This window comes from Neolamprologus brichardi, chromosome 18 (genome assembly GCF_056152115.1).
Source record: "Neolamprologus brichardi isolate AB-2024 chromosome 18, ASM5615211v1, whole genome shotgun sequence".
Classification (NCBI taxonomy): Eukaryota; Metazoa; Chordata; class Actinopteri; order Cichliformes; family Cichlidae; genus Neolamprologus; species Neolamprologus brichardi.
Genome location: NC_142121.1, coordinates 22,416,114 through 22,477,061, shown reverse-complemented (window position 1 = coordinate 22,477,061; position 60,948 = coordinate 22,416,114). Strand labels below are relative to the sequence as shown.

The following is a 60,948-nucleotide window of genomic DNA, read 5'->3' as shown; positions in this document are numbered from 1 at the left end:
CCTCCCTCTGGAACAGGCTAAATTGAGTAATTGACTGCTGCTATTAAGAGACAGTAATGATCTGATAATAACTAATGTGGTGACATGATTGCTAAGATTGACTCGGTACTGCCACAGAAAAAGTCTGTAAAATGAAAGAAAAAGAGGATTTCTTAAAAACAGTAAAAGAAATAAAATAAAATAAAAACACGGATCCACAGGTTCAAGTTGACGTGAGTTTATTTGGACACTGTGTACAAAAAAGCCAATTGAGGTCAAAGTCTAGGCTTCTGATTGGCCTATCCGCTGGGGGAATTAGGGCCGTGTTTTGCTGCACTCGGATTGGTTAATGAGGTGAAAACTAGATCTCCATGAGCTGGTCTGTTCCAACGATGATCTCGTTAGTCCGTTCAGCTGCAGAAAAGAGATATGACAAAGAGATTATATCAGTTGCAAACTTTGCAAGTCTAGCTCTTGTGATCTTCACAGTTGAAAAAATAAAACAGGGGAAAAAATGACGCAATAATCCTCTCCAAAACCGTTTGAACAAATTCAAAAATGTGCAATCCACAAATGTCAGCTTCAGTGATCTCTTCCTGAATATTGCCACCATGCAATATTGACTTGCACTAAACACATTTAAAAAAAATATTTCAAATGCTGAATGACTATAGATAGTTGTTGGGCTTTAACAATACCCATAATGTGCTCATCGTTTGAAAACGACTGCCTGTAATGTGAACACCTTCCCTTCCACATCACACACACAGCAGTGCTGACATATCACTGGCTACAGGTGCCAAACAAATATTCGATTTTTTTCGTAAGAATGCAAAGATTTCTAATAATAAAATTTGTCATTTGGCAGCTACATTTATACCTTGGACTTCTCGTGCACTTCTTCATGAGTTTTTTTTAATCATTTGTTTACAAACATTATACCATGAAGATCCTGGAGCACAGTTTTAGTGCTAATGTTACTGCTGGAAGAGGTTTGAAATCTAGAGTTATTCAGTCGGCAGAGAGTTGGTGATTTCTACAATCTACGCTCCTCGGGTTACTGTTGTTCAACTTTGCGATAATAACACTTACAGCTGATCGTGAAATATCTAGATGGGAATTCATTTTATGAATTGACTTTTTGCAGCAGTGGTGTCTTATTGAAGTACCATGTTCGAATCCAGTGAGCTTTTCAGAACAACCAACTCTTTCACAAATGTTTTCAAGACAGACTGCATGGCTAGGTGCTTGATTTTATATACCTGTAACAATTTTACTGAAAACACCTAAACTAAAAGATTAAGAGGCGTGGCCTAACACTTTTGTCCATTTAGTGTAACCTTCATTAACTGAAGGAGAAAAAAAAAAAATCAACTAACAAAATATTTAGTGCAATAGAAAGTCTATTTTTTATTTCTGCATAATATTTCTAGTAGCTAACAAACTGAATACACATCCAATAAGGAGTTAATTGGTTCTTTTCCTTTCTTAAATCATTCTCTACACAAAGCTAGTTTAACATGAGGAAAGTCAGCCCCAACTCCTCCCCGCATGGCTCTTTCCCTCCATCCCCGAGCATCGGTACTGATCCAAAGCAAACGGTGGCAGAGAGTTATGTTCCATCCACACAGACAGGTTTTAGTGTGAAGGAATCTGTTGCTCAGAATGAGCTTATCCTCAGCAGTGAAGAGGGGAGAACAAATGGAGCATGGGGCAGCAGGAGTGGGAACAAGAGGGAGTGACTGGGAAGAAAGGGAGGAAAGGTTACTCACACTGGGCCAGATAATTTGTCACTAACTAATAGAGTTTGTAGATGTATTAGGACCATATGTAACATTACATGTTACATATTTCTACTGCTGGGCCTGTGACACATAAAAGGAGCCAACACGTGGGGGTAAAAAAAACCTGTGTTTTGGAATAATTATTACTGTGACTATTTCCTTTTCCACCCTTCTTATAGCAACGCATTCTTATCAAAAGCTGCTGTTTGCATTCGGTCATAGATAATCTTTGCCTTTTTTTGTCTATGTTTTTGAAGCCCACTTATTCTATGCCTACATCATAAAATGTGCTACACATATAAACAGAAAGAAAGAGAGCTTTCTTAAAGAAAACACTGAATTGTTTTGTAACTCACTGAATAAAAGCACACCTTCAAAAGCATCTAAGACCAGTGCGTGATCTCGGATCGTTGGCATGTGTAAATAAAAGGCAGTGTATGTATGACACCTGCAATAGCGAATGCATATCTGAGTGTCAGAACACCTACAGGAGAGGTATGTATCTTTAAAATATCAACACCTGATGGACGTAGACGTGTGTATCGTATGTGTGCGTGCGTGCATGTGTGCACGTGTGTGTGCGTGGCTAACTGTCAGGGTGGTCCTTAGCTGCTAACAGCTTCAGCAGCAGAGTGGGTGTGTAATGTCTTTAGCAGCCCACTGTCAGCCAGCTAATTTGGTGGTGAGAGGTAATCTTGTGCTCTCCTGCAGTAACAATGTAATGCAGGAGGGAAAGAAGGCTTATCTTTACTGCAAAGCATTACACAGAATAATCTGATCTGACCCGTTCTTCATACACAGCCAGGCTGTGTGCGAGCCACTGTTAAACTGAATCTCCAGAATTGTTGTGTTAAATCTTTTGAAGTAATTTACGGCAGATTAAGTGAACATATATTAAAAACCTGTGTGAAACTCTTCTATTTCAGTCTGTTTTTATTTCATAGCCTGCTAATTGATTTTGAAATCCAGCACATGCATGCCAAAATATGAAGGGAAGTTTATGTGCCAAATTAGAGGAATAACAAACATTTCAGTGAACCCAGGACCTTTATGGCATGTCGCAACTTCAGTCACCGAATCAAATCTCTCTGCTGTATCTGCTACTTTTTTTGTTTTTTTCTTAAACTGTAAAATCTTCTAAGGAAGACGACTGGCTTTGGGTTGTCTGATGAATCTGACTTCAGTTTGCTGTATACACTGGACGTGTTAAAATAAAAGGAGACAATTTATGGCGAAAGGCTGGATCTTTGCTGTTGTTTTGGCCTTATAGCACATGCAAACACAGGTCCAAGTTTCCAGTGTTTAGTATAATAATGTCAGGAACTGTCTAACAGCAAAAAGGGGAAAAAAAAAACAAAACAGCTGAAGCAAGATCAGACTTCCTGCAGCAATCGCTCACTGGATGCTCCAAAAGGCTTCAGCTGTTTCCAACAGTTTTAGACAAGTTTAGCTCAAATTCACACTGTTGTTTCTTGGAACACCCTGTTGTTCACTCAATTAGGCTGCTCAGTCTGGTAGCTGAGCTCGCCCTCTCTTTCTCTATACGTGTGTGTGTGTGTGTGAATGCGAGTGTGTGTGGATGTGGCTGGAGGCTGTTGAATTCCGGGTGGTCCTGTTCTGGCCCTGCTCTCTAACCTCTCCATCAATGTGACACACACATACATACACACACGCACAGCTAGCTTTTGGGACAAGAGGATTAAGGAAATTTAAAAAAAAAAAAAAATCTCTGACAAATCAGACTTGAGAATGAAGAAACTTTCCTAGTTGGCTCAAACACTTGGCACTTATAAACAGATACCACACACATACATTAACACCTTATCCGAGTCAGCCAGGGAGAAGTACAAATAAGCGCATCAACAAAACCTGGACGTTACAGCCTGTCAGAGCTATTTTTTGTGCTGGAAAATGTTAAGAGCGCAAGATGTCTCTGCTTTTTTTGTCCATACTAGGATTTTACTGCCCATTGTTCAGGACATTTGTTTTACTGAGGCCATCATTTATCCCATAGTGTCCATTTAGTTTGGGGATTGAAAACATGCTCCTGTTTAACTGTGTCATTTAAAAGAATTAAAAGTCCAAATGTACAAACCGAAATGCGAGTACTGACAGAGGAAACAGGAGTTGACTACAGTGTGGGCACCAGAGCAGCTATTAAACTCACCTTGTGGTGAAACTGCTTTGCCAACTGGTCAAATAAATAAATAAATAAAGCCATATAAGTGCTTATAAAGCCAGAAATTATAATGTTCACAAACCCATTACAACCAGACAAACTACCTGCCGAGGTAGACTGTTTCATATGACTAAAATCGAACGGCAAGACGTTGGCGTGCTGAGAAGAGTGAACAGGATAAAATGAAATCAGGTGATAAACACTGATAGGCCATTTCTTCATATGTGTGTATTTATCTCGGTGCCTCTTACCTTCTGGTTCGATGTGTTGTCCATTTCCCACCAAACAGTATTTGAGGTCCGCTCCTCTGCCAATAACAGCATTACTGCAGATCACGCTGCCTTGGATATTACACCTGAAAATAACACACACACAAACTGCATGAATTTGATTTTATATCAATAAATCTGCATGTGTGCTGGCCACTATGTTCCCACAGTGATGGCTATGCATGGAGAGCTAACAGGTATACATTATACCTGCCGTGCAGTACCTGGTGAATGGCATCTTACGACGATGCCATTCGTCAGCATGTCGGTTTTTACTGCAGTTTTAATGGTATATCAGTACAGATGTTCATAGAATCACAGATGTTGCAACAATTTGAAAATATAAGACTTTGTAGAAAATTTCTTTGCCTCTGGTTTTGACTTCTTCTCTCCAATATCAGTGCTGATGGGAACGTGTTTTTAGAGTGATCACACCTATTGTTCAAAAGAAAACTGCAGCAGCTACCTACACTGTGGCGATGAGCATAAACGGACGTGGCTGCGAGATGACGTTATCGGCAGCACACGAAGCGACCAATGTGGCACGTATACTGGGCAATTAACGCTCCTTTAAACAGAGGAAAGAAAACTGACATTACATGAAGAGATGCCACAAACTTGTGGCTCTCTTTGCACAACCACTTTACCAGAGATTTCATGAAAAATACCCTTGCTCATCCAGCTAAAAATCTCATCGGGATTTAATCGCTGTTTCAAGAGTGACATGAGTAACAAAAGCAGTCACATTGTCCAAGAGAACTATTTTCTCAGTCTTCTAAAATTGACATAAATATTATTCCACACTATCCTCAAAATATTAAAAAAATGCACAAATTTCCCTTCCTAAACATACAGTTCAAGAAAATCCTCTTAAAAGACTCATAAATCTTGTATTACCTGAATAAGGGATGAATCAGTAGATCATTAGTGCTAAAACATTATTTTTCAGCTCAGTTGTTTGCTCTCTGGGCCCTTATGTAAATACGCACAGGCAGGTACACACAGCAAAGAACATTCATGCAGCACTGGGAGCTTCACAGGAAAGGCGCAGCTTTCCAGCTGGGCGCTAAGCTTCTTTACTTGTACCGTCATGGACTGAGGGCCACACCGGAGGTTACACAGACATTCGGACTGTTTTCCCCACCTCACACCTGCTCCGAAAACACAAAACTATCCAATCAAACGAACTTAATGACACAACATTAGCATCTCTATTAAGTTACGAAAGGCGCCCACGCTGTGTGCGCATATATGTGTGTGTGTGTGTGTACGCTGTAGGCCCCGTTCTGGAGTCCCACCTGAGCTGGCAGTGCCAACCCACTGTGCATGCTCACATTCAGCCAAACCATCACCATAAAATTCTTGGAGAGAGACACAGACAGTCCTGTGTGTCCTGTGTCGACTAACCATGAAGGGCGTGTATGTGCGAATGTGTGTGTGGGGTAAGAAACGCGCGTGTGTTTCAGAAGCTCGAGAAGCCCAGTGGAGAACACATGTAGGTCTTGCCCAGGCAGTGACGCACACACACTTGGCCCTGTGCACCTCACACACAGACAGGTTTGTATTGGCCCATTCTATTCAGGTGGTTAGGCTTGGAGGGAGACAGAGAAAAGAGTGTGTGCGTGTGTGTGTGTGTTTAAGTTACTACCTAGAAGGTGGTGGTGGTAGTTGGTGATGGGAGATTACAAGATTCAGAGTTTTGTAACATTAGAGAGAGAGGGCGAGAGAGAGACCACCAAAGAAGCTTCGAAGCTGAAACACCACTAATTACTAACACCAGGGCTCCTCCTTGCCATGACCCCCCCCACCATCCTCCCTCTCTATTACCCTCATACACAAACACACACACACACACACACACGCATGTCAACCCCCCACCTCCTGTGCCAACCCTCCCCTATAAAGTTGACCCCAACTATCCCCCTTCCCAAACATGCAGCGCTTTGTCAACAAGCTCTGGTCAGCACCAAACAAAGAAACCAGAAACGCGAGGGGTTTCTGCGACATGGCTGGGGTCTGCTAATCCCCTCATACTGGCTCTTTCTTTCCTTCTTTCTCCTTCCTTCTTATGTCCTCAAAGAAAGAAAAGAAAGAATTGCAATTTCTTTCTTGCGTGCTAGCCTGCTTTCCCCTCGCTTCTTTCTTCCCTTCTCCTGTCTCTCTCATTCTTTCACGCCTTTGTGCGTGCACCTACATGGGCATGATGAGGGTCCCCATGCTAACTGGCTGGGGTCCCTGAAAGGCTTAAGAAGAGATTGCGAGAGACAGAAAGAGAGGGAGATGGCGTTGAGGCCTTGATGTAAAGAAAAGAGAGAGAGGAAGAAGAATTGAGATAAAAGAAACAGGAGCCTGTGAATGAGAGCATTAAAATCCAGAGCCAAGATGAGTCCCTTTAAACCAATATTCCTGCCCTAAGACACCATACAGATCAATCTACATGCTAATTCTACAGTAGACACTGTTGCTCTCTGTGCAAAGCAGTCAGTTCTTTCCACCTTAACTCTTGACTACAGCTGAAACTGGACTGGATAGAAATCCTGCTGCATCCTTACTCAGACTGGACTCAAATCACAACTACAACATCTGACATGCTCTCCATTGAGCTTCTGTGTTTCTTTAACCAAGTTGGAGTTCCTAAATCTCAAGCTGAAATGATGCAATTTGCAGCACATTGACTGTATGGTGGGTTTTTGTTTTGCTGTTAAAAATTATATGAAGTGGAAGAATAACATTTAAAAAAACCTACACAATTTGCAACACATTGTTACATGTAAGCACAGACGTGCATGTGTGAAGTAACTACAATGTTTACCTCCTGGTGAGCCTGATTAGACCCCTGTCCTGAAACCATTCTTTAAATAAAAGATGGCAAACTGGAGGGACAACTGATCCTTAAAGGCTAAACCAAACACATGATTTTATTAAATAGCGGCGGGCTATTAGGGAAAGCATCATCTGAACTCCTGTGGTATTCCAAAAATTCTACGACCAGTGGGAAACTGGGTATAGCCAAGTAATTTAGGCGCTTAAATGAAATGCATGGATGTTGTGTGTTTCACTTCACCAGCTCTGTGTTTGTTTGGAACCGGTCTCTGGCTGGTTGCACACCAATAGTTACATTGTTAACTCAGCGATCCCACAGAACGCAGAAAACAAAAAACCTGTTACAAGTCCTATCACCGGACACACACACACACACACACACACACACACACACACACCAATAAAAAGGTATGCAGCGAATGAAGAGGGAGCCACATCTATGCTTTTATAAATTCTAAAAAAACCAAACAGGTTGATGACAAGTTTAGTGGTTTTTCAGAATAGCTGAGAGGCATAAATGTTCCTTTACTTCAAGTCAAGTAAATAATATAAACAGCTGAACAGGAGGATAAAAGTGTTTTTTTATGCTTCTGTTTAGAAACGTGTGCTTGCTAACTGCTGCTTGTCACCCACCACATGCAAGTAGCAACTTCACACTTAAAAAAACAAGCCAGATAATTAAAACTTTAATCTATAAACATGCCTTCAAGGTGAAATTCCCTTTTCTTTTCTCTTTTTTTTTTTAGGTTAAATTAATGCGTTCAAGAAACCATTTCAAAGTACACAACCTCAGCAAGTGTGTGCATGTCTGTGTGTGTTCTCACCCCTCCTCGATGGTAACGCCATGCATGATGATGGAGTTGGTGACTTTGACCTTCTCTTTTACAGTGGTGTTGTTTCCAATAGTAGACCTTTTTATGGAAGTCTTGTCTGCAATGTGGCACACAGCTCCGATGATACTATCTGATCCCATCTGAAAGCCCACCACAAACAGCAACGGAGATACATGCATACACAATTTTAGTCCACGTATTGTAAAGTGCCTTTAGACGACAATAAAAGGCTCTGATGAAGTGAAGACAATCTGAAAAAGTTCAAAGCAAGAGAGAAATGCTAGATAACTGAAACACAAGCATGGCTTGTAGTCTATATTCACCTGACATCTCTCAGAAATGTCAGCAGATGGATGGACTGATGGTTCTTCAAACAGCTTTGGGGCCTAGCAGAGAGAAAATGGGGGGAGTGAAAGAGTGATTAAGAAAGTAGTAATGAGTTTGAAAACAGACTGTAAACAAAAGATGGATGGAGTGTCTGCGTGTTTACAATGTTTCTTTTAAAAAGCCAAACAGGTTGACCACAAGTTTTTTAGTTTTTAGAATAGCTGAGAGGCATAAATGTTCCTTCACAAGTAAAATCAACTTAAAAGTGCATTCCTAAAAATGGCCATCAGGGGGCAGTTCCCAAGGTCCAACTGCAAAAAGTCTTTGATAAAAGGACCAGCTCTTACTAAATGTAAATGTCTTACTAAATGTATGACCATGTAAATTTATCAACAAATTGGTGACTGGAAATACTAAATCTGAAGTTTCAAGATGACATTTTACTGACAGCGCCGTGATGTCATCCAAGAAAGAAAATCCGAGAAAGTTGACTCATTTGGATGTAGCGTTTTCAGTGGGAGATGCATTTCATCACTCATCCAAGTGACTTCTTCAGTCTGGTTTCTCACGTTTCTCCCACTGATGTTGCTACATCCAGACGAACAGAATCAACTTTCTGGGAACAGCATGTACACATAAGCATTTAGGCTATTGTAGTCATGCCATACGCGTAAAAAAAACCCCAAACAAACAAAACAAACAGTCTAATGTTTGACTCACCAGTCGGTTCACCTCTATATAAGCAGCTAGAGTATTAACCCGGCAGCACAGACCCTGGTCCATAATGTGAACATAGCAGCGCAGCTTTCCTCCATGGTAGGCCTCACTCATATCACCGCGGTGGTCATTCCAGCAGGAGCGCTCCTGCGCCAGCTGGAGGAGAGGCTCGTCCCGAGATGAGATGAGGAGCTCTGGACACCAAAAGAGGAAGACATGCAGGAAGAGAAGAGGGTTAGAAGCTGATGCCTTAGGCAGCGATGCCCTAACCTAGAAGTTCTTTATGATGAATGTTTATAAGCAAGATGAAGAAGAATTTTAAAAAGGTTGCAGTCTTTGGGCAAGGCTGAGGTTTGGACATCTGCAGAGGAGGGATAGTGGATGTACTGAACAAAGGATATCAATTATTTTTGCCTCCAGGCAGGAGGAAAAGATGAAGACCACAGAGAAAATACAAGGATAAATGAAGGAGGACATGCAGAGTGTTGTAACAGAGGAGGATGCTGATGACAGGGTGAGATGGAGGCAGATGATCTGCTGTGGCGCCGCTAAAGGGACCAGCCAAAAGACAAAGAAGAAGAATCATGCTTGGGTTGTTAAATGCTGTTCCTCCTCTGATTCTGATGCGTGAAGATATGTTATGTGAATGCAAACAATAACCGTGGTTTGCAGGCCCATCGTTTTTTTCCTGGGTCTGATCGTCTGTGTCGTCTTTCAGTTTCTGGCTGTTAACAGTTTTGGAGAACTGTTTACGCACCAAATATGGCACCAACTCTCCACGGATTGATGAGATAGACCTAGGATACAAAAGAAACACATAATTAATTTAGTCATTTAGCAACTGGATCAGGTAAGAAACACTAGTTCATGCTATGCAATCATAACATCTTACAATATCTCGGTAAAAATGAAAAGAAATAGACTATACTGGAATAAAATGGTTGCATTTTATGAATATCACCAGAGTAGTTGTAAGAGTAATTGTGTAACACTCAATAACAGCATGTAATAAATAACTGAATGATGTATAAAGGAGTCATTGTCCCTATAAAGACGTCGATCAAAATCAGGAAAGGAAGCACTGACTAAAGACTGATGATGTTCCAGCAAGAAATACATTAATTAAAAAAAAGAAAAAGAGCTAACAGTGAGCTTTCTTCAAAGTTTCTCTCTGTGTAAATCAGGAGGCAATATCCTCATCTTAATTTTTTTTTCCTCCTCCCTGGACTGCGCTGTGCTCAGTGTTCCTCTCTACCACACCACACACCCCTCCACTTGCCCTCTCTTACTTTCTTTTAAAGGGAGATTAGAATTTCCATCTGAATGACAGGAGAAAAACAACAGTTACTCTGTCCATTTCTCTCCTTGAGCAAGAGACAGAGAAAGAACATTGAGGAGAAAGGAAGAGAGGCAAAGAGGAGCCGTGAAAAGAGTCCAAGAAAAGAGCTGAAGAAAGAAATGAGTCATCTAACAAGAGAGATGATATATGGTGGCGGTAGAGGGTGCGTTGGTGATGCAATGATGTAAGATTTACATCTGCATCTCTATGGCAAATTGCTACTTTCAAGTGCTTTAACCAAAAATATTCACAGGATTAGTAAAGGGGATTTGTGTTTGTTGGCTTGGCTTTGGATTTATTGAGTGGAATAAAAGTAGCCTGGTGTGGATGCACTCCATTTATAGTTGTTGAACTTTAACAATGGGTAATAAATGATTTCCACAATTCGGCTTTCAGCGTGGTACCCACTTCTTGTGCAAGTTACAAAATACACGTGTGGAAGTCTCATCGCCTCCCAGTTTTGGGAAGTTGCCAACAAATAATATTATATTTGCTTCCCAAAATTAAACGGATACAATCAAGCACTATTTAAAGTAAATGCTCCGCCAATAGAACACAAAGCAAAAGCAAATCAAGCGCTCCCTATATCAGAGCCTGACAATGCGACTGCATGTGACAATCACAGCTGTTCCCTGCACTGCACAACTAGAGGTTTCCTGGATGTACTCAGGATGACTAACAGTGTGTTAAAAGACAGACGCACAACAAAAATCAAATGTATGGCACAGCAGATGGTAAAGAGTTTCTGCTCAAAGTGGACTATTATCTGCTGTTTAGAGATACTTTGGATTTAGTGATATTAACCAAGAAGAAATCAGATGCAAACAGTGCTGTAGAGGTGTGTCTGCGCCTCAAAGCAACATAAGCCACTTATTCACATGCCTGAAAATGCACCACAAACTGCAGGATAATTAAGGCATGAAGGCCAAGAAAAACAATGCTTTATTGCTGACGCAAATCATCCACAAAACTCAGGCTGTGCAGTGCGTCTACGTATTCCTTCACAAAGATGTGCTGAAATCACAACTGCAATCACACTTCCATTGACCAAAGATAAACTTCTGTTAAACTTATAAACTTCATGGAGCAACGATGTCATTCCCTCACACAATTTTTTTCCCCCAAAGAGGTCACAGCTGTCGAGTATTTAACCTTAAGTTCATCCTCATGTCCATCATGCAGGTACGATAAATTAAGTGAAAAATTACTTTTTCCTTCTAGTAGACACACTTATATCAGGTGAATAAACACCTTATTTGTCTGTAAAGATGTTTTACTTAAGAAGACCATAGCACAATGTAAATTCAGGGAAAGCAGTCCCCTCTGATGTTATTTTGTGCTTTTCATATTTTGTATTTTTATGTTTTTGTTCCTTCTAAAAGATGCACTCAATTTGGGTAAATGAAGAAAAGTTGTTTTATTTTTACATAAAGATAGAACATGTTGCATCACATGGAAGTGAAAGCAGTGTTAAATTTAGAAAATTACTGCCACTAAAATGAATGAATAATCATGACAAATAATCAATATTGCTGAAAATAATATTGTTTAAAAATTGTCAAAACAATTTTCATCAATTTGCTAAATATAAATAGAATAAATGTAAGAATGCAAATGCTAATTTTAGGACTTCAAAATGCTAGTTCCCACTACCTGTGTGAAAATAGGCATTCGTATAAGGTTTTGTCAAAGAAATTCACAGCAAGCATTTACCCAGCATTCAAGAAGTGACAACGTTTGAAGCGGCCCGCTTCCTGTTGTCTGTTTCAGGTTAAAAAGAGCAAGTGCTGACAAACCCTGATTCTCAAAATAGTGAAAACAGCTTTAGCCTTTCATTTTTCAGATGCAGCACAGAGACAGACTCCTATATAGACTCCTCCGGCTATAGCGAGCTCCCCCGTCACACCGCTTCACTTCAGAGGCTAAAGGCCTAACAGCCTGTCTCAGTGGCACATAGTAAAACAAATTAACACCTCACTAGAATACCATGCTAACAGAACCTTTCAAAGCCTTACACACCATGTAACCATGTTAAACACACACAGATTAAGCAGCGAGGTAGAGTTCATGTCAGCTTGAGTGTGGGGCGTATGCATATATTTTGTGTCTATATGTGTCTAAGTCTGTTGGGTAATACCTCTCATGGAGCAAACAGGAAAATTTCAAAATTCAACAACAACAAAAAAAAAATACAGTCAAAAATAAGTGAAAAAGGTCTGGGAAAATTTTTATGTCCACTGTGGACTTTGCAGAAAGATCTAAACATAGACATACATTCATTATTCACTTCAAAAGCATCATAAAGAATATGGTGACGGAGACATGCACTTGTTTTTCTTGAGAGTTCACTAGTGTTTCTTGGTGTGGTTATTTATATTTTGTTCTTGCAGATTTTTGGAAATATTTTGTGAGTTTGTATAGTCTCTCTTGTAAAACAGTCTGATCTCAGTAGGACTTCCTGTTAAAATAAAGATTCAAACCCCCCCAAACTTACTTGTTTTCTGTGAGGAAGTCCACAACAGCCTTTTTCAGACAGTAGAGGTGAGCGTCCACTAAGCCTGTTTTGATGAGCATCCTGGGATGTCTGTGGGTAAAAGGAAAAACAGAGATGGAAATCAAAGCTCACAAAGTGTCCCCAGTTCGTGAAAACAAAACATTAAAATCCACCGTTTGCACACAATGGAAAAGTGTGATGCACAGAAACAAATACATTAAAATACACACTGCACACCTGCGCTGCTTTTACCATCTTAATTGGATGCTACCCCTGGGGGAGTGTGCTTTGATTCTCTTCATCACCTGCTGGTTTTATCTTTAATGCTTACTTCACGTTTGCTCAAGCCATTTTTAATCTGTGTTCCTTTGCACGCAGGACTATAACACTTGATGAAAAAAAAACAGCAAAACCAGCTATAAAGCCTGATTGTCCTCTGCCATCTACCATAGATGTCGCCCCTCGGGCAGCCGTCATGCATTCACTCATTCACACAATTTTTTCACATAGGGAGACGCGGAGTCAAAAGTCTGAACGTGACATTTACGAAGCGACAACCTAAAGAAAACAATGCAGTCCCAGATGTTTCAATAAACAAATCTATCAACACCCCTACGTCCTCTCTGACTACTTACCTTTTCTTCCTCTGCCCTTTCAACCACGACATAATAAAAACTGTGGGGTGCATTCCTCCTTAAAAGGGCCATACCACTTTTAGCCCATTTATTACCAATCACATAGACCTTTCATTACTGCTTACCATCTTTCACAGCATGCCGCAGCGATTTAGATTTTTAAGGTTGTACAAACAGGTTGAAGTCTGTCTCATTATCACACAATAACTCCGACCAAATTAAAAACAGACACGTCCACTGTTCGCAGAGGTGTTCAGTTTTGATTTATTATTCCACACTAAAAGCAACAGGAATGATAATTACAACTCTCCCTGGAAAGCGAGTGTGACAGCAGGAAGCCACGCCAACATTACTTTGACGTGATAAAGTTTTATTTAAAGATGTGTAAAAATTTAGAAGTCTTACAAAATTAAGGAAACCAAAACAAATCGACTGCAGTTGTGCAGAAACTCTATGCAGCTTTGTGAAAAACTAAGTACACCCCATTATTTAAAAACTTGTAGAACCACCTTTAACAGCAATAACTCGAAGTGATTGTTTCCTGTTTGACTTTATCGGTTTTTCACATCGTTGTGAAGGAATTTTGTCTCAATCTTCTTCACAGCGTTGATTCAGTTCATTGAGGTTTGTGTGCATTCGTTTATGCACAACTCAGGCACAGGTACCACCACAGCAGTTGACTTTCACTGGGTCATCGAAACACCTCCATTCTTTTCTTGTTCGCGCATTCTGTTGTAGATTTAATGCTGTGTTTGGGATCATTGCCCTGTTGCATTACCCAATTCTGGCCAAGCGTTAGCGTTAGTTGACTCTGGAACACTGCAGAAGAAGCCCAAATCATCAGCCCTCCAAAACTGTATGAACTGTTTGTTCTAACATGCTGTATTTGTTTTTCACCAAAAGTAGTACTGTGCATTACAGCCCAATATCTCCACTTTGGTCTGATCCACCCCAAGGACATTGCTGCAGAAGTCTTCAGGTTTTGTTTAGATACAACCTTGAAAACCTAAGCTGTGCTGCCATGTTCTTTTTAGAGATAAGACGCTTTCCAAACAACCGACACTTGTTCCATCTTTTTCTCCATTTAACTTGCTAACTGAGACTTGCAGAGTCTGAACTATAGCTCTTAGGATTTTGCAGATTTTTTGAGCATCACAAAGTCTGACCTTTGGATGAATTTGCCGGGACCTCCACTCCTGGGAAGATTGTAGCATTCTGTTAACACACACCTGAATACTTCACACCAGCTACTTGGCAAAACTACTTCTTTTATAGAGGCGCACACTTGCTGCTGATGAGTTAATCAAGTGCATTTGATTACCAGCACCTGGTTGCTTCTTTCTCTCTGAATTCCTTTGGAAGCAATAAGGGTGTACTTGGTTTTTCATGGGACGGCGTAGAGTCCTGTGAACACTGTATTTTTCACATGACTGATTGTAAGTCTGTGAATTTCCACTTAAATGTATTTACTTCTCTTTATGTTAATTCTCCTATTTTTGGTATTAGTATGTAACACTGATTAAACAACCTCTATGTACATATATGACCAAGAGTCATATAGTGAATTAGTGAATGTTTTTAAAAAAAAAAGAGAGAGAAAAAGTTTTATTTTGATCATTTTAACTGATTTGAACTGAAACTGTTTTTTTTCTCCTCATACACACAACTAATAATTTAAACTGCAATTTTTTTTAAAACAGCCATAAAAGAAATGAGGAGAAAAATACCTGTGGTGACCCCACAGGAACCATCAAAAAGATCTTCTCGACAAGCTTTCCCCTCCCACCTCAAACACCAGGCTTACAGTATAACTGGAGTAACTCGGGAGGACTACTTAGTCGCACACACACACGCACACACACCAGATGGTAAAAGCTCTAAATCAAACTCGGTGCGTGTCTGTCTGTGTTGAGGTATTTTATTAAAAAGCATAAAAACACATGTTCACTCTCACACACAGTCATGCTCTACGGGTGTCCCAGGTGTAAGTCTCTGTGTGGCTATCGCAGACATAAAGTAAAACTCATCAGAACACCCAGCATGTGACATCACTGTTTAGCACCTGCAGGCGGGCAAGAGACAGAGCCTTGGATAATTGGGTTATGAATGACGATGTGTGTGTGTGTGTGTGTGTTTGTAGGTTAAGAACAGGTGCCCTGAATCATAATAAAAAAATAATTTAGTAGCCATAAAAAGCAGCACAGTAGGTACAAGTATCACCATATCAAGACTGTTGCAGTAACCAAAACATGTTAACTTTTTTTAAGGGGACCTCATTACCCTCATTTTCAGGTCCATATGTTTTTATTCTGGGAATCTATTATAGCAGCTTTGCATGATCACCAATTCAAAACAAGTCCTTATTTTCCCTCATACTGAGCCTCCGTTTAACTACTTAGCTCGTCTTCCTCAAAGTCAACTTTCTTTGATTGCCTGCAACTGACAAACTGAACATTTGAACAACACCTTTGGGGGGTCTGCATATGCCATGTTAAGAAAATCCCCTCCCCTTGACATACCGCAGACCCAAGAGCAGAAAAAACTGTTGGAAACAGAGTTTTTAAGAGGAGTCTGAAACATGAGCACACCAACTACTTCTACACATGCTGACTTTGAAATGTTCGTGTTTAATGAGTACGCACCATTGTAACAGTACATATATTACCCGAACATTAGAAATCAAGTTGCCTTTCCTAACAACAGCATCATGTGATTTCTGGTTGCTGCGAGTGCTGTAGAGCTCATTGTTGAAGGGAGCAGGAATTTAGTGTCTCTGCAGGCAGGGATGACTCAACTGTTGGATTAATGACTGACTACTAAAGTACCACTAAAGTCCTCAGTGGGAGAGAGGAGTCACATCTCTCGCTCTCAAACACACACAACATAATGTCTTATTTAGTTACAACTAAAACCCCACAGCGGACGGTGAGTCAGATACAGCAGAATGACCGTTAATACCCTCATTAGTCAGGTTTTCACAAGAGCCAACAGTGCTGAAGGGCTTTTTTAAAAAAAATTTAACCACTCCTCCAAAGCAAAATTTGTGATTCCCGTAATAATAAACTAACCCCATAGATGCTTTCTCAATTGAATTCACATATCTGATCTTGTGTTGCAAGCCTACAGTGCACATGGCTCTGCAAGTGCAGTCAGACTAATGTTGATAGCTGTCAAATCCTGTGCAAACACCCTCATTATGTGGGACCATTGATACATATGTTTAGTAAATTTAGTACAAGGATCTTTGGAAGGGAAGTTATTTAATTTTTTAAAAGGTACTTTGTGTAATATTTGTGTTTATTGGCTTTTAGCCCCACGTGTGACATCATTAGTAACAGATGTAAGTAACTCCGAGTCTGTTTTGCTGAAGATCACTGCAGTTGATCTGATCTAAGCTTCCTCGCCTTTCCTTTATACACTTACTGGCCACTTGTTAGGCACTACATGCTAGTACTAGGACACTCTTTTGATTTCAGAATTGCATTAATTATTTGTGGCACAGATTCAACAAGGTCCTGGAAAAATGCCTCAGTGATTTCGGTCCATATCGTCATAATAGGATCACACAGCTGTGGTAGATTTATCAGCTGCCCATCCATCATGTGACTCTCTTGTTCACTACATCTCTTGACTTGAGTACAGTGAGCTCGCTATCATGTTCAAGAAACCAAAGTTTATTTGTGCTTTATGGCATGGATGTTATCGCTGTCAGAAGCAGCAATTAGAAAATGCATACACTCTGGTCATAAAGGGATGGACATGCTCAGCAGGTAAGCAGTGGCATATTAGCACTGCTCAGTTTTAGCATCAACAAGCCATTCTCTGCAAAATCTATAGATGCTTGTGTGAGAAATCCCAGAAGGTTTAGCAGTTTGTGAAATACTCAGATCAGCCAGTCTGGCACCAAAAACCATGTCACATTCAAAAACTTCTACATCAACTTTCTTACCCATTCTGATGCTCAGTATGGACTTCGAAAAGACGTCTTGACCATGTCTGCATCCCCAAATGCATTGTTTTGCTGCCATGTGATAGGCTGATTACATATCTGCATTAAATATCAGCTGAACAGGTGCACCTAAAGTGTATGTCATAATTTTAAAACCTCCCAAAAACCCAAAACTAGCTGCAAAACTTGGCGCTTTGCTTGTTTTGCTTGAAACGTTCTAGTTTTCCGAACTATCTTGTTAAATCAGCAGATTAATACACAGTCAACCATTTCTCCAGACCTACATCCACAACATTCTGACAGGTGGAGCTTAATGTATGAGAGGAAGCTCTGCTGGATTCCTTTCACACCGTTTAAGCGATTTCCAGGTCAAACAATCTCACATGTGCAGAATGTTTTGAGCTAACACACCTCAACCATGTGGAAACTATAGAGAAGGAAAGGGAAGAGAAATTACAGAGAGGCTGAGGCAGAACAAGCATGGAGACTGTAAGAACAGATGGTTGGTTGTGTGGAGGGATGCACACAACAAGAACTGGTTCAATGAAGTGAATGAAGTGGGAAATTAAACGGACGCCAGTCAATGAAGAAATTCAGGAGGTCGCACACACCGATTCATCTTTCTTTCACTAACGTTCCACAGAAACTGAAAAGAACCAACTGCAAAAGATACTACAGGTGTGAAATGTTAATGTGTACAAATGTAATACGAATACGAACATTTAATATCCAAAAGACGCTTCATAACCTGTATGTACAGTACATGTAAGCTGTGACTACTCTGTGGGTGATAATGCTGTTGAAAACAGTCAGGTAGCTACAGGTGGGAAACAGGAATCCATACTCTGGCATTTACTCTGCTTACTACCTCAGGCAAAAAATAATTTTGTGTGGGTGTGTGACATGCGAGCGTATAAATGATCAGAGGTGCTTTCAGTGTTGGAAGTCTTTCAGTATAAGCTGTAAATGTTTTGCTGTGGGCTCAATAGGTTTCCATAACACTGTGACAATGTGTGACTGTTTTCTCTCCATCAATGTCCACCTCGAGGTTGTGTTATGCGTTCATATAAGCATTTCTGAGTTTATGAAATAAGACAGAATGTGTGTGTGTGTGTATATATGTTAGTGTGTGCCTCAAGAGTTTCCCTGTGCAGAGAAGCATGCGAGCAGCTGCTCTGGCCCCCCTCTTATTGGCCAGAATTTACTGTGTCTTTGGCTCCATGAAGTATTTACGAGCTCCCAAAACACCCGCTCTCACACATACATGCATTTTAGGAGTTCGAAACAAAAACCTACCTAGAACACTCTTCCTGTAACAAAAATCCCACACAGCCACCACAGAACCTTCGCCCTAAAACACACCGACTCTGATTAGAAACTTAAACATCTGCTTTGCCAGAGCTAAGAACCTACAGATGTACAGAACACGTCACCATCAGGCAAACCTCCAAGCTCTGATCCACGCATGGAGGAATAAGAACCTGCACGAGAACACGTGCCGCACATGCTCAGCAACTTATAAAGTGAACACTGATTTGCTTTGGTTAACAAACCGTGCTGTGGACAGCTGTCATTCCACTAAAACAGAAGAATCAGGAGCCTTTAAGAAGACAGAGACCCCTTTGAAGTGAACAAAAACAAAGACTCAACAGTGAAATGATTGAATGAAAGTGGATAACCAATCAGAAATGAGTAGATTTTCACATATATGTATAATTTCTAATGGCTCATTTGGACATATAAATAAGCAATGTGTGGTTAGACTTACTTCCTCATAATGGATTTCCTGATTGATAGTCCGTCCTCAAGATCGGCCTCATTGGCCATGAAGAGCAGCCTCTTTCCTGACTGATCAACACCAACAAAGTCTCTCTGCTCAGCTGGGGAAAAATACACAACATATGTTTTTAATACAAAAAAAATTGCCCAGTTAAACCACTGCAGGGAAAAGAAAAAAAATATAGATTAAATAAACAGCAGATGCAAAATGGTCTAATTTTCTAAGATTTATTTTCATTTTACCTGTCTTTTTCTTGCCCTTCTGGCCTGGGACGGTCTCTGTGAATTCGTGGGCTTTGCTCATTAGCATGGCCATTGTCGCATTGTGCGCCCGGAACAGATCGACCACCTCGTGAAGCGCTACGTCTGTTATCAAGTCACAACTCAACACCAGGATGTCGGTCTTAAGAGAAAGATTTGAAAGAAAATCACAGTGATCTATTCATGCTGAAGTATTTACTTGACAGCGCAACGGTAAGACACATCAGAATGTCTAACATAATGAACCTGACGTGGTTTGGTGGGACTAGGATTACTTTACTAAGTATAAAGAGGCTTTTGACAGGAGCTTGCAGGCACACACACAAAACTCTGAAACAGACAGAAATGGCTGAAATACAGTTGGCAGGGTGAAGCATTTAGACTATTGTATACATAAACTTTATTTCCGCACAAGTGCTTGTTGGCCCTTTGTTAAAGTGACTTAAACTCTGATTACAGAGAGTAGTGAGTAATGATTTCTGCTGTTATTCACCATCTCTGTTTGAGAATATACAATCCTATAGGTATTTGTGTGTATTGCTGTGAGTGCCTATATTATTCACAGTCTTAACTTCTTAAATTCAATGTTATTTAAAGTGTGAACTGTCTTGCTTCTACTCTCAGCAGAATCAGTAACGTAAATATGTAAGTCTGGGAAAACAAAGCTTTCAGGATTCTCAGTATTCAGTTCAGTTCAATTCAAGTAATGCTCTTTTTATCCCGATAGCTGAGAAATGACTGGGTTATAGCAACGCCCCCCCCCCCCCAAAAAGAAAAAAAAAACAGCTTATAAAGGTAAAAAAATTATACTTGAGTAGCTCAGTTAAACGGTAAATTAAAAAAAAGTAAACCAAAAAGCACAGATCTAAACAAAACAGGAAGGAGCCTGAATCAAAAGGGAATAAAGGTATTGTGGTATAAAGTGGTGAAGAGTTTCTGCATCTGTCTTCATGGAAACAAAGCTGAACCAGATGTCAGACAAAAAGTTCAGCTGCTGATCTAGTAAAAAGCGCAGAGGTGGTGCGAAGAAATTACTCAGCAACTTTTGACAACAAAAGTTATCTCCAGACACTTTATGCTGTAAGCCAAGAACCCTACAACAGTGAGTTACACAAATCCCAGAGTACCTGTTTTTTCTTTTCTCCCTTCCCTTCTCCATTCATTCAGGTCTGAGAGACAGAATCCATAAACAGTGAGTGTAACTATATTTTTCTGCTGTTTCTCTTTGTGCAGACCGTCAGCTTGCTTGGATCTAAGCAGACAATTCAATTCATAAACACATGGTCTTCGTCAAATTACTTTGGTATTAATTTGTGATACTTCTAAGATTTCTGAAGTCCTTAAAACCTTGCTCTCTTTTTCTCCTAAAAGCCCACAGTAGATCAAAACGACAAAAATGTCTCAACAGCTGATTAAACTACAGATATTAAAAACAGGAACTGTAACAAAAACAAAACTGCTCAGTCTGGTTTGTGATTATATACATTGAACAATATTTCTGGCATAACAAATTAATGCTTTCTCTCAGGACTTTAAAATTGCTGGTAATACGTTACACTATGTCACAGTCTATACATTTTAATAAAATGTTATGCAACAAGCCTACTGCTCTTCCAGAAAGCCATTTATGCTAGTTTTACTCTCTCTAATTACTGCAAATGAGTAGTTTTACATCTGTATAAAAGAGAAATTACATGTGATTGGGACATTTGTTTAAATCTTTTGCAATCTCACAATTTTCTATTTTTTGTTTGAAGTGCTTGAAAACGCCTGACAAATTAGACATCGGTCCTGTTTAGTTTTCAGTGTGTGTACGCAGTTATCTCTCTGAAAAACCTGCCTTAAATAAAGGAAGATTAACTCCACCCTGTGTTTACATCCACATGTTAAGTCTTGCCCATATTTGAGTCTTTTTTTTTTTTAAATCATGCTGTACTCACTGCATTCAGTGACACAATATCACATAACTCCCTTATCCTTCTCCATTTTACCCCTGGCTGGCTGGTTTAAGTACATTTCTGTGAACTGATCCACATAAAACACTGCTCTAACGTTACACACAGGCAGAGAAAACCAGCCAGCGTTCAACAAAATGCACTTGAGCTTAAAACAGAGACCACTTTTTTTTTTTTGAGAAAAGCAGAGTCTTATTTTAGAAGATGACTATCTTAAACTAGTATCAGTATCCCAACTATCTAACCACATGTAAATCAATACACGTTTGGAAACACAAATAAATATGCAGCTGTGAATTCCAGTTGACGTATCACTTGCTCTTATGGCGAGAGCAAAAGCAGTACCTGTCATTTGAACTGTTCTCCACTGTCTGAATGTGTGTTTGCATGTGGGTGCAGCCGCATTTGTGTCTGTGTGCGGTATCCATCTGTCTGTCCAGAGATGAAGGCTGTCAGCATAGGGACTAATCCCACCATTAGCACCAGCAGCCTTAACGACAGAGACATTATTGCTCTGTTTGTGAAGGAGAACACAGAGTGAGAGAGAGGGGATAAGGAAGAAAAACACATGAGCAAAGAATCCACAGACACTGTCAAACAAAAGAAAGAAAAGGAAAGATTACAGTGAAGTTTTTTTTAAGTATTTATATAGAATAAATGTAATATATTATCTGGTTTAAAAAAGGATCAAAGTATGTAGAGTATGCTGGATCAGTGAGATCAAGGGTCAAGTTGACCTAGATTTACATGCAACTCTAATCTTGACCTGGCGACAGGAAGCTGCCACAGTAAAATTGAAGGTGCCTGCAAGAGATCTCCTGACTCCTGAGACTCTGAGACCTTTCAGCTCTCTCCTCGCTCTATCACAGACTGATAAGCTCACACACGTTCAGAAACAGAGCACTCTCACACAGCCACACACATTAAATGGACAAAGGCATGCTTGCTTCATTCACACATGCACGCACGCAGGCGTACACTCAGAGGCGACAGCCGAGTGGAGTCAGCTGGAGAGGCAAAGACACTTTGGCCTTTCAACAGCCAGGATCACTGGACAGGTCAGGACCACACACACTGGTGCACAAGCATTCACACACAGATGCGAATTTGTCCTAGAGGTAACTGACTTCAATCCAAAACTAGTGCTTGCACAATCCTGACCCGTTTCAAGGACACTTTCTTTGTTGTGTGAGGTATGAATCCACCAGTAAAGGCTGACATTCACAACTCTGTTATTTACAAGTTACAAAATTCAGCAATGTCACGTACATAAAGAAAGCTATGATGTATATAATAAACAAAGAAAGTATGAAACAGAGATTCAGGCTTCATCCAATTCTCATGAGAAGACAGCAGCAGGGAGAATTTCATGGTTTGATTCAGGAGGTGAAGCTCTATCATGACTGCTTTCGTAAATATTTCACCTTTTTCAAAGAACCGATTCGCCCAGAGCAGCGTTTAGCTGCGTGTCCGAGGTAAAATAATATTATTTTACTATTTCCATATAATTGTATATTCAGTACCAGTGAATGTTTTGAGCTACAGTGCACTTGTTGGTATACTGAAGTATACTTTATGGTATACTGCAGTATGAAAACTGACAATACTTTTGCTCAGCTGCATGCATGCCAGTCAGACTTTTTACCACACTTCCAATAAAAACAGTCTATTTGTTCAATCTCTTTTATATTTTGGTTCCTCAAAGGATTTTTGAAGCTAATAACTTGAAATGACTCAGCTGTGTGACACTGGTCATCAAGTCAGTGTAGGTTTGAAGGATACACAAGCTTTGACTGATGTGTTCATCATAAAAAAAACCAAAAACAAACCACTGAATATTTTCCATTTCACCCTGGGATAAAAGTAATGTGGGTCACTTTTAACATGTACAAGTCTTGCCTGGTCTTCTTAAGATTATGAAGTTTCAACATTGCAGTTCAGTGAAAAGACAGAGAAAATGCACATGGAGTAAGGGTGTGGAGCAAGACTGTTGAAAGAGGGAAAGAAATAAAAAAAAGACACATCTAAGCATGTTTGCTGTGTCGCTTTCATGAAAAGCCTCAGTCCCATCTCTCACTCCTCTCTTTCTTCACCTTTTGTGTCGAGTCTTACAGGCTGACTAACAGATGTGGACCAAAGGTGAAGCCTTGAATCACAAACTCCAATGTATATATAGCTGTTTTAGTTCATACGCGCTCATGATACCAGGTGATTAAGCCTCAACGATAATAAAAATGTCAAAGAGGCTTTTGGCGTACAAAGCAAAACGTGCATGCAAAGTACTCCTTTCACTAGTTTGGCTTATTGTGAAAGAACTCAGCATTAATCAGCATATCCGTCCACTTTTGTGTAACCTCACTGTTTGCGGAGTGAACAAAATAAAAAATGCTCCCTGTAATCTCTCCTTTCAGTGTTCGAGAGAAATGGCCGACTGTGTTCACCCAGAGCACACACCGATTCCTGTAACTATTTTGTTTGATCGGTTACACCAAATCCCCTCATGGAAGGGTGTTTGCATCAAGATGTGTGAGTGTCTACACTGTGCGCAGGCTTCGGTTTGACAGATTGAGTGATCTCTGTGCGGGGATTTGGCAGGCCATGGTTACAGTTCCTCACTCATCACCTTGCAGTGTGTGAGTGTGTGTAACTCAATGCCTCTCATCCAGCTGGCTGCTCAAAGGATTAGAAACTCAACGATTCTCAATGAGAGCATGCTGAAGCTAGTTCTGCCTAAGTGTGTGAATATTTGTACATGTGGTAATTCCAAGCATCTATTAAAAGGACTAATCTAGCTAAGAAAATAACTAGAATCTGTACACCAATTCAAAGGGGAAAAAAGAAAAACGATTAAAGCCATTTGACCAAAAGAACTAAAAGATTGATCGTGTTGTAAAGAATGAATGTCAGAAGGACATTTTTATCTTCGACTGTACAGACAGACACAAAATAAAGAAAAACCCCCTGAAAGCTTTATCATTACAGCGAGAGCATTTAGTGCCTTTGCTACACTGTGAGGAGTATTTTGCTGGGAACTTAAATGTAAAGCTGTTTTCAATGATCAGTTTTATCCATGATTTAACATTTCTGTCCTGAGAAGAGCCACTCTCTTTTCAGGACAATAACACCCAGAGAATCACCTGGAATCACTAGATTTTTAACCCATTTGAATATCTATGCAACATGTCAAGTGTGGCCGACCAAAAAGATTACTGTATTTTCCACATTATAAGGCGCACTTAAAATCCTTTAATTTTCTCAAATCGACAGTGCGCCCTATAATAATAGTTGAGTTAAAATGATCAGCCTTGCTGCTTTACCAGGTGTAACAATTAAATTTAACATGCAGGCATCCATGAAAACAGAACTTAATTTAACAGAGTTAGAAGTTAGCAGGAAGTTAGCTCGCTAGTTTCCACCTAAACATGATATAGCATGTTCTGATTGAGAGATTTCTGAAAAAAATAAAACACACAGCTCTGCTATCACTCCCAACATAAATAAAGACAGAAAACTAAACAGCAGTGGCGTTTGCAGGGTTACTGAAGTTGGACTAGCTGGTATATAATGATGTGCTACGTGACCGCTAGCGACACAGCTATGTTAGCATAACATAAACACAGTGAAGCTGCAGGATGAATGCTAACTTTTTTCCACTTGATACAAGTTAACGTGAGGGTTCCCGATAGTTAGGGATAAATGCAATCGCATGGCAGGATGCTGTAAACGGACCAAACGTCAGTCAGGAGATGTGAGATAATCCATCCACAATACGAGGTTAGTCATTAATATACTGCAACAACATGGGAATAGAGCAGCTGCAAGAGAATTGAACATTAATGAATCAATGGTACAGAAGTGGAGGAAGCAAGAAGAATGAGTTGATGTTTGACCTATCTGACTATTTTGTTTCGATTAATGCGCCTTATAATCCGGTGCGCTTGATGTATGAAAACAGACCCGTTCATCAACATTGTGCCTTATTATCCAGTGCGCTTTATGGTCCGAAAAATACGGTAATTGTAGTGATTGAGGCTCTAAAACAACAGTCTTACATCAGATTGTGATAGAGATTTCAAGATGATTGTTTGTGACCTGGGACAAAGTTAAAGAAGCTACAACTCACATTGTAACTGAAACTATAGCCTGCTAGGTTTATCAAAATACTAGAATTTCAAACTTACTGAAATGCAGTGTTAAAAAAAAAGCACAGGGGGAAAAAGATTAGAACAATACAAACTTTACCAACTTAATAACACAATATAGGAACTGTGAGGAACTGCTTATAGTTAAATGACTAACGTTAATGTGTGTGTCAGTCAGGCTAACGTTTATGAGTATGTAATACTTTACTCTTTGTAAAGAGTAAAGTAAGTCTTTACTCTTTGTAAAGACTTGTTCAGTCTTGGGGTGCTGGTATAACTCATTGGGTTGAACAGTCAAACCATATGCCTAAAGGCTTCTGCAGAGTCCACCCTGTGCCATTTCCTGCATGTCCATGCTTTCTCCCTCCTTTCCTTACTACTCTAGTCTCCTGTCACGAAAAAAGGCTAAAAAACCCCTAAATTAATCTAAATAAAGTTGTCCAGTGTTGCTAATGTCAAATACTTCAGCTGCTAGTGAGGAGAGGTGCTGGGTGAAGTGTGTCAACTAGAGGAGGAAAGACTGCACTGGTGGTAATGATACTGATACAAATGAGTAATTTGATAGTAATTTTTAGTATCTGAGAATCGATTTTTTGACAACCCTACTACGCCCTACATCTACTTATCATCCAGTAGGAATGTAGCATGTAATGATGCTTAGTGTTGGGAATGGAAATTCCTGGAAATATTAGGAGCCTGTGGTTTTTCTTCCTTTTGAGATTAAGGGTGGGCGATATTGTTTCAGATTGTTCCTGTTTTCTATATGTTGATAATTAAGTGGTTCTGGTATTGTGAAATTAGTTGACTCTTCTAATAATCTAGCTTTTTACTACAAGCTACACTCATATGCCTTTCTAAGTATCAAGCAAACACATTCACCCACCTGCACATACACACTTATTGGGAATTTGCCAAAAAAGAGGAGCGAGGGATCAAACCCCTGACCAGAATCACAATCCAGATCAAGAGTTGTAATTGTGCCAGAAAAAAAAGTCATGGTCTTCTGGCCAATCACCTACCAAGACTTGGTTCAGATCATAATATAATTTAAAAAATATACCAACAAAAACTCGTCTTGATTAAATAAAGATGTGACTGGATGCAAAAGTTAATTTTGTATGACAAAATGTTTGGACTGTATTTCTGTAACTGCCAAAAATGTGTCTTTTCTTGTAAATGTTTGAGTCAGACAGTACCGTAGATCAGCACTATTTACCTTGCTGATTTCATATAGCATTACTGTAAATATGTATTGGCTGAAAGCCTGAAAACAACCATAAAATCTTACATTATTGACATACGCATGAATCACAATGAATTAATTACTCGAAAACATTCATAGTATCACCTTCATTTAAGATTTGATGAGTCTGAATTAATTGTGATTCTTAAAACTGACATTTCTAACTAAGCCAGTGGTATACAATTCTTTGATAGTAAAACAATAAACAAGAGAAATTGCTTTTGAAACACATCAACGGTCAACCCTAACCCCAAACTAACCCTAAACTCATATAAACATGTCTTCATGGACACAAGGGGCCAGTCAGTACAATGGCATATACACAGGGTCACCATACACCCTTATATACCCAAACACAAATGTTGCACAGATGTGCATGACTGCTGCATGAGAATAAATGGTGCACTGGGTAAACTGGCAGCACAGGGAGTTTAACCATGACCTCATCTGTTTAGAGTGAATCGGATGAAGGGAGGGATGGAGGGATCAGCAGGCAGGATATAGAGGGGGGTATGGAAATTGCAGTTGGGGGTCATGGATACCAAGACAGCATATGTACACGTGTGTGCCTGTGTATGTTTGTGTGTATTTTAAAAATGTGCAATGAGGCACCTCGGCGGCCTTGGCCATTCAAAGGAGGAAAAGGCATGGATCGGTGGTCAGCCCAGCAGTGTGAACGTTAGGGCTGCCACAAACGGTTATTTTGATAGTCGACTAGTCACCAATTATTTTTGCAATTAGTCGACTAATCAGATCATCCATCCATTGGACGTACAACGTACAGCTTATTACACCAGCATGCATCTGCTCTTATATAACTATCATTAGCTTACAGCTTTAAGTGTTTAAGGTATGTGCTAACTAAAAATAAAGACAAGACGATAGTTTATTAAATTTTAATGAAATTTGCAGATTGTTTCGGTGAAGTTTAATAAATTTAGCCATCTGCTCCTTGCTATCTAAAATATAACAGGACACCGGAGTATATTCTCAAGCATCTCACACTTCTGATAATCAGTTGTCTGCTTGACGTTTATTATTCAGCTGTGTAAAAACTATTACTTTAATCTCAGCCAAACCAATTTACTCAGGAACAAATAAAATACTGAAAAAAGCCAAACAATAACATTTTTAAGTTATCTAAGTGACTTATATATCATGTTTAACCTGAGTAGCGAAAGACAGCGGTGGGTTTGAAAACAATTTGCCGGGACTCCGGTGTTCTCACCAGCTCTAGTGAGCCTTGCCCCCGGCTAGCTATCGAGCTGGTGGGTAACAGACGTCTCCGAAAACGTCGGAGCGCTTTTGAAAATATGTGGTGTCTTGATAAACTGAGCAGATATTTGAAGTTTACATGGCTACACGTTTATTTTGTGACCCAGAAAGAATAATAAGAGTAATATTAAAACCAACTAGCTGCCGTCATTGTTGGAAACTGAGCAGGGCCGCGCTATGAATTCTGGGACAAAGCTTCTTCTTCTTCGGGGTTTAACGGCAGCTGACATCTTTGTGAATGCAGTGCTGCCATCTTCTGTTTCAGTCCGCTATTACACTCTTAAATCCTACTACTTATTCCTGCGTCTTTTGGGATCTTACAAAGCTTCAAACAACGCGTCAACTATTAAATCAGTCGTCGACGATTTTGATAGTCAACGTAATCGTGACTAGTCGACTAATCGTGGCAGCCCTAGTGAACGTCCACCTAAACTTCCCCCGCAATCTTTGTCAATTTTTTACCTTACCTAAAACCTTTCTGCAATTCTTTGTATGACTGTGACATTAAACAGAATTTAAAAAATAATAATAAACTCACTACAAAACACTGTCAGAGCAATGGAGAATGGTATTAGAGAGCAGAACATGCAACATGCAACTCTTTACTGGCACTGCATTAAAGAGTTGCAGTGCCAGTAAAGAGTTGGCACTGCAACTCTAAATCAGAACTCAAACCAATGCTTCCTGCAACCAAACAATTTAATCATAATATTTTGTTAAAAAAAAAAAAAAACACTGCAAACAGTATCCTAAATTTTTGTAGACACTGGAACAAGTGTTAGGATAGTCGCAGTCATGCAGGACTAGAAACTGGAAACTAGTAACCAGTTGCTAGGGAAAAATAGTTTATTCTTCCACCATTTGGGAAATGGTTGCTAGAGGTTGATGGGAGTCGCTTGCAAATGGGTGCTATACCAGGTTCCGCAGTTGCCCACAATTTCAGACAACGACTTGTCTGCAAACACTAGCCCCGTAGTTGCAGAGTGATAATGAAACTGTGAAAAATATGATGGAAATGTAAGCTATTCACCTTCAAAGTAATGTATAAATGTTGTTTATCACTGCAAACAAAACATTTAAAAAAAAGGTACAACCTTTATTTTGAAGGTAAACGTTATTTCCAGTTCAAGTCAGTCTCCAGACCCGTGTGACTGAGGCCTTTTGTGTAACCCTTTCATTAATTCAGTCTGATCTAATTCATACTTATTTTCCATACATAGCAAATAAAGGTCCAAGAGATTCAGAGTAAATATGCCCCCCCCCCCCCCCCCAAAAAAAAAAAAAACAAAAACAAAACAAAAGAAAAAAAAACACACCCAAATACATACGCACCTTGATTTTTGGCTGGATGTGTCTGAGAGCATCAGCGGTACCCATGTCGCCATCTTCCTGGATAGAAACCACATCCAGTTTCATCTTCACGTCCTTTATTTTAAGGTCTGTGCTCATCGCCTTCTGGACCTCTTTGGTAGTGATCACTATCACCTCTGAAAACACAGTTCACAAAAGTATCCCTTTGATTGTCTTATCTTCATAAAAAAGGAGACAAGCCACAGCAGATGCTTACATGGCTATAATATGTTGTGAGCTTCAAATAAGCCACTTTTCTGTTTTTTATAAAGTTGGTAGGAACAGTACTAGACCACTTTATGAATCTAAAATGTTGTAGAATCAGTCTAGTTTAATTAGCCTTGTCTGCATTAAATGGTTTATACCGGGCATTTGCTCACTCTAGCTGTGTCAGCCTAGTAAAACCTAATTGCACAGATTTGGCTAGGAAAATGCACACTGTAAACTGCTGGCCACACAGAATGATTATGTATAGAAAGCAACTTTTATTTAACCTAGCGCAGGCTTTTGTAATGAACAGCATATTGCCAAAAATAAATAAATAAATACTTTATAAGGTCAGGCTTTCTGAGCCCCACTGCATGCTGCTGCACAAGAGTCAGAAAACTTGACTATAAAAACATAGTCAGAAAATGCACACCTGACGTGCTGACAATGTGTTGACAAGCTGATGGAAGAACAACTAAAACAGACCAGAGCAAAATCGGACTCAGTGTAAAATATTTACAGATGAGTAATGTTGTTAACTGAGGATTTCAGTGCCAAACAAAAGCAAAACTTTCACTGACCTTAAAGAGAATAAACCATTACAACTGGCTTCGCTTTCACATATTTAGATTTTGAAAAGCATAACACATTTTAAAGTAACTTGTTGTTTCTTTTAGGTATTTTGAATGTTTTAACAATGGTGAAAAACATCTAACCAGTTTTAACTCCCCAGAATTTAGAGTCCAAGTAGTTGGTCAACAACTACTTGTGTAGGATAGATCTTGCTTAAAGTCTAGTATCCCCCAAAACAGATAATTTATTAAACACACAGCTATAGTTTGCACTTCCCTGGATTCTGCCTGGCTTTAACACTCCAAATGATGAACCAGCAATGAAAGAAATATGATTTTTTAAGTCACAGTTGACATGATTGTAATCATAAAACCATTTTTATGACCTTCTCTGACATTCTCTCTTCATTATGTCACTGCACAAATAACTCTCTCCCTTTAAGAGTGCTCACAGTTTTTACATCAGTTTTTGTATCTGTAATTTAATCCTGACAGTACTAACATTAAAAAAAGGACTCCTCCGTTATAATAGGAGGTGAAACTATTTTTCTTATAGGTCTGAGTTTCCACTTTTTGTTCCAGACTTTCCAAGTGGGCCACATAAACTTACTGGCAGGATTTTTGCTTCTTTACATTTTATGTGGAAACCAAGAATGACTTAGCCCTAACTTTAAGACTTCTCCCCCGCTACCACTTACACAAAGCTTACATGCAACAAATACAGTTAATGTGAGCTGTACGCTACAATATCAGACCTGATTTTATAACTTAAGATGACCTATAAAGCAACAAATATTTTCACATATTATGGACACCCAGACCTCTGAATAATATTTCTAATATTCAGTATCAGCTGAAATAATAGCTGAACCAAGAGATAAAGAAGCATTATATTTATTGCTAGCTCTCACCTTCAAATCCCACCTTCTCCAGAAGGTTAAGGGGATACCACATAAGGGGCTTGTTGCCAACAGGCAGCATAGCTTTGGGGGTGTTGTATGTCAGATCAGTCATACGAGAACCCCCACCCACCGCCATCAGCACCGCTTGGAGCTCCATATCTGCTGCAGATGGCTAAGAGAGGAGGGGACATTGTAACTGAAAGCATATAACATACAGTACTGACCATAGGTGTAGACTTAGTACTTCAACAAATTAATACAGCACTAAAATACTGTCTATAATATTTGTGTATAATACTCTGTAAAATAGTATATAAAAGCACAAAATGTAAATTATGTTCATATTAGCAATAATGTGAGTTCCTAAATGCAAATGGACACCATGGGTAAATGGGCTATTGTGCATCAGTTCAATATAGTTAATGCACAAGAGCACAAACAGATCCTTGTTAAAGAAGTACATCTTTTTATTACTTTAATTACTAGTTTTTAAATGCATTTAATGCTACTGTTATGTTCATTTTAAATAAAGTGTGTTCAATGTACACATATAACATACTGATGATGCTGTATGCCTCAGCTATATACTCCAATCAGTCTTCCAAGTGACACTCCCTCTGCTCTACCCTGTTTACCTTATTCAAAAAGTCTTAGCTCACACTAGCCAAGATTGTAGGTGGCCAGTCTAACAGAAGGCTAACACAGACAGACAATCAATAATGCTCACATCCACATCTATCGTCAATTTACAAAAACCAATTAAGCTAACCCCATGAATATCGTCAGACTGTGGGAGGAACACAGAGAACATGAAAACTCCACACAGAGAGGCCCCAGCTGGCTAGCACACAGGAAGCTAATGACAGAAGGTTAGCAGTTTAGAGGCATCCCAGACCTGCTTCAGATGTTTAGTAGTTTGTGAAATTGCAATTTGTTGTCACGTGAACTGACACAACTGACAGGCTCTCTATGATTCATTTACTCTCAAGCCTGTGTGACTGAACAGTGATGCTAGACGGATTTCATTTTACAAAGTCAGGACATTAATGTAAGGCATCAGTGGACTCCTACTCAAAAGACTGAAACTGTGAATTCCCTAAAACACTAGTATCATCAAGAACTGTATTTTTCTGTCTTTCATGGTATTGGCTTGATGTCACTAATGAGATCTCGTTGCTGATGGATGAGCACAGGAGTTAGCTTCTAACATTTCTGAATGTCATGATCATGCTGGCAACTAGGGCAGTGCCAAATCAAAACAACCGCAATAATACCAGTATAAATTTCACATGATACAAAAATGTCTTATCGCAAGTTTCTTGCTATAGCAACGCCATGCATTTACATTCCCTAGTGCACACGACGACAATGAGACAAGACTAGGCATCTCTGAGAGTCAATGACAGTTTATTATAAACAAAAAACATACTTTGCAAAATATCGTAGCTCCCACTAAAAGTAAACACGAAACAACAAACATATTTCAGCACTTGGAGCAAATACACATTGCCACACATTGTACAACCAGGCTATAAAGTAGAAGATACAGTGCAAATGTAAACAAATGCTCCACCGAGGACCACTAGCTGTTCTCTAAATGCCAGGGAGAACAAACAGTGGATGAAAATTACATATGTGGTTACATAGTGGACTAAGCAGGACTTTAAGCAGCTGGTTAAAAGGCTGTTGACCCAACATACAACATCCCAGAATGTAATCACTACTTCAGTATCGTGCTGGTACTTCTGGTACCCGAACAGATTCATACTTCAATACGTCACACTTTAAATTAGTGTTTCATCAATGGAACAGAAGAATGGAAAATACACTTTATTTACAGTGATGCTGATGCCTGCAAGCATCAATAAAATCTTGTTCAGAATTCTTTTCTATATCACCATTTTCATTGAAATACTGTAATTTGATTTTGAAGTTATACCGCCCAGCCCTACTGGCAGCACATAATCTGCTTCATTCACCTTCATACCAAGAGCATGCACAGCTTAATACTTGTTGAATGGACTCCTAGTGTCTTTTTTCCCAAGCATTCAGTGGTATCGACCTTCAACACCATGATACCAGTGCATCACCAACAAGTTTGCACAACTGTGCTTCATTGTATGTAAACAAAGATGCCTGTGCTTTATTGTAACGTACGGCACCTATGGTTGAAAATGAGGAAAAAGAGGAGGAATCTGCATATTGTGTTTATCATGATGAAATATGACATCTAAAATCACGCAGTTATTTGACTCCCACAGTCACAGCTTTCTTAGTCTCAGTACAGCGTGTGCTTCACACAGCGGCTGCTCTCCTGAACGTTTATATCCAACATACATCATGTCATCGCTGTAGTAACCACTAGCGCCAAACTGGCATGTGTGCTCAGGACATACCCTGTTGACCGAGTGCACACCCATGCTTTAAAAATTATTTTGAATTAAGAATTAATTCAAAGCCGAAGCACTGAGATATAAAACTTTACCTACCTGTCAGAATCCCTCCGAGCTGCCTGGAAATGACAGCGGTGCTAGACGCATGCAACTTGCAGTCAGTGTTGTTAGCACTCGGCTAAGGACTAGCAGCGAGCAGTAAACGATGCCGCTTTTTTAGAGATAGATTACAACCAACCGGACACGTTTCTGAAAACCGACAGGTAACTTAAATGCAAGTAAATAACAGATATTAGATTTCTCACCAAATAATTTAACAGTAATTACGCAAAAGACGCTAAGCAACTAGCCTTTTAATGATGACACCTGCGTGCCTTTAGTGAAATACGTCCGTGCGGGAAACTACTTCCTCTGTAATATGGTTCCGATCAGAGAATGGGAGAAAAACTAGACCATGATTTGTCATAGACTAAAATTTTTTACAGACAAGGGGAAAAGGAGGAATAGGTATGGTTGAGAAGAACAGATCTGTTTAAAAAGAAAAAAAAATCTTCACTCTGCTAGGGTATAATATCATCATGCTGGTAAGCTAAACTATGATTTATACTAAATTAATTATCCGAGCGATGATGATGATAATTGTTTTACATTATTAAACAGATAAGGAAAATATTCTTTTTTTTAAAGCTATGGTACAAGGAATTACAAATGTTCACACATTGTAAAAATGTGAGCAGATTAGCGGCCAGAAGCCAAACAGCAAAAGCTTAGAAAAATCCCAATTCACAGAGCTGAGACGTAACAGCAAATTGAGCTTGGGGAATGTGGCTCTGGTTTTGTTTGCCCTGGCCAGGAGATGAGCTTGACTGCTCGTTACTGCCTGCTCAAAGCCAGGCAAGCACGAGAAGGGAGGGAAGAAGGAGAGAAAAAGAAAACAACAAAGAGACGAAGAGGCCTGACTGCCTGTTGTTGCCCAAACACCATAATGCTGAAACTATTGAATGCAATTTCTCCACCGTGAATGATGATTGCTGAAAAAGTGGGTGTCCAGCTGCATTTGCTGTCTGTGAAGCAGTGCAGAAGAGCCATGTAGACAAATAACAAAAGAACAAACTCTAAAATCAAACAATCCCATATGCTATTTATCTTATAAAACACACTTTAACGGACATATTATCATTTCTGTTTATCATCTTCATCTTCTCAAGCATGCAAGGTGTTGTCAGTAGGCAGGTGGCAGCTTTCTCAGTTCACATCAAGGAATCTGGGAAAAAAATTAAAAAGGCCACAGTAAAAGTCAAATAAAGACCACAAAGATTGCTTAACTTAAGCTGGTTAACCACAGGGAACCGAAGTGTGTGAGACATTAGAGAACTTGGCTAGTTACAAGAAAAGCTCAAACAGCAAGAAAGCAAACATATCTAAAAGGATATCAAAGTTGGTTTTTGTTTGTTTGTTTGTTCTTATAATAATAATAATAATAATAATAATAATAATAATAATAATAATAATAATAATAATAAACGGGGTTAGTATAGAAGTTTGTGTCATCTGCACATTACTTGAGTTTTCCTGTATAGTGGATGTGATATCCTTGTGATGGTGTTGTTCTCATAATAATATTGTGTTGTAAAAGCTTCAGAATTTTGTGAGGAAACAAAAAAGTGTTTGTTTACATAAAACTCTCTTCTGGAATAAATGGTGTAATAAATAAAGTGTTTTAGTTTTTAATAGCAATAGATAACTTCTTGGCTAATGCTAACTGATTGCTCAGACAGTGTGATTGGCCAGTTGATGAGATGTGCATGTGTTGTATGAGTTCTGTATTACTGTAAAAATGTAATTAAGTACAAAGATTTTACATGGCTCAGCTTCTCTCCTCCTCCCCTCAGACATCAATGTTTCTTGCTTATGCTTTCCATACTTCTACATTCATATTCATGTTTCTTTATATTAATGCTTTTCAAGGTTATTAAAGATCTCAATAACTGTCATTTAATGTCTCTATTTTTAATGCAGCTTTTGATTTCCTTTCTGCAAGCAAACCCTGGTTTGCTTCTAAGGCTTCTAATAGGCTTTGTCATTATATACTGCCCTAAGGATATCCTTCCATACACATAGAGACAATGCTATTGAACAATCTCTCTCTTCATTTAGCATGTTCATTGTAAGGAGGAGCCCTACAGAGACACACTGTTTATCACAGTTTGACTTCTTTGATATATGTGGGGAAAACGGGGGAGAAGAAAACAGAATTGAAAAATGAGACAAAGAGGAATCACATGTAAATTTGAAAAAATTCCCTGAGCGTATGTATTTTGCATATTTTCAAAATACGCTTTATTTGTCAGAAATGAAGACATCCGACTGAGCGGTTAGAGGAAGACAAAATGAAAAAAGGTCCAAAACAGAATGCCACAACTCCGAGACAGAACCAGATGGGGATATGCATGCAAACAGACATGGAGACAGTCATGCAGGTCTAATCGTTGAGTGACTTGAAATGGAGCCCTAAGATTTCCTCTGATTTCCTCTCCCTCCTTGGCTCTGTTGCAGCATCTTGTAAATCATTCTCAGTTCACTGAAACAAGCCAGTTGGATTAGCTTGGTTTAGATCATAAACATTTGTAGCACGGACCACCCAGCGAGAGAACAGAGCCAAGGCGAGAGTCTGTGTGAGTGTACATGCATGGGTGTGTTTGTGTGTGTGTTTGAAGCCTCCCTCTGAGTTTAGAGGTGGGTACTGCAGAACATACAAAGTCTCTCTCTCACACACACACACACACACACACTTGTACTGTGGTTTGTGTTTGCTCCACTTCCAGGGCCAGTGCTCTGTGGGGCCCTTACCACTGCTATGGAAACTAAAACCGGCACGTTCGCCCAGTCAGTGTCAGAGATGAACGCACATGCTCACAGTTCAAAGATTAAGATGTCTCACTGTGGCAGAGATGCAGAAACTGTTTTACATTCCTTCGGTGATGTGATTAGTTTTTTTTTCTTCTAATTTACTGTGAATACACTTCAGTTTATTGCATGCTAAAAACCTCCCTCTTGTTATGAAATACTTCACAAGATCCATTGTCACTGTTTTATTGGACTGAAATCCAGAATGCAAATTTGTTCATCATCAGCCTCAAAACCAGCTGTGAAATGTTATATTTCAAACAACTGTGATATAAAGTGTGTTTTTTGTGGATTCGCAAATAAATGTCTTTTTTTTTTCCACCTGACATTCAACAGTCTGCGTCACTAGACCTTTGAAATTCATTCCTTTTCACTTGAACACAGTTGGAGTAATTCTTTTCTTGTTTCTCTCTGCTTTCAGGAGGGATCTGAGAGCCAAGCTGGTGTCAGAACCAGGAAATATCTGGGTTGGGTTTTGAGAAGCCAGAGTGGGAAAATCTGGACAACTCCCTGCTGCAGGGCGCTGGCACTTTTCTCTGTAAGATGCTGTTTGAGGGTCTCTATAACCCATCTGACTGTGTATGTTATCCATTTGCATCCCTCCCTGTTGAGCTACAATACTGGCAATTGTTGTCTATCGCTCTGCCACATTTTCCATTACGAGACTCCGTATTTACTCAATTATAAGACAATTCCTTTTTTCTGAAAATTACATGTAAAATAGTTGTGGTCTTCATGAATCTGAGGGTAAATTCTGGATCTTCGGTAACAGAGTACAGCAGCTTCAACTGTTAAAAGTGAAATGATTATATTTTTAAAAAGCGTGCTGCAAATGCAGAGGCTGTCATTGTCAAGTTTGTAAAGGCCTTTCTCGATCGTCTCTGTGTGATAAAGGCTGTTTTGAAGATCTACTAAGGTGGTAACTGAGGAAGATTAATATAGACTTATACAGGAAAAGTGCTAATGGAAGAGGGAGGATTTTGCAAGAAGAAAAGAGAGAGTTTGATCATATCATCTGAACTGCAGCTCGCTTTCTGCGTCTGTGTGTGTCTTTGCTTGGCCACGTTCTGTTTGATGGACTTTCTGGGAGGTCTGTTACCCACACAGGGCAAACATGAACAGACACACATGCACACACACCTTTATATATACACTCTATAGCAATAAAAACAAAAGTATATGGAAGATCTTGTACCTTTTGTTTAGAGATCATTCATTTCAAATCAGTCTAATTGATACCTTTATATTGGGGATGAACACCAGATCATTACATTACACTGCTGAACTGTGTTAAGATAAGATAAGATAAGATAACCTTTATTAGTCCCACACATGGGAGATTTGTTTTGTTATATATTATTTAAATGCAAAAACATGGATTTTTATAGACTACAGTATTATAACCAAAATGTGCAACAAACTCATGAACAATAATCACGTCATCATAAATTACAACTTACCCCCCCACTCAAAAAAAAGTTTTCAAATCCTAACTCTGTAACTATCCGAAAAAGCAAAAGCATAAATGTACAAAATTAATAAATCACTTTGCTATTCTTTTGGAACATTTTGTGGGTAAGCGATGACTCAGCTATGGATTTAACTCTTTTTATGTATAAACCTGTCGCATTTTATGGACAACACACCCAAAATATTTGGTCATGTTTGATCTCTCTCGACCTGGTTGCCTTCCTGTTCAGCAGAAAAAAAGAGGACACACACACACACACACACACACACACACACACATGCGTGCACACCCACATGTGTGCATCATGCACTTGCAAAAATCGTCTTTTCAACCGAAATAAATGTTTATAGCATTCCAAACATTTTGTGTGTGAGACAGTATGTGTGGTCCTGTCTGCACCTAGCGTGTGGTTTGAGGTTAAGGTGTTTGTCTGCTGGTGTTTGAGCATGCCAGTAATGTGTGTGTGTGTGTGAGAGAGAGAGAGGATCAGAGAGATGTAGAAATGGAGAGCAAGAAACACTAGTGTTTGTGTTTGAAAATGGGAGCAAGGCAGAGAGAATTAACCCTTAAGAGCCCAGACCTATTTCTACTTTCATGAAAATTACGGGGGTCTTATATCAAATGAATCATATATAACCAAGTCTCTAAGTGTAAAGGGGCAGTGACACCAGTGTCACTGTGGGTCCTTAAGGGTTAAGGAAAAAAACACTGTCTGGGGTATTTTATTGTATCCATTAAATTACTGAATTCACTAAATTTACTAATTCACTAAATTGCTAATAAATTTAGCCATTAAAAAGCTACAATATAAGAGAGATACACTTAGTACGGGCCAAGACTTAAACAATATGAGTGCTTGTAAAGTCTAGTATTGTAGCAATGTCATACACAGGGATCAAGTTGCAAATTGACAAAATCAGTCATACACAAGAGCAATAAAGAAATGCTTTAATGTGATAAGTTGCAGTTGCCCACAGTTTTGCATTCATATGTCTCAAATATTTTTCTTTGTCTAAGAAAAAGCAAATCAAAATGAACTTTAACAGATTAAATGTTTGGCCTAAAGGTTTAATGAGCATTTACCTTTTTTGTTAAATATGTCTCACATCCTAAAAATAGCTGTCCTAGAACAGCACGGCGCCAAAACACTTCAATTCAGGTTCATTTATATAACATCAAATCACAGCAACAGTTACCTGAAGCCACTTTATACCACAGTGTAAAGACTCTACGATACTCTGGTGAAAGCCTCTACAATCAAGTGAGCTCCAACGTGCAAACGGTGGGAAAGAAAAACTCCCTTTTAACAGGAAGAAACCTCCAGCAGAATCAGGCTCAAAGAGTGGCATCCATCTGCCGCGACCCACTGGGGATAAAGAGGAGAAAAAGAGAAGAGGAAAAAAAGGCCAAAGGAGACAGGGCAAAACACAGAATTTACAGACGTTGTGATTGAATTTGGGCATTAAAAATATCCACCGTGTTCATAGTCACCCTCATGATAGTATACAAGGGGCCTGAGAAGTATAGTCCATTGTAGGAAGTTTCAAGTCCCCACCATGGCCTTAATGGGGCCACCATATACTGTAAACAAAGGTGGACATTGCTTTGCCATCTGAAAAGTTAAGCAATGCAGAAGAGTGTTAAAGCTTTGCTTCGTTCCTCGTGACCAGTACTCATATAACTGAGGTGGCTGTCGCTCAGAAAGAGTAGGTCGTGTACCAATCAAAAAGTTAGTAGATCAGTTCCTAGCGCTTCCTGTCCATGTGTTGAAGTATTCTTGGGCAAGCTATGATGCATTCATAGGACAGTGTGTGTGTGTGTGTGAATGTTAGATAATAGTGTTAACGTCCAGCTAAAAGCTGAGATCTTGGTCTCCATATACTACTTTCAGCTCCTCCGATGTCAATACAGCACGTTTGATTTGGTAGAGTTTTATGCCTGATACCCTTCCTGACACAACCCCAAAGTGGGATTTGTGTCTGATTGGAACTCACCAGAAACCACTAGCCTATGGAGCCATAGATTATAGTCTCCATAGGTAGTTTCTTAACAGAGCAAGATGTTATTTTAATAAATGATGGTCATACTTTGTCTACAATGTTCAGTAAAGCTGGGTGTGTTTTAGAGTGTGGCAACATTGTGACTGAAAAGTCACTACAGTATGGGCACAAAGTTTCTAACCAAAATGGGAGTCCACAAACCAATGAGTGACATCACAGTAGCTCCGTCTTTTATGTAAGTTATGTGATCTAACCACTGAAGGAGAGACACACAGCTGAGGGTGATTGGTTTTGCAGTGATGCTCATTTTCTTCACAACAACAGTCCCCTCAAGGTGCTTTGTATTGTAAGACCCTGCAGTAATAAAGAGAAAACCCCAACAATCAAATCCTCTTTGAGCAAGCACCTGGCGACAGTGGAAAGGTAAAACTCCCTTTTAACAGGAAGAAATGTCCAGTAGCGCCAGGCTCAGGGAGGGGAGGCCATGTGCCTTGACCAGTTGTGGCTAGAGACAGGACACCTAATCTTGAAAATAGAGAGGGTGTCTGCCTCCCGAATCCAAACTGGGAGCTGGTTTCACAGAAGAGGGGCCTGAAAGCTGAAGGCTCTGCCTTAGCCACAACTAAGTAAGCCCGCAGTCTGAGACCGAAGTGCTCTATTGGGGTGACACGGTACAAGGGGGTCTTTAGGATAAGATGGGTTCTGATTATTTGAGATCTTGGATGTGAGGATTTTAAATGTGATTCTTGATTTAAGACAGAGTCAGTGAAGAGAAGCCAATATTGGAGAAATATGCTCTCTCTTTCATGTCCCCGTCAGTACTCTAACTGCAGCATCTTAGATCAATTGTAGGCTTTTCAAAGAGTTTTTAGGACACCATGATAATAATGAATTACAATAGTCCAACCCAGAAGTAATAAATGCACGAATAAGTTTTTCAGCATCACTCTGAGACAGAATGTTTCTAATTTTGGAAATATTTCACAAATGCAAGAAAGCAGCCCTGCATATTTGTTTCATTTGCACACTGACGGGCATACCCTGCCAATGGATTCACAGCCTATGGACTGAAGAATGTGCAATGTGTGACCATTTTTACAGTCTCATTCTGTAAAACAGTAGTAATGCCATAATAGCACACCATGCCTCTCTGGCAGTTTACAAATGTCTGTTAACTCCCCAAACAACTGTTACACCAGGCACTATAAAATACATGGAAACAGTTGTTTGCATTTAGAGACCATTATACAAGTAAATAGAGCAAAAAAACATAGATGTGGGTATTTTCACACATACAAAGGACCACACACACAAATATCGCTGAAAGGGCAAATGAGTGCTGATATAAATGATACTACTGGTACCACTGGACACATCATTACCTATACTTGTTTTTATAGGTGACTAAATGAAGCCTTTGATGGTACGCTGTCTGGTTTTTGTGTTTTTCAACCCGATTTGCATCAAGTAACGCGGGAGCATGTTGGTATTCAGCTGTTTCCAGCACACTTAGTGTCAGTGCCAGTAAGGAACTGTAATCTTGAGTCTTTCCTCTTTTATGTGATGGTTATCTTTGGGTCTTTCTGTTTTTTAGCACTCCAGATGCACGGCTTTATGTGTCTCTCAGATTTTGATCCACCACTTGAGTTGGAGCAGATATATCTGAAGAGCTTGTTTTCACAGTTCCTAGAGGATTAATCATAATAGTCATCCCTCTAGTGCCACCATGAAGTTGGTGTCATTACTTCTGAAATGTGAAATCCTTATTATCCATTTTAAATATAGAGATTTATTGAAGAGCTTCACTACATCCAGGATGTCTAAAGATCCATAGCACAACATGTATTTTGCCAATAACAGTGCCAATTTGTTTGTCCAGTGTGGACAAATAAATTGTAACTTTAAATGATTGCCCATATGTGTGTGCTCAAGGATAACTAGCTTTTGAAAAAAGTGTTGGATTAGCATGGATTAGCCCACACACAAGGCCATATAACTGTATGGGTGTATGTGCATGATACAGACAGTGGGAGATTGAAGGAGGAAGGAACAGCAATCCTGCAATTCTGCACGGGAGGCTGTGTATCATTCCAGGGCTTTCTGTATCAAAAAAATAGTGCACATGCCTGCTCACGCATATGCACACACACACACGCACACACACACATAGATAGGTAAAAGCATCTGCTCCAGATGTTTAGAGTATTTTGTTTCAGTGAAGGTATTGCAGTCTCACATCGGAGAGGAGATAAATCCCAGTGCTGGACAGCAGCGAAGACACTTTTAGAGGCATTTCTAAACCCACCACATTCACTTGGTTCCCATTTGGCAATATTCACAGATGCCATTTGGAATGACACTCACACACAGACAGCGGCAGTACACAAGGCCGACTGTTTTCAACGCTACCCATAAAACTTTACTTTCAGTTGTGAGGGAAAGTATAAAATGGAAATGTTGCACCAAATAAAGGCTCTAGTGCCATTTATAGACTCAAAATTACATTCCTATCACTCTGACGTGATGTAATGAAACAGATACGCTTCTGTGCATCCTTAAGTGGATCAGACCGTCCAGCATCGCGAGGGACTCATCAAGAGCCAGTATTTTTCTTCCTCTGTTGGATAATAGTTTATGAGACACCAGCTGAGCAGCCTCAGACCTTCTCTGATGTGGGGAGGGATTCAAACTCACCACTGTGGTTTTGTGAATGACAGCCGTTTCCTGATCTTGACCCCTAATGTAGTTGTTTCCTCTCCACTCTTGATGTGCAGCCTTTATATTCAGCCGTGGTCTCATCAATCATGGGTTCAGATGTTTAGTCACACACAAACCCTTTCACATACAAATACACAACCCACAAACTGAGAAGACCTTACATTCATTTAGATTCATTTATAAATATCTATTGATTTCAAATCCGCATATGTGACTATGGTGTTCACAACATGATTAAATGCTAGCACACAAATATATTCATAAATGTTTATTTTAAATAATGAAGTTGTGGTAGGGCTATACTAACTACCAATAAGTGATCCAGTCTGTTAACAGAGATAGCCAGTTACATTTAGAGCTCATAACTGATCCTCAACTTATAAATTGTCAATTAAAAAAAAATAATACATGTAATTGCTACATTTTTGATTGCTCTATCATTCTCATTGAACTCACCGGATGTGTTTTATATAAACAGCTTTCAGGGAAGATTCTATTAAATAAGGAATGATTAAGTCTTTAGATCTCTCTTAAAACTGTGAACATAAAACTCTGCAGCAGGCTTTCTTCTTTCACTAGAGCCAGGGAATGACCTCCATCTGTTGGTCGGAAGCAAGTATTGCCATAAAAATTTAAAAAAGAACATCACTGTGTTTGCACCGGACATGAAGGAAACTGGGGCATCTCGATGGCCTTAAATTGTCACGTTATGACTTTCTGTAATTTACACAAGATTAAATGTTATAATAATATTACATTGGCCAATATAAAGTTAACTTTATCTTTATTCTAACCAGGCATTTCAACCAGCATCTGATCAATGAAACATGACAGCTGCTACCTTCTCAGATGAAGCAGTGATGCATCTCCACCAGAAAGAAGAAAGCTTAATTCTAGATCAAGAACTGAGAGCATCAGTGTTTCCTGTTCATTCACAGCTATCAATGTACTGAACTGACTCTAAACTCTAAGCAAAACAAATTCAAAGAATTTCTTCTTTGCTGCATTACAATATATAAGTCAATAAAACAAATTAAAATCTCCTCTGTTTAAAACTGACTTCAATCATTTTGCATCACAAATTTCCTCAAAGCATTTCATTCAGACTCAGGTTGAATTGATCTGCTGTACTTAAAAGAAAACCCCTGTTTGATTATTACAAGTGTGTTTTCTGCTCTGAGGGGGATTTTCTCTGGACATGATGTGACTGACCTTGTTGCTTTCAATCTATTCACAGTCATGCCTTGCTTCACTGGTGGATGTCACAGTGTCACCCACAGGGATGAGGGAGCTCATAGACACACACAAACACATGCGCATACACGCACGCACAAAGACGCACAGCACATCACAGCATCCTCACATCGATCCCTGGCAAAGCCAGAGCGATGCAACTGCTACTCCATTGTCAGACCCCTTAACTCCCTCCTTCCTGCTCCCACTCTTTCTCCTCGCCACCCCAGTCTCTACCCCAATCCCTGCTAGCAGGCCCCACTCCTTTCTCCTGGTTGCCATGGAGATGGCTAACAAAGCCATCACTTTTACCAATTTCCTCAGAGACAGGTGCTGGCACAATGACTGCTTCCTTGCCGACTGAAAGGGGAAGGGGCAAGAGGGGTCCATGGGAACTCCAGGCGGACACTCTGAGGGCTGTCCAAGTGTCCTCCTCCCCAGGCCCAACCGAGAAAAGAAGGCTAATTTGTTGTCCCTGTTTTCCCAGGGAGGGGGGATGCAGGAGAAAGGAGGAGTGGGGAGAGAGGCTGGGGGTGGAAGGAGGGCAAGTGGGTAAGAGAGAATGAGGCAGAGAGAGACAGAGAGTGTATATGCAAAGGGGTGTCCACCAGTTTTCAAAACAGACCGCCTAATATCAGTCTCCTCTCGCTTTCTCTTGCCAATGGGTGGAAAGGTCCTCCTTTCTCCCCTTGTTCCTTCATCTCCCCTCACTTCTCCTATTCTCCTGTTACAACTCTTTGGGCCCAGAAACAATGGCGAGTCATGGCATCATGACTGCAAGATGTTTCAATTTAGCTTTCAGCAAGCGTTCACTTCCTTCTTTGTGTGGTGCTCTGTGTGTGTCTGTATCTGGTTTTGAATGTTTAGTGCAATAAAGTTAGATATTTCTTTTTTTTTCTTCAACTTTGTGCAACTTTTTTTGCAAATATCAGTTTCTTTAAAAACAATCTTTGCGCATTGCAGGATATTCTATCATTGTTTTGTTGAAGTCATTGTTTACTGGTCTCTTCACAGCCTGGCTGACTCCTCTGAAAGAGGGGCTGTCTGTTGGAGCAGGCGCAAAGTATTTATTGCCCCTCTAAGAAGACAAGCCATAAGCTTTCAATTTGAGTGAGGTGTATGTTTGTGTGTACATGTGTGTCTGCTTATGAAGTTGTGTGCATGCATGTGTGGTAGCGCTCGTTTGAATAGACCATGCAAACGGTTTTGTTAGTAGCACAAAACTTTCTGAGGCAGCATGTAAAGCACTTAGGTTCTGTAAAGGACACGGCATTCAGCTGCAAAAGACCCTAACGGTCATTGTATTGGCCTGTGTGTGTGTGTGTGTGTGTATGTGTGTGTGTGGGCGGGTTTTAGAGAGAGAGTGAAAGCATCAGAAAATTAAATTTACATTCTGGGCAAATAAGTGGTGGTATGCCACTAATTATTCTGTTAATAGTGTGGTAGTAGCTTGTTTCACAATAGTGATTTCTTTTTTAAATTGAATAGAGGGAAATAACACAAAATTGTTAAATACATGAATGAAACAAAACAGTGTCTTTGTTTCTTGATAAATCCCATTCATTTACCTTTTAGAAACTGTTGCCCATACAGAACTGTATAGGTCCTGGCTCACCCGTCATTTCTTTACATTTTGTTAGGAAAATGAGAAATAGATGCAGTGATTTATTGGAACTTGATAACACAAGTGGAAATACAATATATAAAGTAAAACAGAGTTTGTACAGTTGTAATGAGCTTGAATATCAGTATTTGGTGTGACTGCCTTTATTCTTCTGCATAGTCAATGCACTCTTAGGCAACCTTTCATGTTATTTCTTTTACCAAGCTTTCCAGGCTTCTTTAAGGACATTCAAAACTTGTCTTTGGGGCAAAACAGAAGCTCCTGGTAGACAGAGCAGCCTGATACTGCAAGACCAGACTGACCAACCTGTGCACCGCCTAGACTGGACTGACTACAAGAAGGCCTATGACACAATGTCCCACACCTGGATTCTGGAATGACTGGAACTGTACAAGATAATCACGACTCTAATAGCTTTCATCAGAAACACAATGGGGATGTGGCAAACACCACTAGAGGCCAACTTCAAGCCGATAGCACAAGTCGCAGTCGAGTGCGGGATCTACTGAGGAGATGCTCTGTCCCCACTGCTATTCTGCATAGGCCTGAACCCCCTCAGTAAGGACATTGACAAAACTGGCTATGGATACTGACTACTGAATGAAGCAATCATCAGCCACCTCCTCTACATGGATGACATCAAGCTGTATGCCTGGAGTGAACGAGACATTGATTCACTGATCCACACCACCAGGATCTACAGCAATGACATCGGAATGCCATTCGGACTGGAGAAGTGTAGTCGGATGGTAACGAAGAGAGGGAAAGTAGTCAGAACTGAGGGGATCACGCTACCATAAGGCAACATTGCATACATTAAAGGCAGCTACAAGTACCTGGTGATCCCACAGGTCAAGGGAACCATGAAGAGGCTGCTATGAAACCACAACCACCAAGTACCTGCAGAGGATCAGGAAAATCCTAAGGAGTCAGCTAAATGGCAAACAAAATCTGGGCTATCAACACCTACGTCCTGCCAATGATCAGGTACCCTGCTGGGATAATAAGCTGGCCAAAGGAGGAGATAGAAGCCACTGACATCAAGACAAGAAAGCTCCCTATCATGCATGACGGGTTTCACCCTAAATCCAGCACCTTGAGACTGTACGCTAAGCAAAAGGAAGGAGGCTGGGGACTAGTGAGCGTCAATACCACAGTCCAGGATGAGACAACAAACTCCATGCGTACATCAGGAAGGTGGCCACAACCAACTGTGTGCTTAGTGAATACCTCAGGCAGCAGAAACCCAAGAAAGAAGAGGTGCAAGGAAAAGAATCATCATGAAAGGACAGGCCCCTGCACAGTATGTACCACCAGCAGATAGAGGAAGTGACTGACATCCAGAAATCATACCAGTGGCTGGACAAAGCTGGACTGAAAGACAGCACACAGAGGCACTAATCATGGCAGGACAGGAACAAGTTGTAAGTACAAGACCCATAGAGGCTGGGATTTATTACACCAGGCAAGACCCCAGGTGCAGGCTGTGTAAAGATGCCCCTGAGCCAATCCAGCACATAACAGCAGAGTGCAAGATGCTAGCAGGCCAGTACATGGTGCGCCATAACCAAGTGGCCGGCATAGTATACACAAAAATCTGCAACATCAAGAAGGAACACAGGAAGCTGGAAAAGTACCAAGGGCTCAGAGAAGAACTCAAGAATATGTGGAGGGTGAAGGTAAAATTGGTGCCAGTGGCAATCGGAGCATTACTGAGAGGGGGGCGAGAGGGGAACTTGTCTGTCTGTCTGTGAATATATATTCATATTGCATGCTGTGCCAACACATGCCATGTTTCCAGCTAATTTGGGAATCACCTTGGTGGTGTAAAAATACTATTTTACCTGTCAAACTGGATTATCTTTCTTGTAGACTAAGTTTAAGAAATGGGAACAAATTGTTGGTTTTTTTTAACAAGTAAAAAAGTGCTTAAAGATAGAATTTAGAATGGATTCTTTGCTAGGTTGTCTGTCATGTGTAGACACATCATTGGGTCATCCCTTGAGTCAGGTGCCTGTTTATGGTGGCATTATTCTTCGATCACTATTAAGCTTAAGAAACAAAAACAAACACACAAACAAACATCATTACTCTGAAAATGTTCAGGTACAATGACTGGACTAAAAATTAGTGAAAAAGGCAGCCAGTGTCCAAAAGAAAACTTTGAAAGACCTTCACAAAGCCTGAAGAACTGTTGCTCATGACCAATTAAAAACATACAAACCTCATAATATCTTATTCAACTATGTTTGGACTGTCCTGTCCTTCTACCAGTGGGGGTCACCAAAGTCAGAAATTTTCAGATCCTACACAAAGTGGTCTGAGTCTTATTATTTTAAACATTTTTCTTCTTATTTCCTAACAGTTCACATCTGTGAAGCTCTTTTACACGTTGTTCAAATATATTTATATGTAATTCAGGTTTATAGGTGACTAAAGCTGTCAATACATCTTCAGTAACAAAAGATGAATGGAAAAATTCACTAAGTGACGTTTGTACAGGGTCCCGTGAAGTTTACATCTTTAGTGGGATCACATCATCTGACCTCCAGGACGTTTCTCAGCTGTCAGGAAAATCCTCACATGTCACACCCAGACATATATTTAGCATTGGTTTATTATGTTTGCCAGGGAATGAGGAGTGAAACACAGCGGAGGTAAACAAGGCTTTGAAAGATGAGTTAAACATTAGCCACACAATTTCCATAACAGAGACAACCCAAACCTCTGTTCTTCAAGTTTCATTCAGTAAAATAACTTCATGTATCAACGTAAGGTGTGCAAGAAAAAATCATCACTGTACGGTTAAAAAGAACGTTTTAAGATGTTATTTAAAGATATGACACTGAGTTGGTTTTGCAGAGTTTCCCGGGTAGTTACAGGGTTGTAGGCTGAATGTACCCTGTCCCATTATTAAACAGTGGAACATTCATGATTTTGTGCCTCACTTTACCTCCTGTTTCAAAGAGCTGCGTTTGTTGGCACGGCTCTGTCATTTAATAACATTTCACATAGTTCAAATACTCGTGTCATAAATCTCTTGAGCTATAACTTCCCCCGTAGGGTCATCGGCGGGGAAAGTGGCATTGATACTGTTACAACACATGCCTTACTGACATGCCTCTTCCTCTGTGCAGCTCATAGTTACTGTTGCCACAATATCACAATATCAATTCATGACAAGAAAAATTCAATAATACAAGAGATATTTCTCATGTATGGAGGAAACAAAATAAAATTTTATGTTGTAAAGTAAAATAAGTGAAATCCTTCCATCAATTTTACTAAGAATACAAAAGCCTAGAGCGGGGATGTCAAAGTCATTTTACTTTGCTGTTAAGTTGGCTGGAGGAGTACACATTTAATCCCTGAGATATCTTAACATAAGAAAAAGAATTTCAGCAGTATGTCTCAGTGTTTCTACATGATAAAGAAATGTTGCTCGACTGACATTTTGGGCTTAAAATGTAAAATTACAGACAACGTTCTGGTAGCTCATTGCCTAGAGCTACCTGTAATTATAAAACAGAAATGTTAGTCACAAAAAATATATATTTTTTCCTTTGACTGTGAAGCCACTGTAAAAAACAGAAATTTCTAGACTAGACAGTAAAAAAACCTGGAACAATTCTGTCATTTAATTGTGTATCTATTACTTAATTACTTTGGTGATGTATAAATGAGTATGGTGGATGCCTTTATCAATAGGAAATTCTGTAAACATGAAAATACAGTTAAAAGTCCAAAATTTACACCATCCTTCAATTGTTCCCAAGCCAGCCAGTGGAGTACATTGGATTATCTGCGCCTCTTGTTTGACACTCCTGGACTGGATGGAGCATATCATAGCCAATATTTGGTGAGAGGTGGAGTACAGGACAGGTCGCCCATCTATTACAGGGCGAACACAGAGACACAGACGAGCATTTATTTGTGCCCACACTGACTCATATGACCATTTTGAATCACCACTTATCTAACATCTTTGGACTGTGGGAGGAAACCAGACCACTGGGAAGAAAAACAAATCAAAGAAACCATGAAGGAGCCACACACATGCAATCTCCAAACAGAAGGACCCCCAAACACAATTCATATTTCAGTTGAGATAAACCAAATTTTTGTCATAAGTATAAGTCGGTGGCACTCAAAGTGACCTTGGTTATGTCTGAAAAAAAAAAAACATGAAGAAAATCATTTTTACAGTTTATAGTCGTCTTTATGCGTGTTTGTGTGTGTCCAGCAGATGGCAGTAAAACATAAGACATGATTGATATTCCCCTTTTTGCTTCATAGAAACTCCTTGTATCCTGACAGCATTAAAATAATAATTAAAATAATATTAATGATCAGGCAGAGTCCACTGTGCAGTCAGAGATTGGAAATAAAGCTATTTCTCCGGATCAATTGTTGCTGATGGAAACATGTTAAAAATAGGAGCTGCATACTACTTTATGTTCAGTCTACGGTCTTGATTTGCCCATGATAAACTCTGATGTGGGTCTCAGTTTGCAAAATGCTTCACAGCAGGTAATCACAAAGGAAACCAACGGATATAAACATCTGTTTTAAAAGGAAGAGCTTCAGGCCTTTTCTATTCATCATGTAATTGTTGCCTGCCCAAGGCCATCATTTTTTTTCTTTTTAACCATTAGGGGGAAGCATTGTTCAATCTATTAGCCAGTTAGTACAAGTATCTTTTGTGAGTGCAGCTGTGCTGTTTCACTCTTGCCTCTGTTGAACTGTAAAAGGATCTGTTTATTAGCTTCCCGAATGAGCACAGTGAGCTGACAAAGAGACAATACAATATTGGATTTGTGATCATTAATACTCATGTGATTCTTTTGGCTGGTTTACAGCCTCTGCTTCTCTGTAGCTCTTTTCCAAAAGGGTGTTTTATTTACTCCCATGATCCAGAATCTAAAAGAACCAAACAGAAACACCTGGACCATCGATTGTTAGAAGAAACACTAAAAGATGTATCCCACAACACCAGGTATTATGTCATCCTCTGCACATTCTCTTCATGTCTTTTAATGAGAGTCTAATGAACATTGTAAGTGCAGCTGGCCTATATAGACTGTTTTCCTTGCATGCGTAATCACTCTGGGAAATTATTATTCGGCAGCTTACCGTTTAGACTAGCTGACCTAACAAACAGCAAAAGCGTGCACTTGCAGATAAAGCTTCTACCTCACAGTCACTGATGGTGAAATATTTTTAAAAAATATTTTAAATTACATGTGGTATGCTGTTAGATACGAGATGTATAAGGATGTGTATTTAGTAAGTAAATCAAAAATAGATATAGTAGAAAACATAATACAGGCACACTTGTGTGTACAAACTGTGAGAAAAGCAGATCACGTAAACAAATGTCAGCCTTCACACAATAAGATTAACTATTGTACGTCAGCTGCAAATTTCATCCCCTTCTTTTTTTAAAGATTACAGCTTGGTGAACATTTAGTGAGCAGCAAACACAGAACTGTTTTGCTTGAATCATTAGTGTAATAACCCCTCTACCTTCTTTGCTCTGTACATCCAAAGTGATTCATAGATGCAGACACTGCAAAGCTGAAATAGCAGCATTCAGTCCCTCACCCACTCTGTAGATTATCTGGCTGTTCCCTTGCAGGAAAAGGCACAAGTAGATTTAACATGGATAAACAAACACTCTGTCCTAGCTGATAGGGTATGTGAAATGTGCAAATAATCTGTCTTACATTTTTTTTTTTATATGCTCAGATTCCCTCCCTGTTTTAAAAAAATATCAATGCAGTGTCAACATAATACTGGGTTTTGGTCTGTTGGAACATTACAATTCCTGAAGTCAGGAATGAGAACACTTCTATTTGTGGTAAATTGGCAGTTTGGTGAAGTCCAGATGCGTTTAGGCCTGCAGACTGAGCTGCTGACTTACTGTGACGTGATGTAATCCGTGATGCTTTAGCCTGTGCCCGACCCCTTTAATGCGCACATTTGTGTGGCAAATTCATCTTTTTCCTTTTAGCTTTTAATCTATTCATATCCTGCGTCAATGTCCTACTTTTAGTTGTGCATTGTTCTATTCCGGTATTGTACAAAGAAGACAAGTGATACACACACACGTACACAGACAAGTAGGCAACCTACAGCACAAAGACTAAAAGCTGCAGATGTGTCAGGGGAAAAAAGGAGAAGGGATAACTTGGTTTATTTCTTCTTTCATTTTCTTCACATAAACAAGCACACAGGTGTTTTCGGATTATCAATACAGAACTTTTACCTTTTTAAAAGAAAGGTCAACAGATTTTTTCTGTTTGATATAATATTGAGATTGGGGCACAGACACTGCAACAAACTGTTGTAAAAATACACATTTTGCACATGTGTTTGAGATACAATTTATTACCAGCAGTCTATTATACAAACTTACAGTTAATATGAGCCTGGTTTTCATTCTGTATCCCCTTCCTCCAGTTTGATTAGCTCTGCCCATCTCCATCTGGAGATAAAAAATGGATAAATGGATAAAAAATTGAATGAGGAAAGTATTCCTTTAGAGCAGTGGTTCTTAACCTTGTTGGAGGTACCGAACCCCACCAGTTTCATATGCGCATTCACTGAACCCCTCTTTAGTGAAAAATAAAATATGATTTTTTTCAAATTCAAGACATAGATATGTTTTTATTGGTGCACAAAATGAGTCGTGCATGTCACGGTGGAGGCTCTGCCGAACCCCTGAGACCAACTCACCGAACCCCTAGGGTTCGATCGAACCCAGGTTAAGAACCACTGCTTTAGAGCTATTAAATTGAAGAGCCGTTTGTGTTACTGGTTAAATCTTGGTTGAGGTTGCTCATTATAATGTTCATGTTACCCTGGTAACAACCATAATACCATAACTTTAGTGAACTTGTCAGCAAAAGGAAAGCTTTTCCTCTACCTCCTCATACGTCATATAACTATGGTATTAACCTCCTGATAGGGGAGGTGGTGGTCACAAATGATTACCACTTGCAATGATTACAACTCAGCTTTTGATTTTCTGAAAGATGCTGCTTTCATTCTTTGACCCGAGGAATGCCTAACACATCATCAGCATCAGAAAAAGGATGAGTTATTGTCAGTTCAAAATGCAATTGGATGAATGGAGATGGACTAAAAAAAAATATTTCCTATATTCAAATCCTGATCAGACTCACTGGTTCTTGTTCTTCAGTCACTTCGGCTTCACTGAAGCCAACAACATCAGGCCAGAGGCCTCTTCCTGCCAATACACTTTTGAGGGGATGATTTCTGATCCTAAACCCATTCTGCCTCCTTCCTGCTTTTTGTTATTCCTGTCATCCGATGAGCACATTTCCTGGACTCTGGTTCATTCAACTCTTTTGCATATGACCAACCAATACAGCAAATGAAACGCCACATCAGCGCTCAAGGTCACAAAGTCTGGAGCACAAAAATATTCCTTTGAAGATTTGTAAAATTTAAATATATAATTTATTCGTATTTTATAGCTTATAGCGACTCTCTATTGTGATTTCAGATTAATCTCTCATCCTAAGTAATTTTGTCTTATATGTTACACAAGAAGAAAAAAAAATCTCAATTAAAAAAAAAACAAAATCAAACACTGAACAAATATCAATCAATGTCTGTTTTAACAGGATGCGGTGGTTGCAGCTGCAGTGAAGGCTACAAAAGCAAACAGGAAGTGAGTGGTGTTATCTGGAAATTTCAGAGAATTTCACTAGCTCGGCTGACACCTGGCTCTTCTGTAGTTGTTTGCAACAGAATTAACCAAGGTGACCAAAAAAAAAAAGTTCATTTTATTACTTCACCAGATAAAACCAGTCAAGACAAGCAAGCTACAGCAGCACTGGGTACAGGCTCTCATCACACACACTTGGATTCTGCGTTACACATCATGCCTCTTCTGCAACAGTGTGTCATAAACAGCTTATTCTGCCCCCTACTGGCAAGTGAAATAAATGTGTAAATGGAACAAATGAACAAACTGCTAAATAACTCAAGACATATTACATTTTTCACCCGAGTCCTCATCTGCATTCAGTTGTTTTTTTTTGGGTTTTTTTTTGTTATTTAACTGATTTGTAATCAGTTTTACTTTATTCATCACATTTGTGACAGACTTGGACATTTTAGTGAGGCTGCTTTATCTCTTCCGCTTTATATGACATCTTCTCGAATTACTGTGTTCAACACACTGGTGCTTTTCAGCGTTAGGCACATTGAATGTTTTGCACACACAGACTCTCAGTTACAGTCGCTGCCTGTTTAACATTCAAACACACACACCTCAGTCGAACCACTGCTGTGTCAAATTGATCACTTTATCAGCTGGCTCTGCTCCAGCACACTCCCTTTTGTGGAAGACCATGACTGCAGCGGTACGACTGATATACAGGCTCTGTTATATTTGTGCCAATGAACTGTTTATACATTTGAAATACAAATTCCCACCATACTGTACTCATTGGCTTAAAAAAACGCTGCAGATTTGGTTCAAACTACGTAAGAGTTCATCTATTATGAGGTTACAACATTCCCAATCTGGCACTCGAATGCATTACAGACAAATCCTTTTGTTGGGAGGAGGGATGACAATAGAGTTTATAGAGGAGGAAGTAAAAGGAGGCTACAGTGCTTTTATGCTTATCTTAGCCTACATCCACTTCATGTTGACTCATTTTCCCTCTAAACTCTGGTTATATAATACAGCATGCAACATTTTGTTAGATGCTTTCATACCAGTGTATTAAAGGCCTCTTAACAATGCTCTGGGGATAATTCAGTCTGCCACTGTGCCAGAGCTGCGCTAGTCTGAAAGTATTACTTTGACAATACACCATCTGTTTTCGTTCTCTGTTTTGGGAAGCATAATTTTGCTTGTTATTTTCTGTGTATGCTGACAGTTTAATTTCTTGTAAAACATGTAGAAACATGTTATATATGTCATATTATATTCATATATTTTTGATGCAGTTTAAGCAAAACCTTGTAACTGTAGTCTGTGTTGTTACGAACACTGAGATAGTCCGAGACAAGCCACAGATCTGAAATTAAACCTTGTCTAATATCACAATGGCAGGGGAAATAGATGGTACACAAGGGGCTCTCTAAAGCTTCCAACTCTTCCTGAACTAAATCAGGGAAGGACGGGCCATATAGAAAAGGAAGAATAATATGTGAAGGATTATGTGAAAAGATGTGATTGTCTTTTCTTTTAAAACCACCAACCTCTAAATTTTGACTCAGTTTGAAAGATGCTCAGATATTGAATATGCTGTAAATGGTTTCATATATTATGCAGACTTCTACCATTATGATTACAAATTACAGCATTACAGACTCACAAATAGTAATGATGACTCATTCTGTAATTTGAATGTTACACAAGATATGAATGTGTCATTTTTACTCTGTTGATAAGTAATTTAGTTTTACTACATTAATTAGTAAAAACTGCAAAAGTCATTCAGTTTGTTATGTAATGAAAGAAGAGTGTTGTCAGTCAACACAAAAGTACACACTCTGATTATTTGCTTAAACAGACCCATGCACAAACACGAGGTTGCTGCATCCAGCTTTATGAAGATACTTCCAGCCTACTGTAAAATCTACTGTTAGTTAATAATTTAAAAGCAGCCTAGTGCCAGTGCTCAGAATTGATAGTTTGGTGTCAAGAGGAGGAGAAAACAATACAGCGCACGATCAAAGAGATTACGTAAGAAGCTACCCTACAAACCTGGATTTGCAGGTTTTCACTGCACAATGTGATTTTCCCTCTGAGATCCCAAATTTCAGATTTGCAGCCGTTCTAATGTTTTCATTTTGGGTTATAATGTATCATAGTTGTATGAGGAAATGAGGAACAGAGAAATAATGTCTTCTGGAAATGTTTTAGCAGTTTTTGAAATGTAAAGTTTCAGTGCCTTTGGAGCTTTCTTGATTTCATTAGGTAGTGCAATTAAAACATTTACAACAATACACAGTGAGCTGATTTATTAGGGAATGCAGCTCCATGTGGAGAAACGCTACAAGAATGAAATGAAACTGCTTGTGTCTGTTTTTTATAGTATCATCTAAAAAATATTTGCAGCAAGCCAACTCACACACAGTAACTAGATAGATAAGAAAATTGTCCAGAGGAATCTATGTCTTGACACATATTATAGATTTAACCTTACACCTCTATTGTATTGTCATTTCAGTTAAGTTGGGCATTTTAACAAGGGGGTCTGATTGGCTTGGCTTTGGAGTGAGCCTCATGTGGTGAATAGGGGAACTGCAGGTATTGGCCCGTCCACATTGGCTCTCCAGGATAAACCTTGCATGTTACCAACAATCCAGTGCTACCTCAAGTGGTTATTTTGCAGAATCAGTTGTCTTAGATCAGAGGCCAAAAGACAACTTGCTTTTAATGTCTAGTCCCAATGCAGAGAAGAGGAGTAGGCTTGTGTTTACAGTCAGAGCAGCACATAACCAACATCTAATCTTTCGGCACACAATATTTCTTAAAAACTCTTCTCCAGAGAGATACAAGCACATATGCACATGGATGTTTACAGCTCAGTTTGGGGCGTTTGCTCTGCTTTTCCCTGCTACTCTCATTGTGTCTCTGCTGCCTTCTGATCTTTGGCATTTTTGACATTCCAGCCATCTGCTGGCCTTTCATTTGCCTGGCAAGCACCGCAGATGCACTATACTAAACAGGCTGAGGGGTGCCTCAACTTTTCTGGCTGTCTGACTATTCAGCAAAAGAAAAAGATAGAAAGATAGAAAGAGAAAGGTTACATAAAGACATCAACACCTTCCAATATGTGGTGTAAAAGCACAGCAGAAAGTGATGAACAATCATGAGGTGTGACAATGATATTTCACTCTGGAGATTTATTTTAGTGGTTTGAACCCAAGACGCACAAAGTCAGCCACAGACATAACTGTTTTCTTACACCAGATATTAATCTGAAAGTGAGAGTGAGTAGGGGGAGTTTTTTCAGCTAAGGGGACATCAAATAGCCGTACATCACTTTTAATGGGTCGCCACTACACAAAACAAACAAACAAAACTACAACAAAGGAGCGATGAGCAATCAAACCGTGGTGTACTGTCAGACATTTTCCGTAGAAGAAGGTTATGTTTGTTTCCACGCTGGTTTGTTAAAGGTGAAATGCAATGATGTGGTTGAAAAGAGAGGATGTTAGAAGGTCATAGAGTGGTTTTCAATGTCTCAATCTCTCCCCACATCTGCTTTTATGTTTCCTGCTACTTTCTGTTACATTCTTATACGTCTGGAATTTTTTTAGTTGGTAAAATGCCTGAGTAATATCTATGGGATTTTTTTTCCAGAAATTTACATTTTCTCAAAAATACTAAAACCGTGTTGAACTTAATGCACCATGATACTCGCTCCATTATAATATACAATTTTGAGATGTAGGCAGAAATTGAGAGATTCAAAGAGCAAAGATAGACGTTAAAACTCTAGAATGCCCAACTCACTTGGCAGCAGTACTGTGAAACAGCAGCACCTGATTGTAAGAAACACTAGTTTTGTTTCTTAGTTTTGTCTGTCTCTTAGTGTAATGGCACACAGACACTGAAACAGCTGGTGTTTTAGCCTGACATTTACAGACAGTGCTACATCACAGAAATCCTCCAACAGTCAACCTGCACTGTGGTCTTTACGGGTTGCTTGTAAAGACCTTCAGCTAATATTATATTTGAAGTTTTACTCATTGACTCTCAACATGACTGACAAGAGGTCCAAATGTCTCTGGGCAATGCTACTGATTCATCCTCTAATGTCAGACTAAAGGCAGAACTGGTGCTACAGTGACTCATGTTGAGGTGCAAAATGATGTCTGCCACTAGCAGGAAAATGCATTTAGAAATGGCATATAGAAGCAGCCAGCAACCAAACAATGTATATGAGTTAATAGAGACTGGGTTAAAAACTTAAGAGAGAGTGATCTTAATTAGACGCAACATAATGTACAATGTTGTGTCTAGTCTAATCTACTCGACAAACATTGTTACCCTTGCTAGTGATGAAAACTATGTATCATCCTTATTTCATTCATGTACAATGGTAGGTACCACTGGCCACTAACACTAAGTAAAGAAGATAGCAGCTATGCTAACCAGCGCTCTTCTGAAGAACTTGATTGTAAAACAAAAAAACAAAGCAGCCATACAGTATGTCATGTTTGTCAGAATAAACTAGAACAAAACCAAGGAACCGAAGTGATGTGCAAACACCTTCTGCACCAGGATGCGGATGCCAGCACGAAAGAAGCCATGGCTACTGCTGCTAGTGCTGTTGAGGTTAGCCAAACTCTGCAAACTAGACTGATACTGTGTTTGCAACATTTGGGCCTCAGAGCCTCAAATGTGGGCCTCAACTAAGAGGCAGAACCTTAGTTGTTCTGCCCCGAGACTTTGGAGTGCACTTCCACAACATCTCTACATCTCTCTCTACAAACTCTCTCTTTACTTTTACATCACACCTAAAAACCCATCTATTCAGAATTGCATACCCTTCATTATGACTTGGTCTTAGTCTATATTTTTTTGTCCTTCATTAGCTTTTATAGTTTTGTATTTTGTTTACCTCATGTTTTTACTTTGTTCTACTATAAGGTAACCTTGTGGGTCTTTAAAGGTGCCTATAAATAAAATGTATGAGGATTAATGGTTTCATATTGCAGCTAAAATAAATATTTTTTGGCAAATGTTTAACTTTGTACATTTGAAGTGTGCTCAGTTTCTTTTAAACTAGTTGACCAGCTTAGTTCACCCCCCCTTGTTTAAATGACTAGCTAGAAGGTCACAAGGAAAAACTCTAGATTTTACATTTGTGCTGGATGGCTTCTGAAATAATATGTTTTAGTAAAGTTTGAATAAATGTTGCATTACTTAGGTAAACAAAGAGACCTTATTTGAAATATACATACCTAAAGAATTTCAATCAAATAGTTACCATTAAAACAGCCTATACATTCAAATATACTGCATATAATTCTGTATTCAAGTGGGTATTTCTTACAAGAAGCATAAGTCAGAGTTTTAGGGAGCATTCATCTACGTAGAGTAAAACTGATCAGGTTATCTCTGACTAATAGTCTGCCCAGTTTATCAGGTAATTATTGCTAGAAAGGAATTCAAAGGTCAGTTTTCAGGGGAGTTTTCAGACGGCAATATTTAAATGGCCCATGTAAAATGATGAGAAGTTCCAGATATGCTCTGACTAACACAAACAAACACATGCACACACCTTTGCACATTTGCTAAATCCAACCACAGAAGCATCAGACAGGGCAGAGCCTGACTTCCTCTGTACTCTTTCAACATGCGGTAGATACCAAGGTTTTTGTTTTTGCATTTCTCATATGTTTTCATATCTGATTGAGACCTCTTTCTGACATGACATGAGTGTGACTTCAGAAAGAGAAAGTAAGAGGGGCAAAAGAAGTGAGTGAGCAAAACAGAGAAAACATATTTGGTGCAAAAAAACGCATCCGATTTACAAGAATCACTTACTATGATGTGAAATGTGTGAGTGTGGGAGACAAAACGATAAAGTAGAGAGAGAAAGATAAAGTGGAGGAGGGAGAGGAAGAGAGGGAGGGGAAAAATGGGCTGGGGTTTCCTAGCCATTCTTTTATGCAGTCTAATCAAGGTAATGACGCAGGCACAGGAGATGATACCACCCACAAGTACATACACAGCCCGTTACACACACGCGCGCGCACACACACACATACTTTGCCATGCAAGTGCTCCAAGCTATCAGCATTTTGCAAACCACCCACACTGGCTTCTCCTTGCCTCTGGGCAGGTTTCCTCACGTCTCTGTGTGTCATTGTTTGTGTTATTTTATTTCTTCCTGTCTTTATGTCCCCATCATAACTTTCCCTTTTCCCTTTAGCATCTGCTCCTTTTTCACCCTTCCACCCTCTTCTCCCTATAATTTATTTATCCTTTATTCGGTCAGCCCTTTCCAAAAGCACTTTAAGTAAATGGACTGCGTTCTTGTGTAGTTCCTTTTATCCTGAGATGCTAAAAGGTTTTTGCAGATTAACAAACATCTGTATTTTTCAATGATGTAAAGCTATGTCGAGTCTTTTGGGTGCACCTTTTTTTGGAGCAAAAATTAAACACATTTTAAGTGGTGGGCAACTCCAGGCCTTGACGGCAGGTGTCCTGCAGGTTTTAGATGTGTCCTTTATCCAACACAGCTGATTTAAATGGCTAAATGACCTCCTTAACATGTCTTCTAGCTCCCCAGAGCCCTGGTAATTAACTCATCATTTGATTCAGGTGTATTGGCCCAGGGTGAGATCTGAAGCCTGCAGGACACCGACCCTCGAGGCCTGAAGTTCGACACCCCTGCTGTAGACGGTACAAAGGATGGACATAATTACCATAGTGCCATCCACTTGTCATATTTTGAAACCTTGACATAAGCATTTTCACTGTCACCACCTTGGTTAAAAAAAAAATAGACATGAAGAGGACAGATGGGGTATTGGCTAATGTCCTGTCAATCACAAGTCTTTAGCCAAAGAGCACATCAAGGATAGTCCTACTTTTTAAATGATATAATGACCAGAAGTCTCTTTCCAACTACATCAATTGCCATTTGGTAGTTTTCAGATCCAATGCACATTTACGGCACCAATTTGGTAGCCCAGTCCATATTTTATGCTGTCTATATCCTACCATAACAAGCTAGCTAGCATGTTAAGCTAAGTCCATTTGCAATTTACATTAACTGTGAATTAAAATAAAGATATAATTACTGAAAAGTGAATGGTTAGTACCTCCGCATACACCTCAAATGCTACAGTTGGTTCTGCCGCTGCTTTATCTCATTTTTTCCAAGGTCTTTAAATTGGAGGTTGGGACCATAAACCTACTTTGAAAATGTTTATTGAGGCAATACATCAAATTAGAAGTAAGGTTGTTCTCGTGACTTCTGTTTGCAGGTTAAAGTGACACTTTCATTTGGCTTCACTTTTCAGACTGTTTCGCTACATCTGATCCGCTAATAAAATGTATTATAACAAAACCCTTTAACTGAAAAGTAACTGCAACTTGCTAAGACAGACTAGCCTACCTTTAGCTTTGTTCAAAGATGGATGTAGCATTTCTGAATCCCTAGTAAGACAAATTAACTGCTTTTATGTATTTTTGAAATGGAGGACAAGGTCACCTTTTTTTTATATGCTTGTGTTTGACACACAACAAAATCTTATTATTATTATTTTTTCCAAAGGTGGATCACTTTGAGGTTAAAAAGAGGGTGACAGACAGGTCATGCTCTTTGCATGCAATATTATGGGTTGAATGTGTAATGGCAACGGAGCATAGAGACTGTTATCAGCGTGCGCACTGCTGGAACATGCTGGGTTGCCAAACAGTGTGTGTTGTTGCTGTTTTGGGTGTGTCACTGATGATGATGGTTTTTGTGGTAGGCCCCATACACTTGCTCATAGCACTCACAATTTCCCGGCTGAGTAGATGAGAAGAATCTGATTACAACATGCAGTGATATTTTGACATCTACACTGTAG

General features: G+C 39.5%; 1 protein-coding gene across 1 annotated transcript; it reads right to left on the bottom strand.

The window, feature by feature from the left end:
* Nucleotides 1–201: 201 nt before the first annotated feature.
* Nucleotides 202–33,801, bottom strand: eif2b3 (eukaryotic translation initiation factor 2B, subunit 3 gamma). The gene is made up of 12 exons (XM_006786519.3): nt 33,504–33,801; nt 31,024–31,186; nt 29,316–29,470; nt 19,351–19,510; nt 19,097–19,208; nt 12,745–12,834; nt 9,572–9,708; nt 8,915–9,105; nt 8,191–8,253; nt 7,859–8,007; nt 4,194–4,297; nt 202–393 (listed from the first exon to the last, which is right to left on the bottom strand). The coding sequence occupies exons 2-12, from the start codon at nt 31,169–31,171 to the stop codon at nt 341–343; spliced, it is 1,362 nt and encodes a 453-aa protein (XP_006786582.1). The 5' UTR covers nt 31,172–31,186; nt 33,504–33,801; the 3' UTR covers nt 202–340.
* Nucleotides 33,802–60,948: the final 27,147 nt, after the last annotated feature.

What these genes read in the sequence shown, in the direction of transcription:
- eif2b3 (XM_006786519.3), bottom strand. Translation starts at nt 31,171, where the DNA reads ATGGAGCTCCAAGCGGTGCTGATGGCGGTGGGTGGGGGTTCTCGTATG. An exon ending in ACATTTCTGAGAGATGTCAG is followed by an intron (nt 8,008 to 8,190) that starts GTGAATATAGAC and finishes GTGGGCTTTCAG; the next exon opens with ATGGGATCAGATAGTATCAT. An exon ending in ACAACACATCGAACCAGAAG is followed by an intron (nt 394 to 4,193) that starts GTAAGAGGCACC and finishes TCTTTTCTGCAG; the next exon opens with CTGAACGGACTAACGAGATC.